We start from the raw sequence: 72089 nt of genomic DNA, 5'->3' as shown, positions 1-72089 counted from the left end.
TCTGATTTGATCTTGTTGATTTCACTTCTTCTGCTGGGTTTGGTGCTGGTCTCTTCTTCTTTTTCCATCTCTTTGAGGTGTTTCATTAGATTGTCTATTTGTGATCTTTTTGACTTTTGGTTATAGGCATTTTTGGAGATAAACTTTTCTCTCAGAACTGCTTTAGCTGTGTCCCAGAGGATTTGATAACTTGTCTCTCCATTGTCATTTTGTTCATAGTGTTTTTTTATTTCCATCTTGATTTCTTCATTTATGAAGCAATCATTTAGTAGGAGGTTGTTTAATTTCCATGTTTCTGTGTAGCAGTGTGAGTTTCTGTTAGGGTTGATTTCTACTTTTATTCCCCAGTGATCTGAGAAGATACATGGTATGATTTCTATTTTTTTAAATTTCTTGAGGTTTACTTTGTGTCCTAGGATATGCCAATTTTAGAGAATGTCTCGTGAGCTGATGAGAAGAATGTATATTCAGTGGATTTGGGGTAGAATGTCCTTAAATGTCAATCAGACCCAATTGTTCTAGAGTTTTGTTTAAGTCCATTGTTTCTTTATTAATTTTCTGTTTGGAGGATCTGTCTTGTGTCGTCAGTGGGGTGTTGAAATCTCCAGTGATTATGGAGTTGCTATTAATCCATTTGCTTAGATCCAGTAAAGTTTGCCTTATGAATCTGGGTGCACCTAAGTTGGGTGCATATATATTTAAAATTTTTATCTCTTCTGGTTAAACTGTGCCCTTCATGATTATATGATGACCATCTTTGTGTTTGACTACTTTTGTTGCTTTAGAAACTAAATCTTCTGAAATTAGAACTGTCATGCCAGCCTTCTTTTGGCTTCCACTTGCCTAGAATACTGATCTCCACCCTTTTACTTTTAGTCCATATGCATCCTTGCAGGATAGTTGTGTTTCCTGAAGTCAGCCTATACTTGGCCTGTATTTTCTTATCCATTCAGCCCGCCTATGTGTCTTGAGTGGAGAGTTTAAGCCATTCACATTTATTGAGAGAACTTATAGGTAAGGTAGATTACTGTTCATTCTGTTGGGTTGGATGTTGTTCCTTTGATTTCTCTCTTGAGCCATTGTAATATATGTCCTTTTATTTTTGGTTTTGGTTGTTTTTATATTCGTGAGTTTTATTATGGTGTTCATTGCCTAACACTGTTTTGAGTACTTCTTGTAGGGCTGGTCTTGTCTTGGTGATTTCTCTGAGACTTTCCTTATCTTAGAATGTCTTGATTTCTCCTTCGTATATGAAGCTTAGTTTTGCAGGGTACAAGATTCTAGGCTGGGTGTTATTTTGTTTTAAAAGAGTGAGTGTGGGTCCCCATTGTTTCCTTGCTTGTATTGTTTCAGTTGAGAAATCTGGAGTTTTTCAGATTGGTTTTCCTTTGTATGTAATTTCCTTCCTGCACCTAACAGCTTGTAGGAGGGTCTCTTTAGTTGATAGTTTGGTCAGTCTGATCACTACATGGCGTGGTGTTTTCCTGTTTGCATTGTATCTCTCAGGAGTCCTTTTGGCCTCTTTATTTCTAATTCTAGGTTACTGGTTAGACCTGGGAAGTTTTCCTCATTTATTTCTTCAAAAAGCTTATCTAACCCTTGGTTTTTTCTTCTTCCTTCTCCGGAATCCAGTGGACCCACAGGATATTTTTCTTCGTGTAATCCCACAGTTCTTGTAAGCTTTGCTCGTGTCTCTTATTTTTCTGCTCTAACTCCGTAATCACAGAGTTATTTATTTATATACTTATTTGATTTGCATAAGTTGTGTTCAATCTCTGAGATTCTTCTGTTTGGTCCACACTATTTTTGAGGCTTTCCACTGTGTTTTGAATTTCCCTTAATAAATTCTTCATATTGAGGATGTCTGATTGATTCTTCTTCAAGATGTCAATCTCTTTAGTGAATCTTTCTTCCAATTCTTGTATCTTCTTTGTAGTTTCTTTGTGTTGGTTATACATTTTTTCTTTCATTTCACTGTGTTTTTTACAGTCTAATTTTGGAATTCTTCTGTCATTTTAGTGTTTTGGGTTTGTTCAGATTCCATTTCTTGAGAGCTGGTGTATCTCCTAGGGGGAGTATTTTTGGCTTTAGTTTTTGAATTGTGTTGGGCCCTCCCCATCTGGGTCAATTGCTAGAGCTCAGTGGTCTACTTATTGTAGTTTCTTGACCAACCACTGGGGGCAGCTCTTCGTCCACACTTGGAAGGTTCCCCTGACAGGGGTAGCTTTTGGGGAAAGTGGGTTTTCTTGTTTTGCCCCGCCTCCAGGGGTGGAGCCTACCACTTTGGGCAAGAGAGATGCAGGCTGAGGGGAGGCAGTATCTCCCCAGGCTGCCCTGCACACCCTGCACCCCAGTGGCTGTAACTCCCCTTGGCTGCTAGACTTCTCAGTAGTTCCTTGATGGAACCAGGCCCCACGAGCTGATTGCAGATTGTGTAGGGGCGGGATTTGCCTGGAGAGACTCTAGGCTGGGCGGGGGCCAGGGACTTGTCCGCTGAAGGCTGGGCTGTGGAACCCCTCAATGGCGAAGGCTAGCCCACTCGTAGGGCTCCAGTACTGGGGGCGACTGATTAGGGTGCAGCCGGTGCCGAGTGGGGGCCTGGATCAATAGGACGCCTCGCAGGTTCCTCCTCACCGCTTGCCCGACCGCCTGTTCAGTCAGAGCACATGCTTCTACTGACACGTCCTGTGCGGTTTTAATTGCTGGGGGAAGTTCCAACTTAGATCCCCCACTTAGTCTCCCTGGTTACCAGAGGCGAGACCTCTAACCGCCTCCCCGTCCACACAGATCAGTTTCCTCCTGTCTTGGAGCTGTCTTAGCACAGGGCTCATGGGGGACGACCCCACTGCCTTTCACCATAGACCGCACCCTCCAGCACCCTCTTCTCCTGCTGCGATTTCGCACAAGTTTCAGACAGTTCCCTGGCTGGGTGGGTGTGGAGGTCAGTGGGGAAGCAAGGAGTTCTCCTGTGGGTCTGATCCCACTTCACCACCTGGCCCGGCAGGCCGGCGCCCTGCCACGCACCCTATTGTTTGCTTTGCACTCTCCAGAGAACTCGATCTTATTTCCCCATCACCTTGTTTATCCTTTTATGAGAGTTCCACGTTGCTCCTCTTTGGATTCTCAACGCTGTCCTTGTAGTGGGGAGATCCACTTGTGTGTAGGAGACCAAGATCTGTGTCTCCTTCTCTGGGAGCAGGAGTCCAGAGAGTTACCTCTACTCCACCATTTTTTTCTCCTGCTATTGAGTTTTTAAATCTGGATGTTCTAGTCATTATTGAAAGTGGGGTATTAAGTCTCTTGATATTATTGCTGTCATTTTTTCTTCAGACCTGCCATTAAAAAGATATATATCAGATTATCTGAAGCCTGTGTATATATAATTATACTTTTTTTGCTGAATTGACCTTTTTTATCATTATAAAATGACCTAATTGTCTCTAGAGACAGTTTTGACATAAAGTTCATATTGTCTGATGTAAGTATAGCCACTTCTCTCTCTCTCTCTCTCCATTTTTAACTTTTGTATGGAATTTTTTTTTCCATCCCTTCATATTTAACCTATGTATACCCTTAAATCTAAACTGAATTTCTTGTAGATAGCATATCTTGATTTTTTTATCTTGATGTTGATTTTTTTAATCTTTTAGCCACTATATGTCTTTTTTCCCTGTATTCCTCTCTTGCTGTCTTTGGTTTTCCTTTTTTCTCTTTTTTCTTCTCTTTTTCTTTGTGAGACAGGGTCCTACTCTATTGCCCATGCTAGATGGCAGTGGCATCATCATAGCTCACAGTAACCTCAAAACTCCTGGGCTCAAGTAACCCTCCTGCCTTAGCCTCCTGAGTAGCTGGGACTACAGGTACATGCCACCACACCTGGCTACTTTTTTTAGATTTTGTGGAGCCAGGGTCTTGCTCTTGCTCAAGCTGGTGTCCAATCCCTGGCCTCAAGCAATCCTCCTGACTTGGCCTCCCAAAGTACTAGGGTTATAGGCAGGAGCCATCGTGCCAAATCTCTTGCTGTCTTTTTCTGTTATTTGATGATTTTTGTAGTGATTTGCTTTTACCATTTCTCTTTATCTTTTGTATATATGTAATTGGTTTTTCCCTGTGGTTACTTTGAGACTTAAATAAAATAACTTATAGTTAAAATAATCTATTTCAGGTTGATAATTTGTAATTGCATAGAAATGTCTACAGTTACTCTTTCTCCTTCATACTTTATATTCTTTTAGTCAGAGTTTACGTCTGTTTATATTGTGTATTTGTTAACACATTTTTTATCTTTTAAATTTCATATTAGGATGAAAAATAATTTAGATACTGCCATTACAGTGTCATACGATTCTGTATTTGTCTATACCTTTTCCAGTGAGATATATGCTTTCATATGTGTTTATATTGCTGTTTAACATGTTTCAACTTGAAGAGCTCCTTTAAGCATCTCTTCTAAGGCAGATCTATAACTATCTCAATTTTTGTTTGTATGGAAAAAACTTAATCTATTCTTCATTTTCCAAAGACAGTTTTTCTGGGTATATAGTATTTCTGGTTGGCCATTTTCTAGTTCAGTACTTTGAATATACCATTCCATTCTCCTTGCCTGTATGGTTTCTGCTGATAAATCCACTGATAATCTTATATGTGAAGAGTTCCCTTTTTCTTGCTGCATTCAAAATCCTCTTTGTCTTTGACTTTTAACAATTTAATTATAATGTGTCTCAGTGTAGACTGTCCTTTCCTCATTGTGTTATATATGTTCTTGGCATCTTTGTTGAAGATTAGTTAATTGGACATGAGTTATTGAGAAGTGTGTGTTTTGATATACAAATATTTAGGAATTGTCTAGATTTTCTTCTTGTTATTGATTCCATTGTGGATGTAGAATATATCTGTAAGATTTTATATATTTTGAATATTATGGAAAGTTGCATTATGGCCCAGTATGTAATTAATTTCTGTGTACTGTTTTTATACTTGAAAATTATGTATTCTCTAATTGTTGGATGACATTTTGTCAGATAATTTTTTTTTTGAAATAGGATCTTGCTCTGCCAGTGAGGCTGGAATGCAGTGGCATGACCATAGCTCACTGTGGCCTCCACCTTCTGAGCTCAAACAATACTCCTGCCTCAGCCACTCAAATAGCGGAGATTATACACACGTGCCACCACAACTGGATAATTTTTAAAATTTTTGTAGAGATGGAGTCTCACTATGTTGCACAGTCTTGTCTCTAACTCCTGGCCTCAAATGACCCTCTGCTTCAACCTCCCCAAATGGTCAGATTACAAGTATGGACCTCCATGCCTGGCCTGTTAGGTGAATTTTAATTAGGTAAAGTGGTTGATGGAGGTGTTGAGATCTTTTATATTATTACTAAATTTTATTTAATAGTTTTATAAGCTACTGAGAAAGGGTTGCTAAATCTCCAAGTATGATACAGGTTTAATTCAGTCAGTTTTTGCTTCATAAGTTTTGAAGTTCTACATTAGGCACATGCTCATTTACAATAATTATGTATGCTCGACGCAGTGGCTCATATAATTATGAAATGTACCTCTTTATTCTTGTATACTTTGCCCTATATTAATATGACCACTTGTGGTAGGCTAAATAATGTTTTTTCCTGCATGCCAAAGATGTTCATGTCCTAATCTTTAGAACCTATAAATATGTCACCTTATATGACAAAAGATATTTTGTAGATGTGATTAAGAATTTTGAGATGGGGAGACTATGCTGGATTTTCAGGTTGGTCCAGCATAATCATAAGTGTCCTTATAAGAGGGAGGCAGTAGAGTCAAAGTCAAACAAGGAGATGTGACAAGCAGAGGTTGGAATGATACGCTTTAAAGGTGGAGGAAGAAGCCACAAACCAGGGAATGCAGGAGCCTTCTGGAAGCTGGAAGAATCAAGGAAATGGATTGTCCTTTGAAGCCTTCAGAAGGAAAATAGTCCCACCAACAGCTTGATTTTAGCCTTCTGACCTCCATAACTTTAAGAAAATAAATACATGTCATTTTCAGTCACTAAATTTGTGGTAGATAATTTGTTACAGCAATGGCAGGAAACTGACACATCACTCTAGGTTATTTTGTTTTTGTCTTTTTGTTTACTGTTTACATAGTGTTTCTTTTGTGCTTTTCTTTCAACCTACCTGGGTCATATTTAATGTACATGTCTTATAGACAGAACAAAACTGGTTATTGCTTTTCTTTCTAATCTTACAATCTCTTCCGTTTATTTGCTGTGTTAGTCCATTTATGATTAATTCAATCATTGTTATGTTTCATTAAAAATGTATCATTTTTCTATTACTTTACAATTTATCTTATCTGTTTTATTCTCATTTGTTTCTTTTTTCTTTTAAAGAAATTAATGGAAAAGAAAATAAATATAATCTTTTCTATGTACTTATATATTTATCATTTCTATTGCTCTTCAATGTTTCCTGTAGATCTAAGTTTTCATCTAGTGACATTTATTTTCTAAGAACTTCCTTTTAGCATTTCTTGTAGTACAGGAGTGCTTATAGCAAATTTTGTTATTTACTCTATAAATATTTTCATTTCCTCTTCATTTCTGCAGGATATTTTTGCTGGATATGGAATTCTGCATAGGCCTTCTTATCATTTTATCATTTTAAGGATTGCATACATTGTCTTTAAACTTTTTGTTTCTGATGAGAATTCAGCTATGATTCATGTTATTGTTCCCTATTATTAACATGTTATCTTTCTCTGGATCCTTTAAATATATTCTCTTCAACTTTTCCACAGTTTTAGATGATGTTCTTATGTGTAGTTTTCCTTATGTTTATCTTAATTGGGGTTCATTGAGTTTTCTATACCTGTAAGATCTACACCACATTTGGGAAATATTTGTCCATTAATTCTTCAAATACTTTTCCTAATCCATTCTATTTCTCCTTCATTCCTGGGACCTCAGTTTCACTTATATTATGGTATTTGATATTGTCCTACAGGTCAATGAGGTTCTGTTCATTTATTTACCAAATGTTTTTCTCCATTATTCTTATTGTGTAATTTCTAGCAATCGATCTTCATGTTCATTGACCTTTTCTTCTGCCCTCTCCCGTTTTTTTTTTTTTTTTCCAGAGACAGGGCCTTGCTCTGTCACCTAGGCAGGTATGAATTTGACGAGTTTTCCAGTAATATCCTTTTTCTGTTTCAGCATCCTGCCACATTGCATTTAGTTGTCATATTTACTTAGTTTTCTCTGATCTATGACAGTTTCTAATTTTTTTTATGAATTTTTTTTTGTGATTTTTATATATTTGAAGAGTATTGGTCAGATATTTAGTAGACTACCCTTCAATTTAGAGTTGTCTGTATTTTTCTCTCATGTTTCAACTGGGGTTATGAAATTTGGTGGTTTGTTGCCTGGCTCACTGCGTTGTCTCAAGGGGTACATGATATTAACAAGACTCCTCCCTGGTATTTTGTGTGGTTAACCCTGTCTACGTGGTTGAAGTGGTATTTGCAAGATTTAATTGTAGAGTTACTATTTCCTGTTATCCATACTTTATTATTTGAAAAGAAGACTCTAAGCCTTGACCACACTCAAAGGGAAGAGAATTAAATTTTGCATTCCAAAATGGGAATATTACATATACTATTTAGCATTTTCTGTAAGGAAGAGTTATCACTTTTCCAAAGCACACTTCAGAGCATGGAAAATTGCCAAGGATATTAGTGGGGTATTACGTATTGATAAAGGGGTCATTTCTCCAAGAAGACATAACAATACTGCATTTTTATATTCCTAATAACAGTCTGTCAGAATACACAGAGGCCAAAACTGATAGAAGTGTAAGGAGAAGTATACAAATATGCTATTATAGTTGGAGACTTCAACATGAATATACAAGTAAATGACAGATCCAAGAGGAAGAAAATCAGCAAGAATATAGTTGAATTGAACAACCTCATCTATCAACTAGAGCTAATTGACCTTTATGCTCATTCAACAACAGCACTCATTCTCAAGCTCATGTGGAACAATCACAAAGATAGGCTACAGCCTATTAAACAAGACACACCTAAACAATCCTAAAAGAATAGAAATCATCCAAAGTATGTACTAAGATAGCAATAGCAATAAATTAGAAGTCAGTAACAGAAAGATAGCTAGAAAATCCCCAAATATTTGGAGATTGAATAATAGACTTCTAAATAACACATGCATACAAGAAGTCTTAAGATAAATTAAAAAATATGTTAAGCTAAATAAAAATGAAGATATAAGTCACTAAAATTTGTGGGATGTAGCAAAACACTGCTTAGGGGGGAACTTTATAGCACTGAATGAATATATTAGAAAGAAAGAAAGATCCAGAATCAATCTTAGGCAACTTGAAAAAGAAATAAATCTAAAGTAAGCAGAAGAATAATTTCTTAAAGAAATAATTTAAAAAAGCAGAAATCAATGAAATTGAAAACAGAAAATCAATAGAGAAAATCAACTAAACCAAAAGGTGGTTCTTAGAAAAGATCAATAAAATAGATAAGACTCTAGCTAGGCTAACCAAGAGAAAAAGAGAAAGGACACAAATTGCTAATATGAAAGAGGGGACATTACAACTGATTCCATGATTCTATGGAAATGAGAGAAGAATAAAGGAATAACTCTATGCAAATTTGATAACTTAAATGAAATGAACCAATTCCTGGAAAGACGCAATCTACTAAAATACCTACGTAAAGAAACTGATAATCTGAATAGGTCTGTATGCATTAAATAAATTGAATCAAAAATTAATAACTTTCTGGACATTGTTAAAAATGGTGGACTAGGGATGACCTCCTTGGTCTCTGTTCTTGGAGTGGGAGGTGAAGTAGGCAGCCTAAATCACTCGAGTAGGTAATTCTCCCACAGGATCAGCTTCAGGGAATTGCAGGGAAGCTTCGAGGGGCAGCAGTGCCAGGAAAAGGAATAAAGTGACTTAGTGGATTTACTGTGAAGTTACAAGAATCCAAGTGGTACTGCAGAGATTGGAGTGTAAGCTGGCTGCACTCAGCAGCAGCCAAACGGCTGTGTGATCCTTCCCACAGGGGGACGACTTCTCCTTCACCGACCTCCATGCCCACGCAAGCAGCAAAGTGCCTGAAGACAGCGTGAAGAGGTAACATGGATGGGCAGGCAGGTTGGAGAGGAGGCAGGAGCAGAAAGTAATTTGAAATCTCCAAATTGTCTGCGGCCCCCAGTTGCTTGAGCTCTGCCCAGGAAGGGGCGTAAGAGGGGGCACTGTCACCTTTGTTGGGAGATCTATAAACACCAGCAGCTTATGCCTCGCTTGTGAAGGGACAGAAAAGTGAGACAGATTGCTCATTTGACTGAGTAGCCTGGTGGACTCGGGCTGCGGCCCAAGTGCTGTGAGGAGGGAGCGGAAGAGGGGTGTGAGAGCCATCCTCCGGGACCCTCCTGGGGTGTCCAGTGGCCCAAGCCCCATGGCCACTGAGGACACGCAGATAGTTTTTGGCCCTCGGCAGAACTTGTCAGCAGTTCCCGGCCACTTGAACTCTCCCAGTTAAGGGACAGAAGGCGAGGTGAGAGCCAAACTCTGTGGACCCTCCACAGGGGTCTCCAGCGTCTCACGCCTTGCCACCGTGGGGACACACAGATAGAGTTCACCCCTAGGCGGAACTTGTCAGCAGTGTCCAGTCCCTTGAGCTCTGCCGGTGAAGGGACAGAAGGTGGGGTGAGAGCAAAACTCTGTGGACCCTCCCCAGGGATCTCCTGCATATCACGCTTCACTGCCACAGGGAAACACAGATAGTGTTCACCCCTTGGCGGAACTTGTCCGCGGTTCCCAGCCCCTTGAACTCTCCCGGTGAAGGGAGAGAAGGTGGGGTGAGAGCCATCCTCTGCAGACTCTCCCCAAGTGTTTCTAGTAGCCCAAGACCCACCATCAGGGCACGGAAAGTTTTCACCCCTCAGTGGAACTTGTCTGCGGCCCCCAGCTGCTTGAGCTCTGCCTGGGAAGGGGTGTAAGAGGGAGTTAGCGCCATCCTCCATGGATCCTCCCCAGGGGTCTGCAGCGACTAAAGCTCTACTGGTGACAAACGGAAAAGGGACAGTCTTCACCCCTCAGTGGAGATTCTCAGTGGTCCCTGGCAGCTCAAGCACAGCTAATTTTAGCTCATAATCCATTCCCTGCATCTCCAATCCTCAATAAAGTGTCCAGATGAGAAAGAACCAACGAAAGTTTACAGGAAACATGAAGGACAAGAGAGAAAAGTCACCTCCAAAGCAAAATACTCATTTTCCATCATCTGACACCAACTTACATGGTTGAGTAAACAGACAGAGGAAGATTTCCAAACATGGATTGCTACAAAACTGAATGGAATTGAAGAAAAAATAGAATCACAACATAGAGAAACCACAAGAACAATACAAGAAATGAATGAAAGATTCTCCAAAGAAATTGAGACTATCAAGAAAAACCAAAGAGAAATTCTGGCAATGAAGGAGACAATCAAGGATCTCCATAATTCAGTGGAATGCTTAAAGAACGGGATGGACCATGCATAAGAAAGAATCTCAGAACTTGAAGATTATGCCTATGCTTTAAACAAATCAGAGGAAGAAAGGGAACACAGAAACAAGAAACAAGACCAAAGTTTACAGGAAATGTGGGATTATGTTAAAAAACCAAATATCAGATTGATTGGGATTCTGGAAGGGGAAGAGTAACATTCTCAGGGGCTGGAAAACTTATTTCACAAAATACTGGAGGAAAATATGCCAGGCCTGGCCAGAAATCTCGATATCCAAATACAAGAAGCACACAGAACTCCTGGGAGACTCAATGTGAAAAGGCAATCACCTTGCCACGTGGTTTTTAGGCTGACCAAAGTAAACGTGAAAGAAACAATTCTCTGTGCAGCGAGACGAAAGCAGCAAATGACCTATAAAGGTAAGCCTATCAGACTAACAGCTGACTTCTCATCTGAAACCTTACAAGCCAGGAGGGATTGGGTGCCTATCCTTAATCTTCTAAAACAGAACAAAGCCCAACCTAGAATTCTTTATCTGGCAAAATTAAGTTTCATCTATGAGGGAGAAATAAAGTCCTTCTCAGACAAACAATCACTGAAGGAATTTGCAAAGACCAGACCATCCCGACAGGAAGTTCTTAGACCCACATTTCTAACTGAACAGGCAAGTAGACACTCCTCAAAGTAAAATCATGAAAGAAATGAAGTTTAGATCTCGAACTAAACGATGGCCCAAGGAGTAAGACAAAGCAACAAGATTCCACCAAACAATATGAATGGTAATCTTCCTCCAATTTCAATCCTCTCAATAAATGTAAATGGCTTAAACTGTCCTCTGAAGAGACATAGACTGGCAGAGAGGATAAAAATTCACAAGCCTAGCATCTGCTGCCTACAGGAAATACATCCAACACACAAAGATGCCCACCAACTGAGGGTCAAGGGTTGGAAAACTATCATCCAGTCAAACGGAAGTCAAAAGAAAGCTGGAGTAGCTATACTATTTGCAGATAATATAAGCTTTAAAATAGCAAAAGTAAAAAAGGATAAAGATGGCAATTATATAATGGTGAAAGGGAAGATCCAACAAGAAGATTTAACAATTCTTAATACCTACACACCCAATAAAGAGCTCCAATTACTTAAAGCAAACCTTGTCTAATATAAACACCTTGTTACATAACACCACCATAGTAGCAGGGGACTCAACACCTCATTGAATGATCTGGATAGATCCTCCAAACAGAAAATAAACAAAGGAATAATGGACCTGAATAAAGCCCTTGATCAAAAAGGTCTGACAGATCTATATAGAGCATTCCTTCCAAACAAAGTTGAATTTACATTCTTTTCAGCAGCCCATGGATCCTACTCCAAAATTGATCACATCCTAGGCCGCAAATCAGATCTCAAAAAATTCAAGAAAATAGAAATTATACCTTGTATCTTCTCTGACGATAATGGTATAAAATTACAGTTGAATTCCTATAGAAACACTCAAACCCTCACAAAATCATGGAAACTAAGCAATCTATTATTGAAAAATTATTGGGTAAAGGAAGAAATTCAGAGGGAAATCAAAATTTCTTTGAACAAAATGATAATGGTGATACCTCTTACCAAATTCTGTGGGATACAGCAAAAGCTTACCTGAGAGGAAAACTAATAGCAATTAAGGCTCACATCCAGAAAACAGAAAGCTTAGATACTGACAACTTAATGAATAAGCTCAAGGAATTGGAAAAGAAGAGCAAACAATTTCCAATCCTAATAGAAGAAAAGAAATAACAAAGATCAAAGCAGAACTGAATGAAATGGAGAACAAGAGAACTATACTAAAAATCAGCAAAACCAGAAGCTGGTTTTTTTTTTTTTTTTTTTTTTTTGAGACAGAGTCTCGCTTTCTTGCCTAGGCTAGAGTGAGTGCCGTGGCGTCAGCCTAGCTCACAGCAACCTCAAACTCCTGGGCTCGAGTGATCCTTCTGCCTCAGCCTCCCGGGTAGCTGGGACTACAGGCATGCGCCACCATGCCCGGCTAATTTTTTATATATATATCAGTTGGCCAATTAATTTCTTTCTATTTATAGTAGAGACGGGGTCTCGCTCTTGCTCAGGCTGGTTTTGAACTCCTGACCTTGAGCAATCCGCCCGCCTCGGCCTCCCAAGAGCTAGGATTACAGGCGTGAGCCACAGCGCCCGGCCTAGAAGCTGGTTTTTTGAAAAGATAAACAAAGTCAATGGCCCTCTTGCTAGATTGACAAGGACCCAAATGGAAAGGAATGTAATAAACTCAATAAGAAATGAAAAAGGAGAGATCACAACAGATACCAAAAAAAATTATAAAACATTATATTTGACTGTTATAAAAAACTATATGCCCCAAAACTACAGAATGAAGATGAAATGGACAAATTTTTGGATTCATACAACCTCTCTAAGATCATGCAGGAGGCAACAGAATTCCTAAACAGACCAATCTCAAGCTCAGGAATTGAAGCAGTAATTAAAAACCTGCCCAAACGGAAAAGCCCTGGCCAGATGGCTACACTTCAGAGTTATACCAAACGTACAAAGATGAACTCATACTACAGAAACTATTCCACACCATTGAGAAGGATGATATCCATCCTAACTCATTCTACGAAGCCAATATCACTTTGATACCAAAGCCAGGAAAAAACACACAAAAAAAGAAAATTACAGATCAATATCACTCATGAATAGAGATGCAAAAATCCTAAATAAAATTTTAGCAAATAGAATTCAGCAGCACATCAAAAAAATAATTCACTATGACCAGGTGGGCTTAATTCCAGAGATGCAAGGATGGTTCAACACACACAAGTCTATAAATGCAATCCACTTCATAAATAAAATCAAGAACAAAGACCATATGATTCTGTCAATAGATGCAGAAAAAGCATGCATTTGACAAAGTCCAACACAACTTTATGATAAAAAATCTTAACAAAATAGGCATAGATGATGCATACCTTAAACTTATTAAATCCATCTATGACAAACCCACTGCTAATATCATTCTAAATGAAGAAAAATGGAAATCTTTCCCCCTTTGATCCGGATCTAGACAAGGGTGCCCACTATCTCCTCTCCTATTCAACATAGTACTTGATGTCCTAGTGATAGCAATCAGGCAGGAGAGGGGTATTAAGGGCATTGAAGTGTGGGCAGATGAAATCAAACTCTCGCTCTTTGCCGATGATATGATATTGTATCTAGAAAACTCCATGGACTCTTCCAAGAGACTCCTAGACTTGATAACCAAATTTGGGAAAGTTTCAGGTTATAAAATCAATATACACAAATCAGAAGCATTCATATATGCAAAGAACCATCAAGCAGAAACTCAAATCAAAAATGCAATACCCTTTACTATAGCCCCAAAGAAAATTAAATGTCTAGGAGTATATCTAACGAAAGATACAAAAGATTTATACAAGGAGAACTATGAAACACTAAAAAAAGAAATTGCAGAAGATTTAAACAGATGGAAAAATCTACCTTGTTCATGTATTGTAGAATCAATATAGTTAAAATGTCCATATTTCCTAAAGTGATCTACAGAATCAATGCAATCCCCATCAAAATACCATCAGCATTCTTTACAGATCTAGAAAAAATAGTTCTTCACTTTGTATAGAACCAGAAAAAACCTCGTATAGCCAAAGCAATCTTAAATACAAAGAACAAACTGGGAGGCATCAGTCTTCCTGACTTCAAGCTATACTATAAAGCAATAATAGTTAAATCAGCCTGTGACTGGCACAAGAACAAAAGGATAGATATCTGGAATAGATCTGAGATACCAGAGATGAACCCATCAGTATCGGTAATCTAATTTTTGATAAAGCTGACAAAAATATACATTGGGGAAGAGAATCTCTCTTCAATAAATGGTGCTGGGAATACTGGCTAGCTACATGCAGAAGAGCAAATCAGGATCCCTACCTCTCACCTCTCACAAAAATTCAATTGAGATGGATAACAGACTTAAACTTAAGACATGAAACCTTAAGAATCCTAGAAGAAGATGTTGGGAAAACCCTATTAGACATTGGCCTAGGCAAAGAATTTTTGAGGAACACCCCCAAGGCAATCACTGCAGCATCAAAAATAAACAAATGGGATCTGATCAAATTAAAAAGTTTCTGCACAGCCAAGGAAACCATCAGTAGAGCAAATAGACAACCCACAGAGCGGGAGAAAATATTTGCTCTCTACACCTCAGATAAAGGTCTAATAACAAGAATCTATCTAGAACTTAAAAGAATTAACAAGAAAACATCAAACAATCCCATCAAGAAATGGGTGACAGAAATGAAAAGAAACCTCTCCAAAGAAGACAGAATAATGGCCTGCAAACATATAAAGAAATGCTCAACTTCTCTAATAATTAGAGAAATGCAAATCAAAACCACAATGAGATACCACCTAACTCCTCTAAGAATGGACTATATCAAGAAATCCCAAGACAACAAATGCTGGCGAGGATGTGGAGAGACAGGAACACTCCTACACTGCTGGTGGGACTGCAAATTAGTGCAACCTTTGTGGAAAAGAATTTGGAGATACCTCAAACAGCTAGAAATAGAAATACCATTTGACCCTGCAATAGCATTGTTGGGCATCTACCCAAAAGAGCATAAGACATTCTATTATAAAGACATCTGCACCTTTATAGCAGCACAATTCACTATTGCACGGTCATTGAAACAACCCAAGAGCTCATCAATTCATGAGTGTATAATTAAAAAGTGGTATATCCTCACAATGGAATATTACTCAATCCTCAGAAATGATAGTGAGCTAGCACCGTTTATGCTATCCTGGATTAAGCTTCAGCCCATTATCCAAAGTGAGGCGACACAAGACATGGAAAATAGGCTCTACATCTACTTTCCATCAAATTGGTACTGATTGATTAAAACTATGGTTTTCAAATGGTGGCAATGCTCACCAAGTATTTGGTGGGGGCCCAATCTTAGGGAGGTGGTGAGTATTTTGGTGGGAAAGGGCATAAATCTAACCCTTCTTAGGGAGAGGCAAAGATATACAATGTAACCAAAATGTCAAAAAACAAAACAAAACAAAACAAAACTTTTTATCGGGTGGTGGGCAGGCGTTAGGGGGGAGGGGGAAAGGGGTGTATGCTTCCATAACGTGAGTGATGCACACCACCGGGGGATTGGACACATCGGGGGGAGGATGGAGGGCAGGGGCAATATTTGTAACCCTAACAATATTTATACCTCCATAATATGATGAAACAAAAGAAATTAATAACTTTCTCAAACGGCCCACATGTTTCTGGCCCACATGTGTTCAGTGGTGAATTCTACCAAACATTTAAAGAAATGATACCAATTTTCTATAGTCTCAAATAAAAAAGAGAAACAGAGGGAGCACTTTCTAATCCATTCTATAAGGCAAGCATTACCCTAATACTAAAACTAGAGAAATATCTCGCAAGAAAGGAAGAGTACAGATCAATATCACTTATGAATAAAAATGTAAAAATCCCCAATAAAACATTAGCAAATCAAACCCTAAAATGTGTAAAAATAATTATTCACAATGCAAAGTTGTATTTCTTCCAATTATATGAGGCTAAGTCAACATTCAAAAATTAATGAATGTAATCCATCATATCAACAGACTAAAGAACAAAATCATATGCTTTTGTTTTCATTTTTGTCCAGCCTAAACACAGAGCTAAGGATTGCTTGAACTTCAAAGTCCTTTCAAGTTCTTAGCTTATACCATCCACATTTACCTTATGTCAAACCAAACACTGTCATTTTATGTCAAATGAACACCAAGACTCCTAGGACTGCCCCTAGAGAATCTCTTGGCTCTGAATCCTCCTGTGTTAACCTCCTGCGCACTTCTCTACAAACTCCTGAAGCTTCAGCCTCCCCTTGCATACAATGGATGCTTTCAATACTTACTGCAAAGGAAATGAGAGAGAGAGAGAGAGAGAGAGAGAGAGAGAGAGGGAGAGAGAGAGAGAGAGACACACACACACACACAGAGTAGGTATTGTAAAATCTCTGATTTCTGCATCTGAATATCTTCTTCTCTGTACAGTTAATCTTTCATTCTAGCTTAAAGTTCCAGAAGAAAGATGCTTCGATATAATACTCCTATTTGGGATTTGTGTTATATATGTTCTTTGTTCGGAGAAAACTTGCCTCTGCATGTACACCACATCCACATTCTCAGTCCGTCATCCATATTGAGTCTGAGACCCAAGGTTAACTGCCTGATCACTGTTATCAGTCAGTGGCAGATTTGGATCCAAATTAGGATGCACAACTCTTAGTTCAGGCCATGTACCAATCAATTATGTTGCCTTACAATATAAGCTACTCAACTTTGTATTTCATTACTTCTTTTTAATATTTAAAGTCTTCTCTGGTCAAGTATGTCTTCTGGTTTTTCACAAAAATCTACTCTTTGGCTTTTTCTTAGGGTATTCGCATAACCAAACACACTTTACACCAGGAGCCCTCAAACTTTTTAAACAGGGGGCCAGTTCACTGTCCCTCAGACCAGTGGAGGGCCCTTGGAGAGTGTGGCGCACATTCCACACATGCGCACTGTGCTCCCAGGATGAGTCGGCTGCTAAGCAGGACAGGCAGGGGTGGCAAAAACGCCTGGCAAGCCAGATAAATGTCCTTCGCAGTCCGCATGTGGCCCATGGGCCATAGTTTGAGGATGCCTGCTTTACACTCTCCTAGTACGTAACCCTATACTTTCTTCTTTTCCCTGCAACCCCTGCACAAAGCCTGCTCAGACCACCATCATTATAACATTTCTCACATTCCTAGGTTCTTCAGCCCTTGATTGCTGTTGATCTTTATCTCAGGATTCTATTGCGAATCATATGGAAATGTTTATTGAATGAATGAAGAAACAGTGATACAGATTGACCAGAGAAAAGTTTATTCATCAGCTCTTTGGAGATTAAAAAACCAAACCAAAACACACACACACACACACACACACACGCACACACACACACAACCCACTTGTCTTCTGTGGAGTACTGAGAACAGAAACTCCAGCAAAGCACTTTTCATTCATGTGGTCTTCAAACATTTCCTTGATCTGTGGTAGTGGAAAGGGAAGACAATTAAGAGGAACATCAGTTTCCACGAGCAGAGAATATTCCTTCCCTTAGATCTGGGTAGCACAGTGCCTAAGGAAACCCAATCGGTACAGTGGAAAATGACACCTATTATAGATGATTGCCCAGTATGCAATCCTAGGAACTGCCTGAAGTTTGACACAGTCAGTGGCCCTTTTCAGTAAATGTGTTTATTTATAATAATATGCAGTGTGGACAATACGATCTCTCTGAAAAATATTTAGCCACAATTTTATGAAGGAGACTTGAGGGACAAACCAAAGGAATTCTGACTGTCTTTTGAGGGAGTGTGCACTGCTTACCTTTGCTGCAAGGAGCATTGTACTCAGCAATTGCAAACTCATCTGAAACAAACAAAAAGCATTAGGTGAAGTGAGAGGGGAAGCAAACATCTTGGATACAGGTCAATGAAGGAATCTTTACTGTAGGAAGCACCGTGTTGTGTCAGAAATGTCAGCACCATTCATTAAATGCATTGCTTGCTGCCTTATACTATCCTTTCAAATACAGTGTATTTTCTTTTACCCCAAACTCTTGAAGGACACTTCAGATATTCTACTTAATTAAATCTTATATTGTTATATAGTTGCTTTATCTGATGAACACAGAACTAAAAATTCTACAGTTCTTTTGTATTGGTAATTGATATGTTTATAATGTGGAAAGTTTCTAAAATGTATACATAATGACAGAAAGAGGAGAATCCGACTTGATGGAGACAAAATGAGGTGATAAGTGAAGCACTTAATGTAGTAAATTGCCCCAACACATCTCTCAGATCTAAATTTCTGTGATTAGGGAATTAATTTCTATATGAAAATCACTCACACTCACCTGTCTCATAGTAATCATAGACTTTCACTATGGCTGGTTTCAGATCTCGTACTGGAATATCTTGCAGAACCGTAAAGGAAAAGCTCAGTGTATTCTTTGGCACCTAGGAAACAAATGTGAGTTAAATGACCTTCTAGGGGCTTTCTTTTCTCTTTGAATAAGTTTAACTATTCATCTACATTTGGGGAAAAGACTTTATTAACCAAGAGCACACTATAGGATCCTTAAATCGTGCAGAAATCCCTCAGAGTGGATGAGAAATTCTCCAAATTATTTCTATTTCTATTATTTTTTCCTTTTGGAAACAGGGCCTCACTGTGTAGTCTAGGTTGTTCTCGAACTACCGGGCTCAAGCAATCCTCTTGCTTCAGCCTCCTGAGTGTATTTCTTAAATAACTAACATAACTGATATACCTCCATCAATGCCAGCACATGCCTCTGTTTATAAATGATATATTATTTCTATTGGTTCAATAACTATATCCATATTTAAATATCCAGAGGTTTGGTACAGTTTCACCCTTTGTCTTGCAGAAATATTTGTGTAGCCTCACAGAGGTCTAAAAGTTTGATCATTGTAGCCTTGTTTAAGTTTATAAAATTTATAAAGTATAATTCCCATTAATATATGCATGAATCAACCATGCTACCACACATATCTATAAAGCCAGATTGTTTATTGGTGGACTGGTCTTACTGTTTCATGACCCAAGCCCTTGCAGATATTGGCAGCGCTTTCCCCTTTTATATTGTTGATGGGATGTTAGTAGAATAATTGACCAATCACAACGGTCACTTCCCTACTTTACTCAACATTTTCAAAATAACTTGTGGATATGATGAACACACTCTGTGCAGAATTTCTTGCTTATAGAGTCCCAGAAATACTCCTATCCCAATATTACAATTAGCCATTTCTGCTCATAATCCCAAGTGAAATATAAATTAATGAAAGGAGAACATTCACTGGAATTAATATTAGAATTCTCAAATTTCTAGCATGGAAGTGATGTTTCTAAAAGGCATTCGCTCACTCCCACATGCTCCCATAAGAGACATTCTGATCTATATTTTTTTGCAGCTAGGTGGGCAGGGCTCTCTCACCTTATCCAGGTAAATCAAGACGTGGTCGTTGCTAACTTCTGTCCGGCTCACATGGTTAGATCTTTCAAGCTGAGGAAAATTAAGACATCACAAATGTTAATTAATAGATGAAACACCTGCAGTATCCAGAGAGAAAGCATTTTTTATTGCCAAAATAAGCCTAATGGTAGAATTGTTTTGAGCACTTTTTGTAAGTAAAGATGCAGTACAATTAGAAATGAAAGGTAATTTGGATAAAGAGTTGAATGTTACTATGACACATGATCTATGTGTAAAGTTGATTTCTCTGAAGAAAAAGGAACTAAATATCTGAAACTTGGGAATTACTCATATTTCAAGATTCAATTCACATTCTATTCCTTCATGAAGGAGTTTTCTTTCTTCTTTTCTTGCTCGAACTTACAGTATTCTCATTTTTTTCTTAAGTTGTGTAATACTTATAGTTATGTCAACCGAGAATTTTCACTGGTTCATGTTCATATGCTTATCTTATTCATGTTTATATGGTTTATCTTAGAATCTCTAATGAGATTCTAAGCTCCATGAAAGCAGGAACCTACTGACTTTTCCCTAGTACTCATGGCTCCTAGAGAGTTCTGTGCACATGGTGGGCACTCGTACAGACATGCTGAATTAAATTTCTGAGTTTGGAGAATGTATAAGTGTTTGATAGAGGATGATTTAATAGTATTTTAATATTTGTATTGTTTTAGTCTGGGGATACACAAAACATTAAAAAAATAGGACATTCTGGATTTATAATAAACCTACCATTTTCACTGTTGGTTTGAGGGGAATGAAGCCAGATAGCATCTTCACATCAGCAATCGCCATGTTGGAGGCAGGACGGCTGCCAGTGTAACTGAAGATCCACGGGAGAAGGAATTAGGGTTTTCTGTGTTATTAAATATCCTCTTTTCCTCTGTCTACACTAAGCACTCGATGGCTCTAAAAGGTACAGTCTAAGTCTTCCCAAATATCCTACCCTAGTGGTGTGGAAAACTGGCTGTGTATAGAATTTTTAGGGAGCCTGTTCAAGCCACAGAGACCAGGCTGTACTCTAGACCCGGTGAATCAGATTTTCAGGTGCATGGGGCTGACTCTACAAGTGCTGCATGAGCTTGAGAATCTGATCTGTGTCAGTTATTTATTACATAAACTGTATCGTGTTGTTGTTCCTGAATAGTATCCCTAACCTAGTTATTCTTGTATACAGATACTTTTGTGTAAGCCCTGTAGCTGTTTGAATATTGCTGCATATATATGTATGTTTGCCCCCAAATTGATTATATTATATATAACCTGAGATTTATTTATTGCCAATAGGAATTCTAACTAAAGAGTTTCCATTTTCTTCTATTCATGCCTTTAAGAGTTCTTGATCTCTGTTCTGAATAAATAAAGAATAATATGCTGTTTCATTACATTAGAAGGAATTCAGGTCAGAAGCATGGGGTAATATTCTTTATTTAAGTATTGCTGGAGGAATTCATTACATTGAAATAATGAAGTTGGACTATAATAGATCCTGGAGGCAGAAGATGGAAAGTGTAAACCACATCATAGAGAAATTCTATTATACCAAGTTAAGAGAATACATTGCTGTTTCAACAAATGTAGTGTAAACATTTACTGTTGGACTGCTTTACTTAATGAGGAGTTCCAGGAAGAAGATTGGTTGTTATTCCCAGAATTAGGTGACACAATCAGAAGGTCTTACCTGACTTTCAGTGAGATCTGGAAGCTGGTGTGAGCTTTGGGTCCATCACAAGTTTGGGGTAGAGTCTGTACCTCTAAAGCAAATGGGAATTCTTCCTTTTCTGGGACAATATTGAATTTCAAGGATGTCTGTGGAATATTAAAGACAAAGTCTGTTTGTCGCCCTTCCCAGAATTCCTCTCAAGTTCCCTAGGTCTTTCTCTGACTTGCCCCACTGTTTGCTAAAGTAGGACACATTGGTGAGAACAGGCACTGTCCCCATCTGCTCTCTGTCTTTGTCTGGCCAAAAGTCTTACCTGGAGGTAGACACAAGAGTCTCCTGTCACTCTTGTGCTATATTCCCCAGGCAGCTCTGGTAATGAGTTCTGCTGTAGTACCAGGCGGTTGTTATTGTCCACTTGGAATTTGGTGGAAAATGCCCCCGAAGACTGGACTGTCACCTGCACAGCCTTGCCAGTCCTAGAAAAAGTAGCTGCTCCATATTTAGACAAAGCATGGAGAGCCACCACCGTGTCCTGAAAGAGATGAATGAAAGAACCCCTTTTTAGGTATGTAACCCTTTGAGGGCTGAGATAGTTTCCAAAGGCACACATGAGCTGTCACAAAGGGGCTTTGATTTCCTATTTCCCTAACTACTTAAATATTGGAGCTCTAATCTGAAGATTGATTATAATCTTTGTAGAGATGACAGAACTGTAACATTCACATATCTACCTTGGACTATATGCCCTAGGCATTGTTTTTTAGTTGTCAGAAAATCGATTGCTTTCTCTCTAAAAATATATGGATATGCAATATGGAAATATATGTGAATGGGAATTATCTAGTGGCAACAGCTATTTGCCGAAGATGTCCTTCTACACCATTGTGGTCATTTCTGCCACCACCCACCCACAGCGCAGTCTGCATCTCTCCCCAGGCGAAACTCTGCTCTGCTGCTGAGGTCAGTGCCCTGCGGGAAGCTAGCGCTCCTCGTAGCCATGATCAGGGTCATGCTTCAGTTTCTTCAAGGATATAAAAGATGAACATTATAACTATTTTCTTGATTTAATGACATTTTTATCTGGCTTTCTTTTTTTTAATTTTTTGGCTTTCCCGTTTTTGTTGGACTATTTGCTTTGCCCAGTGGATCCCCTTGGTGTGCCGTATTCTCAATACTCATCAACACTCAACCTCGATGACATCCTTCAAGGAATAGATTTCTCAGAAATGAATGATAACTGTTTTAACAGAACTATTTAGTCTTTTTTCATTAATATGGAAAAATAAGAGTTTACAATATAAAAAGGATGGGAAGTCATTTTGTCAGAGTGTCTTCTCTGTTAGCATGAATATGCTCACACCTAAATCTTTGAATTCCTGCCACACATTTATTGCTGGATTGTTTAGATATAAGATTATATAGTTAGGCTTGGGAGGTTGATTGAACAAAGGCCGTTCTTTATGCTTCTGATGAACAAATTTGTTTGTGTGTCAAGAGTGGGATGAAAGAAGCACAAAATGTGTCAGCTTTAAAAGAAACCCATTAAAGGGACCTAAGAATGGAGAGATTTGCAAGGAGAGATTGTTGGATTTTGGGTAGCTCCACTGAGCAGTTTGAAAGAGACCCTTAGAACTTCCAGAAGAATGGTAGGAGATGTTCCCTTCATTCTGCTGGTGTCCCGGTACTGCTTTAGGGAGGTAGAGCTGTTACTAGAGACAGGAGACTGATAACGAAATTGAATTCCGGGGTGCTGGAATTCTGAGCATTTTCTTTTATCCCTCTTTGACTTTCGTTTTCTCTTATTTCTCATTATCCTTGAATGCTAAAAACCTCTTCATTTCAAATTATTGTCACCTTCTTTGTTCATCTTGTACGTACTTGTCTTGCTGAAACCTTCTGCTACCTGAAGTAAAAGGTTCTGGCAAATCACTGACCTGGGTGGAGGAGAAACCGCCCTGGGAATTCTGTTGCTTTGTGATCCACTTCACAATGCGTGTCGCAGAAGCCAGGTCCTCCGAGGTGGGGGCTGGCTGCGCCGTGAGGTGAGCGAGGAGCACGTAGGACGTCATCTCCACCTCAGCAGAGGGAGCCTGGGGCTCAAAATACCTCTCTTGTGGCTTGGGTTTCTCTGGCCGCTCCCAGTGGACTGACTCGTCTGGGTGTGAGAAAGAGATATTTGTAAGTGACCCATATTCATACATAATTCACAGTAAAAGTCCCAAGCCAGTGCTGAAGTGAGGGCCGCATGCCAATGGCAATCTCTTGAACTTTATATATCAATAACACTTTTCCTTCGATGTAAACATGAACGCGGTGTGTTTCAGTCCAGCTAAGACAGGTATGGTGCTGGATCAGAGGCCTATACCCATCTGTGTTTTCAAATAATTGCTGTAGTTGGGTTGGTGGGAGAAAGAAATGGCAGAGCAAGTTCTCTCACTGGCTGTGGCTATTTTCCTATTTCTGATGTTATCTAGAACTTATCTGGAATTTGTTACATTTCCTATGAAGCCCGTCCTTAGAGATTTCTTGTGGGTATCACAGATCAGATGAAATAATAGAATTTACACTTTTTAATAGATTGGGAAAAATACAGTAATTCTTGAAATACCAAAGGCTGACATGGAGATGAAACGATGGAAACCAATGCACATGCTGTGGGATGCCAGTTGCTCGTTGCAGAGCTATGTGTCAATATTCAGCAAAGGGGAAGATGTGCTCAGCCCTCTAATCAGTCACCTTACTTGTTGAATAACGTGGGGAAACTCACACATGAGCACAAGGAGACAGGCACATGAGTATTTATTGCAGCACTGTTTGCAATAGCAAAAAATAAGAAGAAAAAGTCCATGGGGAGAAAGTTAGTATTTAAATTATCAACTATTTTTATACTGTAGTATATTATGCAGCAGTGTAGATTAATGAAGTAGAGCTACAGGCATGCATACAAGGGACTTCATTAGCATAATGTTGAAGTTAAAAAATAAAAGGCAAACAAATAAACAAAAAATCAAGCTTCTGAAATATCCAAAAGTGTGATATTGCTTATCTAAAGATGAAAACAGGCCGGGCGCGGTGGCTCACGCCTGTAATCCTAGCACTCTGGGAGGCCGAGGCGGGCGGATTGCTCAAGGTCAGGAGTTCAAAACCAGCCTGAGCGAGACCTCGTCTCTACCATAAAAATAGAAAGAAATTAATTGGCCAACTAATATATATAATATAAAAATCAGCCGGGCATGGTGGCTCGTGCCTGTAGTCCCAGCTACTCGGGAAGCTGAGGCAGGAGGATTGCTTGAGCCCAGGAGTTTGAGGTTGCTGTGAGCTAGGCTGACGCCATGGCACTCACTCTAGCCTAGGCAAGAAAGCGAGACTCTGTCTCAAAAAAAAAAAAAAAAAAAAAGATGAAAACAATCTAAAAATTATGAATATTACTTAGGGATACATATGCAGCAAAAACACAAAGAAATCCATGGAAGTTACAATGCCAAATTCAGGATAATGATTTCCTGTGTGAGTGGAAGAGGTACACGGGAGACTTTTCCTGCTTTGGTAATATTAATATTTTATTTTTTAAGCTGGTAAGGAGTCATAAGGTTTTTGATAATTATCCCTTATGCCTTTTTTGTGTAAGTGAAATATTCCAAATACATTTTAAAAACAATTAATGGCCCTGTCAAAAGAGAAATCTTGAATGTATGTTATTGGACATCTTATCATTTGCATTTTGTTTTTTTCTTCAGTCCTTCATATAGACCGTGGCACATGTAGAAGTATTGTGTGAATATGAAAAGATTGGCCAACATTATTGGTTTTTTAAAATGAGCTTATAATATCAGAATTTACTCATGGGGCTACCTCCATCAATTTTTCCTTATGTTTAAGATGATATGATGTACCATAGGGTTGGGTATATATTAAGAATAGATATTTTAGTCATAACAGCTCATACTTTCATTAACTATGTGCCATTTATTATACTAAGTGTTTCATATATGTTAACCTATATAATACTCACAAAAACACTATGAAATACATACTATTATCTACATTTTAATGATGCTGGAATTAAAACACAGACAGGTTAATGACTTGCCCAAGGTAACACAAGTGGCACACTCTGGAGCTAGTCTCCAGAGGCTGAGCTTCTCACTACTACGCATGTAGATGGTCCCCAAGTTATGATCATTTGATTTAACGATGTTTTGATTTCGCCATGGATTTATTGGGATATGACCCTATTGTAACTTGAGAAGAACTGTACTGTGTCTTATCTTTGGATGTATGATTTGATTAAATTGTATAAAAATTGAATTAGATGTTATAAAAGTATGATATGGACAAAATATATATGACATAGATAAAAGAAGAGAGGGGACAGGGATCACCGGAAGTAGCAGTAGAGGGTTTTCCCAGTGTAGTTCTTGATGCAGAGAATGTGGGACAGAAGGAGGATCTCAGGTTTGCTCTCACCTTTCTTCACAGATTCCTCATGAAGGGACTTGAGTACTTCTGCCCTCTTGTCCTGGTTACCTGCCAGGGCAAAAGCATAGGCCAATAGTGCCTTGGTGTAGACATGGCTGCCACGGGCTCCTTCCTTTGCTGACTTCCAGGCTGACTCCAGGCAGGACAGGGCATTGCGGACAACAGGATGCTGCGAAAGGACCATAGGAAGCGAGTGAACAGGGTGCTGGCATTCCCAGGTAAACACACAGAAATTTTTCAAATGCATTTTTCCTGTCTATTCCTCATTCTTATGATAGAGAGAATAGTATTTTTATCTGTTATTTTTCTATTCAAAAGGCATAACTTTAGGATGTTTTGTGGGGGTCAAGAAAAAGCCTGAGGCATCACTAAGAAACCTTTCTTAATGGACTGACAAAATTCTCTATCCATCTGGGAAGCATCAGCACTGCATAGAAGGAAAGCTGACATTTCTCTTAGTAGGACGGTAGTTCAGAGGGCAGGGAAGCGGTTTCATTTCAGCCAGAACTACCGTCTGTAGGCATGAGGTAGTACCTACCGTGACTGGGAGAGGAATCTCCAGAAGAGCAATTGTAACATAGGCGGAGAGGGTCACTTCGTCTTCTACTCCTCCCTGTAAACACGAGAGGAAGAGATTTGAGTAATTTTCCTTCTGAGAAAGCTCGTGATCAGCTCTTTCCATCTGCTGTGTCATCAATTTATCCCTACACACATCCATTCCTGTGCCGCAAGATATCATAACCAACCTAAGTTCTAGCCTCTCTTTCTTGGTGTTATCCACAGGTTTTATTTTTCTCTGATACCTTCATTTAAGAATTTCTGCATTATTCCTTTCTCTCCTCATCCTTGTAGATGTCATAATGGACAAATCAAAACTAGTTCCAGAACGGTTCACCTTTATGGCATCGTTGAACAGCGACCCAGAGCTCCTGAAACAGCCGTTGTCCTTCTGCTCCTGGGAGAGCCAGGTGAGGGCCTGGGTGATGTGTGCTTCGTAGATGAAGATGTGGTTTCGAGCTTGGGCAAAAGTCTTCAGTACAAAGGCTGTGAGCCTGAGAGGGGAGGAAGTGTGAAGATATTTATGTTGTTAGAATGGTTGTATAGCCACTTCACAGCAACAGGCTTCATAAGACACTTCTTACATTGCTGCGAGTTATCTAACAGGAATTCTCATGCACTTAGAGCTTCTATCTTCTTTACTCTTTCATTAATCTGCTAGATCTGGTATTTCCCTGATCACTCACTTTCCCTTTGCTACAGGAAGTCTAAGTACTTCTAGTTTCCTTATTTTTCTTAATTATTTGAGCAAGTCTTTAAATCAGTCTTCTCTTTAGAGATTTCTTTTAGTAGATGACAGAATCTTCTCAAGTGTAGCTCTTGTATGCTATAACTTTTACTATTGCTCCTCCTCTATTATTTTGAAAATAATGTTTCATATTACTGTCTTCCCAATAATTTCTTCCTATTATGAATTTATTCTAAGTCAAGATAAATATGATCTATAAGACATAATATAAACTGAACTTAACATGATTCATCTGGAAGTTATGTGATATGTTCACTGGCCACATAATTTAAAAAACTCATGGTTATGAGAGCTCTTTTAGAAAGAGTAGCTATTTTGGAAGGAATACTTTCATATACTATTAACAAGATCAATTTTGGGAATAAGTCTAACACATATGCATTTGTATATCTGCTTTTCTGCTTGTGACCCTGCTAATCTTGGTGTATTTATCGAGTATAACCAACTATAGGTCTAATAATGCATATTGGTTAGGGTTGCTGTGAATATAATAGTGATAATATATGTGAAAGAGCTGGCACACAAATAGCTCAAAAACTTATTCTTTCCTTACCAGGTGTTGCCCTGGCTCCTGCCACCTTGCTCCCCAAAGGTGCTGTAGGAGCCATCATGGTGCTTGTAGTTCAACTGTCTCTGATAACCTGGAGTGGAAGGTTCATGAAACAACATGACAGATTAATGTTCATGCCGAGGCCAGAGAAAATACTAAAATATGTCGGCTTTTCTTGTGACCTTTCTTAAATTTGTTGTTATATACTACAGAGTTCCAAGCCTTAAACATTTTATTGGAGGTTGGAGAGTGGATAGTTTCCATGAAATTAAGTACGGTAGTACTCTTTTCATAGTAGCTATCATAATGATAAGCTAATGTATTATACTATTGATAAGTAACTGAAGCCTCTTGAGAAATCCAGTAGAAATAACAATGTGAAGTTTCCACTCACTGGTTCAGTCACTCACCGGTGTTGAGATAACCAATGGCCTTGGACTCGATATCTGGAGTCAGCTGCTGTGTTTCATTTAGATAATCCAGAACATAGATGTTGGGAGCAAAGAGGACCATATTCTGTTCTCCACAGCCATAGGGCATCTGGAGGAGATTTTGTGTGTTTTGCATAGCAGAGCCTAATATGTCTCCTGAGGAATGGGAGAGATGGGAAGTCATAAAGTTTAGAGGTTATAATCTACCAGAATCATTAAGAATAAATAACTAGTCAAGCTAAAAAAATGAGGAATTTTAGGAAGGGTGAGACTTCCAGGGACAGAGATGTGACTGGAAACATTAAACAAGCCCAAAGAAGGAAGAAAAAAGAAGCTAAAGTTATAGTTGTTGTTTTAGTAAATATGTGTGGAAATAAATATAGTAGAAGCTAATAATGCTAAATCCGCTAGGGGCTAGAGACTCACCCACAACTGAGACAGAGGCTCGCGCAGATCCTTCTACAGTATTTGGTGGCAGCTTGAGGGATAATTCTTCAGTTACCTCAGCACCTAGAGAAAGAAATCAGCCATATGAAAATTATTTCTGTATTTTATCTTTCTGAAGAGCTCTATGACCTAGAAGGTAGGACTATTCCTTACATCTAAAGTTATCCTAAAAAAGTTGTCCCTCCTTTTAATAGAAGTTTTTTAATATCTTAAAATGGGTTACTGAACTTTTCAGAATTTCTTTTCCAACTATCTTTTCCCTTATATGTAGAATTACATTCCAAAAGAAGATAACAAACTGCTAAGAGTTGGGTGTGTTGTGATTCCATTTCATCTGTTAGTCATCTGATGGCTAACACAGGATGGTTATCACAAAATGATCCATCTAGTGCCCACCTTAACCTCCTCACTCAACAATTGTGTTGGGGCCGGGCGCGGTGGCTCACGCCTGTAATCCTAGCACTTTGGGAGGCCGAGGCGGGTGGATTGCTCAAGGTCAGGAGTTCGAAACCAGCCTGAGCGAGACCCCGTCTCTACCAAAAATAGAAATAAATTAATTGACCAACTAAAAATATATATACAAAAAATTAGCCGGGCATGGTGGCACATGCCTGTAGTCCCAGCTACCCGGGAGGCTGAGGCAGTAGGATTGCTGAGCCCTGGAGATTGAGGTTGCTGTGAGCCAGGCTGATGCCACGGCACTCACTCTAGCCTGGGCAACAAAGTGAGACTCTGTCTCCAAAAAAAAAAAAAAAAAACAATTGTGTTGGGAATCCCCCATCCCCAACAATACCCTTTAAGTATGTGTGTGTGTGTATATATATATATATATATATATATATATATATACACACAGACACACACACAAAGGAAAAATTTCTCCAAAGGTCCAGATTTTTACAATAATGCTATATCCTTTCTTCACTCAAATTTTACCAGCTGTGAAGACAGCATTTTTTCAAAGACGTAGAAAATAAGGGTGAAGTGCTGAATATGAATAGTATTTGGCTCATTGAAAATAAAATAACATGACAAACATACATTTACTGCCATTTTAATCTGGTGAATTATTAGGAGATGAAAATGAGAGAATTGTAGTATTTATTTTCATACTGAATCCTTCATAAAATTAACATTAAAACTTTTATAAAAAATACAGGTGCCTTAAGCAAAGACAAAGGACAAATGAAGAGGTGAAATACATATTTTGAGTCATTGAAAATAAAATAATTGCTACTGATGAACATATGTTTACTGCCATTTTAATCTTGATAAATTATATGAAGATGAAAATGAGAAAAGTATAGTATTTATCTTCTTTTTCTCATAAAATTAATATTAAACCATTTGTAAGAAAACCTATGCTAAAAAGAATGTTAAAAGAAAAATGAACAAGTGAAAGAAAATATTTGCAGTATAATTAATAGATAAAGATCAGTGTCTACTACAACTGAGTCAGAAAAAGAAAAATTACTCAAAATGTGAATGGTCAAAGTCTATGAAGGCAATTCATAAATGTGCAGAAATAAGCTCATCCTTATTCCCAACACTTATGATTAGGGAAATATGAACTAAAACAACAGCAAAACATTTTTTTCATCTACATTTTTGGCCAAATTTAAAACATTGATAGTGATGGTGATAGTAAGTGTATGGTAGAAGTATAAATGTATTTAGTTCATAAAGAGGGGGCGTTTTTTTAGTTCTACTAAAACTCAGAAAAGAGCAAAATGGTGGAATAGGAAGTCTCAGGCTCCTCCTCCCTCCCCAGAAAGTACAACTATCAACCATCTACAGATCAGAACATCATTTTGAAAACCACAATACTTGGAAACAAGTCTGGGACACCTGTGTAGTTCACGGAACTGGATGAAAACCAAATAGAAAAGTAAGAAGCATGGTCTCAATTGGATCATGTCATCTCATTCTTTCCCTTAAATTAGCACAATGCCAAATGGAGAGGATTCTCCAGGGCCCACGATTTCTACAGGAGTAAAAGAGAACCAGAGGGAGTCATATAGCGTCCCAAGCCTTCGGAGACACTTTTCAGGAAACCAAAGGTGGTCTTACCTCATGGGGAACACTGGGAGGAATGGCTTGGCTAGACCAGCTGGGGTCAAGTGGAAACAAAGAAAGGATAAAGAGCTCACAGTGACAAGCATGTGAATCTTGGCGGTAACTCTGTGTTTCTGCCAGCTATGGTGCCCATTCAGAGATACCAGCCAACTGTATAGTCCACCTGCAAAGCTGAGCTGGTCACTTTCAGAAGCATGATATTATATTCAACCAGGATTGGCATTCTAGATGGCCAGTCTCCAAGCTCAGCCTCAGAACCCATACCAATGTTCCTGCCCAGGTAGGAGACACAGGCCTCTGCACATTTCAGAGAAATATAGGGGACAGACCTGCTTGACCCAGTTTTCTAAAATGTGGCTCAGCTCAGCCAAAAGGCCCACCCAGTGACTTTGCCCAGGCAGGGAGATACCCACATCCACACATTTTGTAGAGATGTAGGGGCTAGGGCTGCTTGGCCTGAGAAGATAAGCAGCAGCTCAGTTCAGTCAAAACCTCACCCTATGGTTCCACTCACACAGAGGGGAAAGTCTCAATCATGCATTTCTAAGACATAGTCTTAAGTCCTGTCCATCCCAAGCAGCAACTGCACATAACCACAGAGTCCTTCCTGTGGGGACCTGATTACTACTTGGAACCTGAATCATCCAGCCAGGCAATAAATCTTCTGACTGTCCAGAGGAGAGGCCAGTACGCAGACAGCAGCTCCATCTCATGGTAGAGCCAAATAAGTGATCCCACCAGATGGCAAACATAGCCAGTGTCACCACCCATCATCAGAACAAAGTAGTGGCCCAGTTAATTAGAGAACCCATGATAAGATCTGCCTGCTTGAGGTTGTCACCAGATGGCTCTTCAAAAATTATAAGCTAGCCGGGCGCGGTGGCTCACGCCTGTAATCCTAGCACTCTGGGAGGCCGAGGCGGGCGGATTGCTCGAGGTCAGGAGTTCGAAACCAGCCTGAGCAAGAGCAAGACCCCGTCTCTACTATAAATAGAAAGAAATTAATTGGCCAACTAATATATATATATAAAATTAGCCGGGCGTGGTGGCGCATGCCTGTAGTCCCAGCTACTCGGGAGGCTGAGGCAGGAGGATTGCTTGCGCCCAGGAGTTTGAGGTTGCTGTGAGCGAGGCTGACGCCATGGCACTCACTCTAGCCTGTGCAACAAAGCGAGACTCTGTCTCAAAAAAAAAAAAAAAAAAAAAAAAATTATAAGCTAGACTAAATAGCACATTTTCATCCCTGCCAAAGAATATCTATAAAGGTCAGAAGAGGTGGTTGTCTCCTCAAATGTGCAGACAATAATTCAAGGAAAAGGATTATGAAGAATCAGAAAATCATGACACTGCCAAAAGAAACTGACAAAAAATGACGTTATAGAAATGGAGATTTATGAAATCACTGACAAAGAATTCAGAACAGTCCTCTAAAAGAATCTCAGTGAATTACAAAAATATATAAATACAAAATTAAATAAAATTTGGAACAGAATACCCCCCAAAAAGGGGAAGTTTGACATCAAAATAGAGAAAACTAAAAATAATCCAACGAATACAGATGCAAAAATCTTCAATAAAATTTTAGCGAATAAAATTCAGCAGCACATCAAAAAAATAATTCACCATGACCAGGTGGGCTTTATTCCAGAGATGCAAGGATGGGTCAACATACGCAAGTCTATAAATGCAATTCACTTCATAAATAAAATCAAGAACAAAGACCGTATGATTCTGTCAACAGATGCAGAAAAAGCATTTGACAAAGTCCAACACACCTTTATGATAAAAACTCTTAACAAAATAGGCATAGATGGCTCATACCATAAACTTATCAAATCCAACTATAAAAATCCACTGCTAATATCATTCTAAACAGGGAAAAATTGAAATCCTTCCCCCTTCAATCCACAACTAGACATGGATGCCCACTATCTCCTCTCCTATTCAACACAGTGCTTGATGTCCTAGTGATAGCAATCAGGCAGGAAAGGGGTATTAAGGGGAGGCAGATGAAATCAAATTCTCACTCTTCGCCGATGATATGATATTATATCTAGAAAACCCCATGGAGTCTTCCAAGAGACTCCTAGACTTGATAACCAAATTTGGGAAAGTTTCAGGTTATAAAATCAATATATACAAATCAGAAGCATTCATATATGCCAAGAACCATCAAGCAGAAACTCAAATAAAAAATGCAATACCCTTTACTATAGCCCCAAAGAAAATTAAATATCTAGGAGTATACCTAACGAAAGATACAAAAGATTTATACAAGGATAACTATGAAACACTAAAAAAAGAAATTGCAGAAGATTTAAACAGATGGAAAAATCTACCTTGTTCATGGATTGGTAGAATCAATATAGTTAAAATGTCAATATTAACCTAAAGTGGTGTACAGAATCAATGCAATACCCATAAAAATACCATCAGCATTCTTTAAAGATCTAGAAAAAATAATTCTTCACTTTGTATGGAACCAGAAAAAACCTCGTATAGCCAAAGCGATCTTAAATACAAAGAACAAACTGGGAGGCATCAGTCTTCCTGACTTCAAGCTGTACTATAAACCAATAATAGTTAAATCAACCTGTGACTGGCACAAGAACAGAAGCATGGATATCTGGAATAGATCTGAGATACCAGAGATGAACCCATCAGTATACGGTAATCTAATCTTTGACAAAGCTGACAAAAATATACATTGGCGAAAAGAATCTCTCTTCAATAAATGGTGCTGGGAAAACTGGTTAGCTAATTGCAGAAGAGCAAATCAGGACCCCTACCTCTCACCTCTCACTAAAATTCACTCAAGATGGATAACAGACTTAAACTTAAGGTATGAAACCTTAAGAATCCTAGAAGAAGATGTTGGGAAAACCCTATCAGACATTGGCCTAGGCAAAGGATTTTTGAGGAAGATCCCCAAGGCAATCACTGCAGCATCAAATATAAACAAATGGGATCTGATCAAATTAAAAAGTTTCTGCATAGCCAAGGAAACCATCAGTACAGCAAATAACTCACAGAGAGGGAGAAAATATTTGCTCTCTACACCTCTGATAAAGGTCTAATAACAAGAATCTATCTAGAACTTAAAAGAATTAACAAGAAAAAATCAAACAATCCCATCAAGAAATGGGCGACAGAAATGAAAAGAAACTTCTCCAAAGAAGACAGAATAATGGCCTGCAAACATATAAAAAAAAGCTCAACATCTCTAATTATTAGAGAAATGCAAATCAAAACCACAATGAGATACCACCTAACTCCTGTAAAAATGGACTATATCAAGAAATCCCAAAATAACAAATGCTGGTGAGGATGTGGAGAGACAGGAACACTCTTACACTGCTGGTGGGACTGCAAATTAGTGCAACCTTTGTGGAAAAGAATTTGGAGATACCTCAAACAGCTAGAAATAGAAATACCATTCGACCCTGCAATAGCATTGTTGGGCATCTACCCAAAAGAGCATAAGACATTCTATTATAAAGACATCTGCACCCGAATGTTTATAGCAGCACAATTCACTATTGCATGGTCATGGAAACAACTCAAGTGCCCGTCAATTCATGAGTGGATAATTAAAATGTGGTATATGCTCACAATGGAATATTACTCAATTCTAAGAAGTGACTGTGAGCTAGCACCGTTTATGCTATCCTGGATTAAGCTTAAGCCCATTATCCAAAGTGAGGTGACACAAGACATGGAAAATGGGCCCCACATCTACTCACCATAAAATCGGTACTGACTGATTAAAACTATGGTTTTCAAATGGTGGCAGTGCTCACCGAGGATTCGGGGAGTGAGGGGGACCCAATCTTAGGGATGTGGCGAGCACTTCGGAGGGGAAGGGCATAACTCTAACCCTTCTTGGGGAGAGTCAAAGATATACAATGTAACCAAAATGTCAAAAAAACAAAACAAAACAAAACAAAACTTTTTATCAGGTGGTGGGCAGGTGGTAAGGGGGAGGAGGAAAGGTGTGTATGCTTTCATAACGTGTGTGGTGCACACCACCAGGGGATTGGAGACATCAGGGGGAAGAAGGGGGGGCAGGGGCAATATTTGTAACACTAACAATATTTGTACCTCCATAATATGATGAAATAAAAGGGGAAAAAAAGAATGTTTTTAAATACAAAAAAAAGTTCCCTCAATTTTTAAGGACTCATATAGACTGAAAGTGGAGGAAAGGAAAAAGATACTGCATGCAAATGGAAACCCAAAACAAGCAAGGGTAGCTATACTTATACAAAATAGACTTTAAACCAAAACTTTAAAGATAAAGGAAAAGAACATTATGTAATGATAAAGATGTCTAGTTATCAAGAGAATATAATAATTATAAATATATATGCACCCAACATTAGAGCAGCTAAATATATTAAACAATTATTAAAAGGTATGAAGGAAGAGATTGCAATGAAATAATAGCAGGGACCTTCAATGCCCCAATTTCAAAAATGGACAGATCATCCAGACAGAAAATTAATAAGGAGACACTGGACTTGAACAATACCTTAGAGAAAATGGACCTTAAAGTCCTTGAAATGATCTATTAAAAAAAGGAGAAAATACATCAAATCAACCTAATAGACATATGCAGAACATTTCCTCCCGGGCAGAAGCATAGTATACATTCTTCTCAAGCACACAAGAAAAATGCTCCAGGACAGAACATATGTTAGGCCACAAAAGAAGTCTTAGCAAATTTAAGAAGATTGAAATCATATCAAGTCTCTTTTCTGACCACAATGGTGTAAAACTAGAAACCAATAACAGGAGGAATTAGGGCAAATTCACAAATACATGGAAATTAAATAACATACTTCGGAACAACTAGTGGGCTAATAAAGAAATTAAACAATATCTTAAAACTAATGAAAACAGAAACACAACATACCAAAATTTATGAAACACAGCAAAAACAGTACTAAAAGGAAACTTTATAGTAATAAACACCTACATGAAAAAAGAAGAAAAATATCAAGTAAAGAACTAAACATCATTCCCCAGAAAACTAGAAAAAGAAGAATAAACTGAGTCCAAAATTAACACAAGGAAGGAAATAATAGATGAGAGCAGAAATAAATCAAATAGAAACTAGAAAATAATATAAAAGACTAATAAAATTAAGAGTTGTTTTTTTTCAGAAGATGAATTTGAAAAATGTTTTGCTAGACAATCAACAAGAACAAAGCCTCAAATAAATAAAATCAGAAACGAGAGAGGAGACATTACCCCTAATACCACAGAAATAGAAAGTATCACAACTATTTCATAATAGGAAAAACTATTATGGAACAATAACTATTACGAAGAATTACATTCCAACAAACTGGATAATCTAGAAGAAATGGATAGATTCCTAGACCATTACAGACTACCAGACTGAATCATGAAGAATTAGAAAATCTGAACAGATCAATAATGAGTAAAGAGATTGAAACAGTAATAAATATTTTCCTATACAAAAAGCCCAATATCTGATGGTATCACTGCTACCAAACATTTCAAGAGGAACTAATACCAATTTTTCTCAAACTCTGCCAACAAATTGAAGAGGAAGCAATACTACCAAACTCAACTTATGAAGCCAGCATTACCCTGATACCAATGCCAGACAAAGACATTACAAGAAAAGAAAATTACAGGCCACTATCCTTGATGAATATAGATACAAAAATTCTCAATGGAATACTATAATGGCAAACCATCCAGGCACAGTGGCACATGCCTTTATTCCCAATTACTTGGAGGCTCAGTTGGTAAGATCACTTGAGCCTAGGAATTTGAGTCCAATGTGGGGAACCATAGTGAAATCCCATTTCTTAAAAAAAAATTAGAAAATCCAATTCAACAACACATTAAAATGATCATTTACCGTGATGACAGGGTAATTTCTTCCTGGGATGCTGAATTGTTCAACATATGCAAATCAGTATCTATCACATTAACAGAATAAAGGGCAAAAATCATATGATCACCTCATTAGATAAAGAAGAAGCACTTGGCAAAATTTAAGAATTTTTTATGGCAAAAACTCTCACCAAATTAGGTATAGAAAGAAGAATGTTCCTCAACACAATAAAGGCCATAGATGTAAAGCCTACAGGAAACAATGTACTCAACAGTGAAAAATTAAAAGTCTTTCCTCTAAGATCTGGAATAAAACAAGGATGCCCATTCTAGCCATTTCTTCTCAAAGTAGTACTGGAAATACCAGCAAGAGAAATCAGATAAGAAAAAATAAATAAATAGAAAGCATCCAAATTGGAAAGAAAGAAGTAAAATTTCACTTTTGGTGATGACATGATCTCATACATAGAAAATCCTGAAGACTTTACTGAAAAACTGTTAGAACTAATAAATGAATATAGTAAAGTTGCAGGACATAAAAATCAGTAGGATTTCTATACGCTAACAATAAACTATTGGAAAAAAATCAAGAGAACAATCCCATTCCCAATAGCTATGAAAAAAATATGTAGGAATAAGTTTAATTAAGGAGGTGAAATGTACATTGAAGCAATAAAACACTGATGAAAGAAATTGAAGAAGGCACAAATAAATGGAGAAATATCCAGTGTTCATGGATTAGAAGAATTAATATTGTTAAAATGTGCCTACTAACCAAAGCAATCTGCAGATTCAATGTAATTCCTGTCAAAACTCCAATTTCATTTTTCACAGAGTTAGAAAAAAGCAATCTTAAAATTCATATGGAATCACAAAAAATCCTGGATAGCCAAAGCAATCATTATGAAAACAAGAAACCTGTAGACATCACTCTACCAGATTTCAAACTATATTAGAAAGCTATAGTAATTAAGAGCACATCATACTGGCATAAATATAAATATATTGATCAATAGAATAGAATAGAGAGCCCAGAAATGAATCCCTGCATGTACGAGAAATTGATTTTCAACATTGCTAAGAAAACACAATGGGAAAAGGATAGTCTCTTCAATAAATGGTGTTAGGGAAACTGAATATCCACATACAGAAGAATTAAATTGTCTTCTTGTATAATATTATATACAAAATTCAACTCAAAATGTATTAAAGACTTAAATATAAGCTTTGATAAAGTGTTCATATCCAAAATATATCAGGAACTCAAACAATGCAACAGCAAGGAACAAATAACCCAATTAAAAATGGTCAAGGGACCTCAAAAGAGATTTCTCAAAAGTGGATATACAAATGGTCAACAGATATATTAAAAATGCTCAACATCAGTTATCATTAGGAAAATGGAAATTAAAGCCACAATGAGGTAATCACCTCACACCTGTCAGAATGGCTATTATCAAAAAGACAAAAGACAGCAAGTGTTCGCAAAGATCTGTAGAAAGGGCACCTTTGCACGCTGTTGGTGGGAATGTCAATTAGTATAGCCATTATGGAAAACTATATAGAGGTTCCTTAAAAATCTAAAAATAGAATTACTACATGATTTGGCAATCTCACCTCTGGGTATTTATTTAAAATATTTAAAATCAATTTGTTAAAGAGATGTCGGCATTTCTATCTTCATTGTAGCACTATTCATAATGGAATCATGTGTCCATCAACAGATGAATAAAGAAAATGTGGTATATATACACTATGGAATACTATTCAGCCTTAAAAAGGAAGGCCATTTGTCCAGGCATGATGGCTCACAGTTGTAATCTTAGCACTCTGGGATGGTGAGGTGGTAGGATTGCTTGAGGTCAGGAGTTCGAGACCAGCCTCAGCGAGAGTGAGATTCCATCTCTACTAAAAATAGAAAAAAATTAGCCGGGCATGATGGTGCTGGCCTGTAGTCCCACCTACTCAGGAGGCTGAGGCAGGAGGATCAGTTGAGCATAGGAGTTTGAGGTTGTGGGTGAACTATGAGCATTGCCACTGCACTCTAGCCAGGGCAACAGAGTGAGACTGTCTCCAACAACAACAACAAAGGGACATTCAGTTACTTGTGACAATGAATGAACTTGGAGGACAGTATGTTAAATGATTTAAGCCAGTTATAGAACTATAAATTTTGCATATTTTCACTTGTCTGTGGAAGATAAGACAGTCAAACTCATAAAAGGAGATAGTAGAATGATGCTTACAGAGAATGTGGGTGGGCAGATAGAGAGATGATGTTCAAAGGATATAAAGTCTCAGAGAAAAGGAATAAGTTTCTTCCCCCTCCTCCCTGAGATTCACTGCAGGGTATGATGAACATAGTTAATAATGTATTATATATTTCAAACTTGCTTAAAGAATAAATTTCAAATATTCTTACCACAAAAAGCAAGTATTTGAGGTTATAGATATGCTAATTAGCTTTATTAATTATTTCACATTGTATTCATAAATTACAATATCACTTTGTATGCCACAGGGGTATACAATTATAAATTGTCAATTTGCAATAAAATTAAACAACCAAAAAGCAAACAAAAATACTGTGCATATGTATGCATACATCTCCTGCCTTAGGAATTTCACATTTTGGGATCTACCCTAGGTACACTTGCATATGTACACAGGAGGCTATTATTATCACTAATTAATTAATTTCTTATTAACAAATAGGTGGAAAAACCAATATGGAAAGGTTAAAAGACCAAGCAGAACTGTGATATATTGATATTACAGAATTAAAAGCAATTGAAAGTAATGATTTGATCCATAATTTAACATAGATAGATCTCCAAGACAGATTGCTCAGTAAAGAACAAAGAGTTATAGAATGAAAGTTATATAATTTGTGTAATACAATTTAAGTAACATACACAAACACATGTCTGCATGTCTTATTTCTAAAGGCCCAGGGATGATCATTAAGTTATTGAAAAATATTATGAGGGAATGACATCAGCCTTTAATAGGATGTTCTGTTTTGTTTTATTAAAGGAGAATTTATTTTTGTATAATTACATGGGTAATGAAAATAAATTTTAATAAAATTGCTTGATGACTGGAAATGACACCAAAGAGATAAATCAAAATGAATAACTCAGAAATGGAAGAGAAATCATTATAAAAGAACAGGTGGTAAGCACTACATGCACATAAATGTAGAAACAAAGCTAAAAACCAGGAAATAATGTTTTTAGAACACATTTTATACATTAAGTCTTGACAATATAAAAAGCATAGGAAAAAGACATTAGTGGATAGACAGAGAAAGGCAACGGACATATGTACGGGCTTGATTTGACATTGGTTTGGGATGAGAACACATTGTGTTAGGACATTTCTTAGTGTACTAAATTGCTATAAATGTTTTTGTTTAGACTAGAAAATTCTTCATGAAGGTAAAGCTATATTTTTTACTGTGAGTTTTTTCAGTGCCTTTTCAAATGACTGATAGTGCATTAGGTACAGGATTAGCATCAAATATTAAAATGATAATAATGGTAAAGATGACAACAATTCTTCCTTTGGGAAATGGCATGGTCCCGTTACCAAATAATACTGTCTATGCAAAACTCAGTGTTGGAATGGCCTGAATTCAGCTATCCATATGTTATATTGGTAATAATTCAAGGAAATAGCCCCTTTGGCAACATTCATTCTGACTCCAGTCACTTTCTGCCTATGCCCACACCACACACTATTTAGGAAGACATTTTGGTGTTTACATAAGTGCTGCAAGAGATCAAGACTCGGAATGCATGGGCTAAGGGTTTTCTCCCGATCAAATTTCTTGGCCTCTCTACGAACCATTTTTCTCTTCTGTCAAATGTGTTCATGGTACTTCAGGCCTTACCTCATAGGGAAAGTATAAAAATAATATATAAAAGTTCTTTGCACTTCAAATGTTATATAAACTTTAGCCAATATTTTTAAAATTAGGAAGGTTGACTCTTACCTGATGGACAAAGCAGGGAGTTGAATGTCACTTCCTTCTTTATTCCTTCAGGCTTTAAGTAAGAGAAAGAGAAGTTAGAGGTGAGAAGGGACCCACTTTCAGGACACATGTGTTGATAGGGGAACCACAGATTTCTAGATAGTGAAGGGAGGAATTTGAACTGCATTATATAAACAAACTCTGTATGTATATTGATATGAAGGGGACAGGTTGGTGAATAAGAAAGTAAAGGAAAAATTAAGAAAATAAATCAAGAGAAATAGATGATAGATGGGTAGATAGGTAGATAGAAGAGAATACTATTCTGAAACATCCATAATAATAATTATATTACCCAAGTATATTATTATTTTTTTATTATGGATATTATTGACCATATATTATTTAGGTCTTCATACCTAAAAGTTGAAACCCCAACTGTGTTAACTATTGTTTTTTGTGACTCAGTGTGACCTGTCAAATGGGCAGGCTCACTTACTTCAACCAATAGGAGCTTAATGATTGTGTCTTTCTTTCCATATTCAGGGATTCTAGGCACCTCAGTCCCACATGACTCTGCATACGATAGTGCTTCTGCGCTAACAGTAAAATTCACATTTCCTGAAGAAAAAAGAACCAATAAAGATGAATATCATCTTCCTCCTTCATTTATGCCTCCGAACTCAAGATTTGTAAATGATCAATGCTCTGTTTTATTTTTGTTCTATGAAAACACTAGAGCAGGAATGGAAACAGCATAAATGAGAGGCTAATGATACTGAGAATCCAAGGTGGAGATGTTTGGGGATATCCTTCTAGGAACCCTACAATGGAAGACAGTGAAAAAATATTGTACCATCTGGGGTCTTTTCCTGAGGTTCCCATGGATACGTACAATTTTTGAGTAGAAAATTATTTCCAGGAGTCTGCCCCTCACCTAGTGACTTTGGGGTTACTTCCCAGGACACAGTTTGCTGCTCATCACCACAGATGCAGACAGTCTCTTGTTCTTTCTCCACTGGGACAGCTAGGAAGGCGGGAGTGGCTTCCAGATGCACAGAGATCTGAAACCACATGTGAGACAGATTAGAGGGAATAGGAGACCAGAGGAAGAATGGGATTGAAGTAAAGCATACTGAGGGATTGGATAGATTTCAGGTTCCCTAATATTAATGATGGTACAAGCAAAGACCAAGCACCTTTAGTACATTTAGGTGGATCTGACATCTAAATCCGAGTATTTTGTTGTGACGTGCTCTTTCGTGTGGTGGGAACAAACAGAGGAAAGGTAAATATGGCTGGTTGCTCTATTTCTTTGGTCTGGGACCTTGCCCATTTCCTTAGCTCTCCCAGCAGAGTATACAAGATTTATAAAGAGTCATGGTTTCAGCAGAGGTAAGATGCTCATGAATAACTTATAAAATTAAGTTTAATTTGATGAATGAGCTATGAAAAATTAAATATATGAGAATGTAGAGGCCTAAACCGTGAAGAATCTAAATAAGACACGAGGATAAAGAATACTAATTTTTTATTGTCCTTGTGAGAAATCTTCATATTACACAAACTGCTGAACTTTAAATGGTCATGATAAGGGATACAAACTTGTTTTAAGTTGCAATTTGTTATTTTCAGATAGCAACTGTAACTCACATAGCTTATGAATATCTGGTAGTATTCTTCTTCTAGTTAGCACATATTGGACACAAGAGTTAGTACTCCTAGGCATGCAACTTTTAATTTACTTGACTGCTACCTTGTATACAATTAGGAAGAGCTCCTTACCAAAAGGCATTTGGGATGGTAGTTGACAACACTGGCCCTGAGTGTGAAGGCCTCTCCGCGGATCACAGAGTAGGGCATGGTGAGCTCCACAAAGAAGGGATGGAAGGCTCGGAGAGAGGCAGTGGGAGAGAGACCAAGTCCTGTGTCCTGGGACAGGCAGAGGGCCCCTGCCTTCCACTCCGTGATGGTGTCAGGGACGGATACCCCTACCTCAGCCACACCTGAAGAGCTGGGGAGGAGGGCGGTGTGAAGAACAGAGAGAAAGCAGTTAAATAAATCCTTTATGGGGCGAGAACCTCTATAAAAGATACTGTTGTCATACTTGAATGTACTCAATAGAAATATCAATAATTGAAAGTATAATCGAGGCTTGAGATGGGAATATATAGGTCCTCCCTTTCTTCCAATTGTGTTTTCAGTGCTAGTCTTTATCAGAATCTCCTATAGACATACAGTTGTAGCATAATCTTTTACAGAGAAAATAGCTATCAACTTAACATGTAATTTGAGATTGCCTTTAAGTTCTTTTTTCTAAAATGTTGTTCCACTGAGTGTTGCTTTATAGTTTTTAATTCTATTACTATTGGGTATAGTTGGCCTAACTGAATCTGTGCTTCACTCAAGATTGTTGACCAATAAAGGATCTCTTACACGTGTTTATCTCTGCAGTATTTTGTTATATTTGGTCCTTATGCCCAATTTCTTTTTAAGAAATCTTAGAGTTAAACTTGTGCAAAATTTCTTAGCTTTGAGGCCATTTGGTGTGACTTTGTAAGAGAGTATTTACACTAAAGCACTCCTGAAAATACCAATGTGTTTAAAAGAAGTACTTCAATACTGGAAAATTAGTCAAGAGCTCACAGTTTCTCCCTGGAAGGGGTTTGATTACACACTTTCTGGGTTGCTGCCTGAGGGCTGGTTTCTAACTAGCTGAAGTCTGGGAGCAGAAGGATCAGATAAACAAAAGGCCTCCAGGAGCCTGAAAAGGAGTTTGGGAGCTTCCCCTTTTCCATGTCCTCCTACTCCATTCCAGTGATAAAGTCTGAACTCCAGGTTTTCTCTGGAAGGAGTGTGCTTAGTCTCCTTGGTGTTCACACTGTTGGTGGGAATATAAATTGGTACAGCCATTATGGAAAATGGTATGGAAATTCCTTAAAAAGTTAAAAATGAAACTACTATGTGATCCAGAAATCCCTCTTCTAGATATATACCCAAAGGAAATGAAGTAGGCACATTGCAGAGTGCATATATTTAATATGTGTACTCTTGTGTTCATTTGCAGCATTGTTCACAGTAGCCACGATAGGAAAACAGCCTAAGTATCCATCCATGGGTGAATGGATAAAGTAATGTGTGTGTGTGAGTGTGAGTGTTTGTATAATGGAATATTATTCAGCCTTAAAAGTGAAATGATCCTTCCATTTGTGACAATATGGATGAACCTGGAGGACATTATGCTAAGTGAAATAAACCAGACACAGAAAGAAAAGTATTACATGATCTCAATTGTATGTGTAATCTAAAAGAAATTGAACACATAGAAACAGAGAATAGAATCATGGAGGTGTGGTGGGGAGATGCAGGTCAAAGACTACAAAGTTGCAGTTTTGTAGGGTGAATAAATCTAGAGATCTAAGGTACAGCATGAAGGTTATAGTTATAATATTATATCGTATACTGGAAATTGGCTAAGAGGATAGATTTTGAGGTACTCTTGCCACTCACAGAAAAACAGGCAACAATGTGAGATTATAGATAGGTTAGTTTTCTTGATTGCAGTAATCATTTTCTATATATATTAAAACATTGTGTTGTACACCATACATACATACAATAAAAACAGGAAAATTAGCAAAGAATTGACTATAGTGAGGGATCTATATATTTTTTTGTTCCAACACATTGTAGAGTTTACTTTGTTAATATAACTCTTGTTTGCTGTCTCCCGCTGCTGAATAGGCTCTCCATGAAGACAAAGCTCCTGTCTGTTTTGATCACTGATGTATGCAATTGCCTGGAACCGCCTGGCAGGCGACCTGTGCTGACTGAGCACGTGACCAGTCGGTGAGAGAGTAGAAGGCAGGCCGGATCACGAGCAGCTCCCTGTTTCAAGGGAGCTTTCACCATGCTTTAAACGAGAACTGTGGTGGGCCACGTGATCCCACACAGCACATGGGAGCCAACCTTAGTAAAACTCCCAGGGCCACACCGGTCAGCAGTCACCTGTGTTCCTATTTTAGGCCAGCGCCTCCCACTCCATGCAATTCATTAACAGCCACTATCAGAATCACAATGAAGAATTTTTTCTCTCTTTCAAATGAGGGATCTATATTGTTGCATCTTGCATATAACGGAAGTTACTTACCCCACCACCACCAAATCCCAGATCCACGTCTCAGGGAAGTACTTCCGTACAGTCTCTGTGCGAGCCCCTCCAGCAACGATCATACTTGCAGTTCCAAAGACTTGTGGCATTGTTTCTTCTAGGTCTACTGTGGGTGAGGAAGAAGACAGGAACAACAGATATTAAAGCTAAAGCCTATGAGAGATTGTAATAGGTGCGATCAAGACACACAGAGTGACGAAACAGACACCAGGAGAGCGCACTTGGTGGTTAGGGGAAGCTTCTTGAGGAGGTGATGTTCCAGCAGAATTCTGAAGTATTGGGATAAGCTAGGAGTGAGCTGGGGGAAGAGGCTCCGAAGCAGAGGATATGGAGACCCGGCAGGAAGGGCCTTGGATTGCCTGTGGAGAGGAAGGGCTCGGAGCCCTACGTGGCTGTGCCCTTGTGCTAAGTGGAGCGTGCTATGACGTGGCGTTGGGAGGACAGCAGGAGGCAGAGCTTCCACTGGTGTGTTTCTCAGTTGTGACCCACACATTATGGCAGTGGCTTTGGGAACCAGTTTACAGGAGTGAAAAGATCAAGGATAAAAAAGGCTCTTTATTCCATATTGTGTCAGAATCAGAGTTAGGTTCCTTTACCCTGTTCACCTTCTGCTAAGGGTGTGTTGGTAAATATTTGATGACCAAATCCAATAATGACATATATATACTTGTACATATGTCAGTTTACTCTAAATCTTACTGATAAAAGATTATAGAATGTAATTTATAAATAATGCAGATATATCCAATAATCTTTGTAACACATTCCATACAGTGAATTGATTCTCATTGAGTGTTTTCCTTGTATTTTGAACCACGTTTGTCTGTACTCAACTTATCGTTAACCATGATTTGACAATATGAGAGTACTAACACTTGATTATTATCTGATTCATCAGCAAAGTAGCTCACATCATTGATGAATGCTGTGGTTCTCACAGGAATATTGGCTGATGTTTTAGGGAAGTTGAAGAGCTGTTTTACTTGACTGGTGAGAATGTAGCTCTATTTTGTGAGCATTTCTATTTCTGTTTACACTGATTCTAGCAATATGTCTGAAGGCTTTTCTTTCCCTTTCCAACCACACACATCTCCATTTACTAGAAGCTAATTCTTCATGAATGACTGATTTCTCAAGCAGAGTTAATACTTTCTTTCACTTTGCATATCTGTACCTCTCTTATGGGACTTTTTACAATCTGCCTTGTACTGCTGCCAGCGTTGCAACTGTGGATGGCCTGATAAATCAGAGAGCTGGGTTCATATTGCTATGCGACCTTCAACAAGAACCATAATATATATGAATTACACGTCCTTTCTTGTTAGTTTTATTAAATTTTATCTTTTTAAAAATTCTTATATTTGGTTCAATATATTAGGAAATAAATTTGTATTCATTTTTTTACCTATTTCTTCTACAGGTTTAGGTATCCGTGGGCTATACAATATAAGCGGTAGACATATTGTGGGTTTACGAATCTTTGAGTTGGTGAATGCCCTTAAGCCCATATCCTGTAAAAGAAATTATTACCTAATCAGTACACATATATGATATATAGGTGCATACTCCTTTTCATTGAATTTAATAAACAATCCAATTAGCTTAATATTAAACTTTTAATTTTCACATTTGGAGAAGAGATATTAGAATACTTACAGAAGTAATTTCATTCTCTTCCTTGAGTTCTTTCAATAGTAATTGTTTTATATATGTGATATTGAAAAATATCACAAAGTAATGAATTTTGATAAAAAAGAAAACTTGATTAACAGTTCCAAAAGTTCCAGTTCTATGTTATAGGTTTTAGCAGTTCTGCCACTATTAGTGACCTTGGAGAACTTACTTGATCTCTTTATGTCCCATTATCTTCAACCATGATATGAAGGCATTAAAATAAATAATTTTTTCCATATACAATGTTTTAAGAACTGTAAAAACTGACCGCCCACATTGGGAGGAATTTACCTGTAGGAAGCTATACATATCTTTTTCATGTATATCTGTAATCATAATATGTGGTCTTCTACGAATATTCATGTTGTAACCATAGACACAGTCTCCATCGTCTTCCTCCTGCTGATACACATCGTCAGGGAAGCCAGTGAGATCCCTCACTGGTAGCAGGTTATAAACCTGTACAAATACAAAGGATAAAAAAAAAATTATTTGTTGTTTATTTTTTTTAAGTTCAAGGAGAAAAGAACAAGAATAATCCCTATCAGTCTCTCTTTGAATGCTCTCATTGCTCTGACAATTTATAGAGAGGATATGGATCATTTTCTCTCAAGACCATGTTGTCATTTTGAAGATGTTTAACCAAAACACTCTCATCTAAGTACTGAAGGGTCATAACATTTTGTTACACGGTTCAGAGGTAAAAACTGGACTCAAAACTAGAATGAAATATAACTATATTAATTGAGAAATTTAGGTCTTCTATATTTGAGATATTGTACAAAGCTTTGTAATAGATCATTTTCCCTCATCTTGTGATTAGCAACTGACTCAGTATATAACAAAGCAAATGGACATATATTCTAAACAGGCACATGAATAAATATCTATTCTCTACATAGGACAGGATAGTATTTTCTTAGGTATTATTCATGGAAACAAAATACTTCATTTTTGACACAATACATAAAACTTTACCTATAAAATACTGGACATGATGCTTTCAGATTCATGTGAAGGGGAGGAGTGAGACAGACATAAAAATGTTGATAGGTGCACTGTATTACATTCATAGGAATTTTAAATTGACAAAAATAGATTAGCAAGGTGAGTAGTGGGATGAAATTAGACACCGTCTCAAAGGCGGCTCCCTTTTTTTTTGTTTTTTTTTTCTTTTTTTTTTTTGGAATGGATCTGCAGTGGAACAGCTCCCTTTTAAAATTTCCCATTTCCCCTCCCAGCTTTATTCTTCTGCAAGGCACATCACTGTTGGCTGTCTCATCTCTGAGAAAGTGTGTTACGTGAGACATGGATTTTGGTCTTTCCAGGAGTGCACTAGATCCCCAGCACTTAGAATAGGACCTAGAACATAGTAGGCATTAAATGAATACAGTTGAGCCTTGAACAACAATAGGTTTGAACGGTGTGGGTCCACTGATACACATATCAGTGGATTTTCTCTCACCTCTGCCAATCCCTGAGACAGCAAGACCCATCCCTCCTCTTCCCCGTCCTTCTCAGGCTACTCAACATGAAGATGATGAGGATGAAGAACTTGAAGAGTCACTGCCACTTAATGAATAGTAAATACATTCTCTCTTCCTTATGCTTTTCTTAATAACATTTTCTTTTCTCTAGCTTACTTTATTGTGAGAATACAGTATATAATATATATATAACATACAGAACATGTGTTAATCAACTGTTTATGTTATCAGAAAGGCTTCTGGTCAAAAGTAGGCTATAAGTAGTTAAGTTTTTGGGGAGTCAAAAGTTATATTGAAGATTTTTGACTGTGCTTGGGGTCAGTGCCCATAACCCCCACAATGTGCAAGGGTCAACAGCATGCGTTGAATGAATGACTTACACTACTAGCAGCAAAGTGTTTAATGAGTAAAACAACCAACCAAAGATTAAAAGAAACTAGTGTTCTAACCCAGGTGTACTACTAAATACCTGAAAACTTCTGCTTTATTATTAATAAGTGAAATGGGATTTTCTGCCTTATCTAGCCATCAAGGTTGTTATAATTTAAAAAGTACCTTTGAGAAGTGTAAAATTCTTATACAAATGTAAAACTTTAATGTTATCTTTCTACACATCTTCTTGCTCCCACTATTGATATGTACTTAATACTTCCTTTAGAAGTATTCTAATATTTTCAATTAAAATCTCATTAGAAGAACCGAGAAGTAATTTCTAGGGAAGTAAAAATATAAAATTTCCCTTGGTAAAATTTTGACTATAGCAAAAGTTTCAATAAAAGGTTATTCCAATTGGCCTCATATTGAAAATTTGAAGATAAACTGCTATTAATACATGCTAAGTAGATTCTTGTTGTTCCACTTCAACATACCTTCTTTGCTATATCTTCTATTAACCCATATTTTAAAATATTTCATTTATCAATAGTAGCTATCATGTAGTAATTCATTTTTCCTAAATTTTTCATCAGAGATAATGCATGTCTTTCTTCAGAAATTGTATTGAATTTGGGACAGCCATTATTTCAGTTGATATAATTCTTATAAAAACAGAAATTTGACATTTAATTTAGCCTGTGTGGTCTTAGAGCAGGTAAATGTATTACTTTTGTTAAGATTTTTGAAATGTTAAGATTTTTGAAATGTTAATACTAGCTTGGAAACTCCTATTATTGGTTTCATGGAGCTCTGGGATTTCAAGAACTTTGGATAGTGCATGTTTTTTCTTTTTACATTATGTATTTACACACAGACACACAAACTATACAATATATAATATACGTATATAAAAATTTATGAATGATCTCCCTGATTCTTCAGTTAGAATTAATCCTTTCTTTTATTTTGCATGTCCGTACCTCCTTTATAGTACTTTTCACAATCTGCCCTCTTTTTTCTCCAGCTTGCATATATATATATAACTGCCTTGACACAATAAGATTTGGGTTTGTATTGTTATGGGAACTTAATCTGAGTCATAAGTTGTTTTTCTGCTTTTTTTTCTTTTCTTTTTTTAAGACAGGGTCTCACTCTGTCCTTCAGGCCGGGTTACAGTGGCGTTATCATAGCTCACTGCAACCTCAAACTCCTGGGCTCCAGTGATCCTCTGGCTTCAGCCTCCTCAGTAGCTGAGAATACAGGTGCACGCCACTGCACCCACCTAATTTTTTTATTTTTCATAGGGACGGAGTCTGACTGTGTTGCCCAGAATGGTCTCAAATTCCTGGCGATAAGCTATCCTCCAGCTTAGCCTCCTTTGTTGTTAATTTTTTTTTTTTTTTTTTGAGACAGAGTCTCACTTTTTGTTGTCCAGGCTAGAGTGAGTGCCGTGGCGTCAGCCTAGCTCACAGCAACCTCAAACTCCTGGGCTCAAGCAATCCTCCTGCCTCAGCCTCCCGAGTAGCTGGGACTACAGGCATGTGCCACCATGCCCGGCTAATTTTTTATATACATATCAGTTGGCCAATTAATTTCTTTCTATTTATAGTAGAGACGGGGTCTCGCTCTTGCTCAGGCTGGTTTTGAACTCCTGATCATGAGCAATCCACCTGCCTCGGCCTCCCAGAGAGCTAGGATTACAGGCGTGAGCCACCGCGCCCAGCCCTTTGTTGTTAATTTTTTTGTGTTGCATTTTATATTTAAAAATTCTTTTATTCATTTCAATATGTTGTATGAGGCAATACATTTTTATCAATCGTTTTCCTGCAGAGGCCAGTAGGCTGCGTGTGTAAACTTTTATCTTCTTCACCAAAGAAAGCACACGTGAAAGAGCTCAAACCTGCTAGCTCCTAGATAAATGTAATTTTAATAGATCTTATCCTCCTGAGATAGGCATTTCTCCTTGTCTGAGCCCCCCATGGCCCTTGCTGGTCCCGTGGGCTGCCGGGAACTCACCGAGGACGGGGAGAGCTCGGCCTCGGGCTTCATGAGCAGCACGCTCTGGTCCACGGCCCGGAGGGCGCAGACCGACTGAGGCGACGCCCTGACTAGCAGGTGGACAGGTGAGCTTGGGAGACTTTGCGCTGGGCTAAAGCTCAAATCCACCTGTGAAATTGGGAAACAAGGTCAGAAAAAGAAATTTGCTGTTTTAACCATGCATTTCCCCGCATTTTCTGAGCGTTCCTCACATTCAGCCCAGAACCACTTTGACTTCAATCGAGGTGGTTGGCGTTGTGTCAACCCCGAGGCTTTTTGTCCCCTACAATTCTCTTTCATTCTCAAGAATGAGTTGAGCCATTATAATAATTTCTAGTTATTCTTAGAAATTACTAATTATGACATGTCATTTTTGACCTTTGATACAAGGTGAGGTGCTCATTAACTGCAGTTGGAACGCGTATGGGTCAAGGTGCTCTTGTGTCTTTCTTTTGGTGCTTTAGTAGTCTTAAAATCTCGCTCATACATTCCCAACATTTCATCAAAAATGAAGGGAACAAGGTACCCTGAACTGTGACATTTGTTAAGAGACAAGGTTCTAGGAGGGTTGTGAGAGTTGCACACTTGGAGTCGAGTGACAGGGCTTCTCCTTGACTCTGCCATTATCTGGCTCAGTGTCTCTGGGGCATTTGTTTAACCCTTTGGCTCCCATGCTCACAGGTGTACAATAAACGGTCATGATAGCAACTTCTAGTTTGAAATGTTGAAAAGCTTATGATAATAAGCCCTCACCTTGTTGGTCAGACAATTTTCAACGTTATACATTGCAGAATCCCCAATCACTTCCCCGTCAGGTAAAATGGCGTAGATGAGCAACCGAGCGACAGGAGCAATGTCTGACCCCACAGGGACTGACACAGAAAAGTGGCCTTTCACTGGAGCGGAGAGAATGAGAGGAAGCAATCGCAGGTTAGACCTGTCTTCAGGGCTGCCATGAAATTATTCTGCTGTACAAAGCCATTTGAGGAGGCTGGTCCGGTTAATGCCTGTTTCTGGTAGATGATATAATAGATAAAATAGACAGTAGGTGCAATAAATGGATGACTGCAAACTTTACCTTTAGGAGAACTTTATCAAAGCCCCCTTTCCTCTCATAAATCCTATACTGTATTGATTTCTCGCCAATTTGAAGCTTTAGCTCTCCCCTAGATAAGGCTCTGATGCTATCTAAGCATATGGAGACATCCATTTTGCCACCATTCGATCTAGATCTCACACTAGAAGAGGGAAATAGAACCTGAAATTACAGGATGTAATAGGAAGAGTTTAACACATTGTGTTTGTTGTTACATCCTCTTTAACCATTTATGAAGAAAATCTTCTACTTTTTCTCCTTAATGAAATATTATGCTCCTTTGGAAGTTATTTTTTGATGTCTACATAGATTCTTTAGGAGTTACATTAAGCTTCCCTAAGTCAGCGATGGTGTTTCTATGTTGTTACAAAGAAGTAGCAAAAGAGTAGTTGACTGAAAGTTTTCTACTAATTCATCTTTTAGACACCATTAGACTAGGAGCAACCTTCGGGGTTTGTATTGCTACATATTTGTCCATGGGGAGAGTCCAATTACCCAGTTTAACTCTTTACAAATCATAACTATCTGTAAAGGGCAAATGAGATCTTTATAAAGATAGAGGTGACTCAACACAAGAATGCATTCCAAAACTTTGCCTTTCCTCTTCCCTGTTTTCCAAAACAATTCTCAAATATCTCCCACTTTGAGAAGGATGGTCTAAGAATATTTATAATTTAAAAAATTTGGAATATGTGTAGATTGTATATGACAACTTTTAATAATCAAAACAGAACATGCTGAAGAAAAAAACCCCAGATATTTGATCAAGGATGGAAAAAAAGAAACATTATTCCTTTCCCTCCCTCCCTCAAAAACTTCTTTACTGTGATTGGATGGAAATGTTCTCTCTTTACTTGAAAGTGTTCCTGGTATTTCTGTAGTGAAAGGCTGGATGTGTCAGAATGGGGCAACAATGTGATTATGGAAGTACTCACTATCTCCCTGCTCCACAGGCAGTACATGAGTTCCAGTTCGGACAATGCCTCCCTTTGCCATTATCTGCAAAAAAAGGGAAACAAAAGAAATTTAAGGTGCCTGACAGAGATCTTATCCCAGTGTTGCTTTATTGAGCCCCTGCTAGTAATGATTAGTCACAAGACAAGTCATATCTTTAAAAGAAACATGCATATGAAGTCAAAATGGTGATGCCTCACAGAGCTTCATAATTACTCGCCCCCCGCAGAGAGGTTTTATCTACAGATAAATCAATGCAGTGACCTCCTTTCTCACCAGATAATAGAAGACAAGCTCCTTCAGCTCCTGCAGGGCCTGTGCATTCAGAATATAATCTGCCTGGACCGCCTGAGTTTGGCCGCAGGGCAGTTCACCAGGCATGGTCTCGAGCTGCACAAAGCTCTTGCTGACGGAGTATACGAGCTTAGCAGTGTGATGAGCCTCTGCATTTTCTTCTGACACACATTGGTTGTCATCACAGACATCTTGATTCTTGTGTTTGACCTAATGAATTAAGAAAACAATGTTATTTTATGGATTGTATGTCATAAAGAATAAATGTACTCATGAAAATACATAAGTTGACTATTCTACCTTAACTAGAAATATTTTTCTCCACAATAAAAAGTGAGAGAAGGGCTCCTTATTTTATGTAACTACATCAAATGAGGCATGATTTGTGCTTTTACACTGCAGAGGCTGCCAAGGGTGGGATTTACATTTCTGAAGAGCATAAAAGGAGGCTTCCTTTGATCTGATTAGCTTGCTTGAAATTTCTTTGTCCACTTCACTTACGCAGATAGAGACCCTGGAGCTATGAAACCTCATGGAGGAGAGTAAATCATCTTAAGAAACTGCTCCAGAAGCTAGCTGTCTCTTTTAAGATGGTTTGAAATGGGTATTATGAATGAATGAAATATTGCAACCCTAGGGATCTGAGAAAACATTGGTAAAAAGCATCGTTTTAAGAGCTGAGTTGGTGAATTAGCTGAAATCTACTTCTCCTGGGGTGATTATTTTTCCTGCTTCCTTCCTGCCATTCTGGATTCTTATGCCTCAGAGGCCCTATTGGGTTGTATTTTCAACTCTCCTTCATGTAGAAGTTGGTCCTTAACTCTTTTAAGGCTTCCCCTACCGTCATCCACAGCTGCCAAATCGAATGAGTGCATCCTTGTTGTGCCCGCAAAACTCTTTGTTCATATCTCAATATATGCTCTAGTGATAACATATATATGATCACCAAAAAGAGGGAGCATTTAAAGATAATATTTTCATTGTCAGGACTAGCACAGTGCCGGGCACATAGAAAGCATTCAAGACACTTCTTGATTGATAAGTGAATAAATATTCAAATTGAGTCATTAGAGATATGGGATATTTTACCCTCTATCTAAAGCTAAATTAATAAAATATATTATTTATTTTGTCTTTATACCAAACGAGGGAGGGTTTTTCTAGTATTGTGATATGTAATACATAGCGTAGATATGTGTATCTATAAACATACACCTATATTTCTATTGATGAATAGAAGACTGTACGCTATACAAAACAAGTTATATGGATATAGATGGGTCATCCAGAGAAAATTAGAAAGCAAGACAAAAACACTGTAAAACAATAATTTATGGCTTATATATTTTTGAAACTAAATGCTAATTATGTTAAAATTGGCTTTTATAATAAAAGTATTTAACAGGTAATGGGCAGTTACTAAGTACTTTAACATGTATTATTTCATTTAATCTTCATAACAACCCCAAGAGTTAGGTAGTAATATTGTACCCAATTTACAGGTAAGGAAATTAAATATAGAGGTTTTACTTATTTTCCCTTAATATAGAGTAGAGTCAGTATTTTTAATCACTGATTTTGATTCTGGAACTTACACTTTTCAAAAGTTGTGATAAAAACAAAACATAAAATTACCATCTTCATAATTTCTAAATATACAGTTTGATAGCATATCTGTTGTGCAACATAGAACTTTCATTTTGCAAGGCTGAATCTTTATACCCATTAAACAGCAAATCCATATTTCTTTTACTCCCCAGCCTCTGGAAACCAGCATTCTATTTTCTGTATCTACAATTTTGACTACTTAAGAACCTCATATAAGAAGAATCATATGGCATTTGTCTCTTTGTGACTACCTTATTTCACTAAGCACAATATCCTCAAGGATTATCCATGTTGTAGCACATGATAAGATTTCCTTCCCTTTTAAGGCTGAATAATGTTTCATTGTATGTATATCCCATGTTTTGGTTACTCATCTGTTGGTGGAGATTTGGGTGGCTTCCCTCTCTTGGCTATTGTGAATAGTGCTGCAATGAACATGGGTGTGCAAATATCTCTTTCAGACTCTGCTTTCAATTCTTTGGTAAGGTTGCAGGATCATATAGTAATTCCATTTTTAATTCTGAGAAACTGCTATACTGTTTTCCATAGTGGTTGCACCATTTTCAATTCCTATCAGCATTGCTAAAGTAGAACTCATAATTTTAGCCACACCAAAATACTGCCTCTCTTTCATAAACTCATAAAAAGTTGATATTAAATTGGTTTCTAATTGCTAGTTTTCTCTCTCTCCGTAGGACTAAACAAAATTTGGAAATTTCATCACTTTTTAAGTTGCAACCATGTTTTCAAGGCTACTTCATGCCATTGGTAACTTGTTTCTAACTTACATGTACAGTAAGAGAGATGCCCATAACACTGGTGGTGTTGATGGAGAATGGTGCCAGGCCATTCTCATCTGTGGTAGCATTGAATTTATAGACAGATCCATGTGCTGTGATGAAGATGGTTTTATTTGGCATAGGGACACCTTTCCCATCCACTAGGCGCACCTGAAAAGTAAAAGCTGTGGGTCGGTTATATAGATAATAACTAATAGGCACCAAACATATTCATTTTCTCGCAAATATTTTTTGAGTGCCTCTTACATGTTAAATACAGTTCGAGGCATTGAGGATATAGCATTGTATAAAACAAAGTTCCTTTCATCACTGTCTACTAAAAGAGATAGATGCTAAGTGAATATATAAAGAAAATACACTAATTTAGTAGTAATCAATCTGAAGAAGAAAAATATAGCAGTTTGAAGGGATAGAGATCAATAGGAATAAAAAATGGGGATGACCTGAAAAGGATGTATTTTGGATATTTTGGAAATACTGTGCATTACGTATAACTCTTAGAGAGTCACAGAGCACAAAAGTAATACAGTAACGAAAATTTTAATACTTTAGTCACATTTATTTGAGCCCCAAACACTTATTTGGGGGTGGACTATTAACTTCCTATGGATTAGTGTCTTGGAGCATTGCATACATGCACAAGTAAGCAACTGCTAAAACAGTGTGCTTCTCTAGTTGTGCTATAATATATGGTGTCTGCTTCTCAACCTGCACGTTCAATCCTTTGGAAGTCTGGCAGATTTTATGACACACCTCCCATGTGAAAAATGTAAAACTGAAAAGAGTCACACAGTATCAAATAGGGCCCTAATGCCAAATACTGCTAATATTGAACTCAGCAGATGAATAGCCCATTCAGATTGTAAAGACAAATGTTCTTTTTCATTATGAGTAGTTACTTTTGGTAGTAGGAAGTACAATCGTCCGACTTGCATCAGTATTTATAGCTGATTAACAAAATCTAAGTTTGCCAGTGAGATGTTGGCTGCACTCACAAAGATCAGAATGCACACAAAATTCTGATTCTCTTCTAGGGAGAGTGTCTTATGACAAATAGGATGGTTATTTAATAGCAATCAAATATAAAAAGGTACAATGTACCTCTGAGCAATTTAAACTTGGACCTCACTTGCATTTTAGGAAGTGGCCAAAGTTTCTGAAAATGTTTTGCTGTCATAACATAATCAAGCCCTCTAAAATATGCCCCACTTTGTTGAGTTTAGTCTATCATTTATACCCTCCATGGCTGAAATCCTGAAACATTTCTATCAGGAACATGACACACAGTTATTGCACATCGAGGAGCCTACAGCTGCCATTCCAGACTTTTGCAATCAGAAAGGTCCATTTGCACATCTGCTCACGATAGAAAAACCACAATGTAAGATTTATTGTAGATTTGTGTGCAAATTCATAAGTTAAAAATCTGGAAACCTTAAATGGCAATATTTTACCCCCAGGTTTACTGTTTTAAAAATAAACTTGTCATTATAGAAAAGTAATGTAAGTAATAGAAAAGTAATGTAACCCACAAAAGAAACATTAGGTATAGTGGAATCTTTACTACTTGAAAATAAAAATTAAAACCACCTGCCTACACATTTCCTTACAAAGTTAGTGTTAGAAGGATAGTATAAATGGTCAACATAAAATTTGAGATTTCTTTTAGAAAATGTGTTGAAAACTGAGTCTGCATAGTAAACCATGAAAAGGAAATTGAGTGATATCATATAAAACTGTTCCAAAAGTGATTAAAAAATCCTACTAATTTCAATGGAGCTTTAGAATAATTTTATACATTTCATATACAAATTTACACAGCAACAAATCTATTTCTATGTAGCTTTATACCTTCGGTTATATTAATTGATAACATTAATCAGCTATGGTTTCAGCAGAAACTGTACCTATTTTGCTAATTAGATAACAATACATGGGATTACCAGTGAACTGTAAAATACTCCACCTGTCCAAAGAAAGGGATCCCTTTTCTAAAGTAAGGGTTCACTTTCACAAATGAGAGTTTGGTTATGGCTCTCGTGATTTCAGTGGATCCTCTTCCAGTTAATTCCACTCCTGAAAAAGAAGAAAGAAAACAAATTTGTTTTTGGAAGTGTGATGTCCCTGAACTTCTTATACTACCTCCTCCTTTACAGTTCATAATTTGGCTAAAATGTTACATCAATGTCCATTGTTTTTTCTCCCATACCCAGGTGGTATACAAACCTGTTCCTTCTTCTTTGATATTGGCCTCCACGTCCAGTTTCATTTGATACCCTTCCCTCTTCATCTGGAAGACCTTGGTGTTTACTTGCTGAGAGACGCAGCCGTGGCTGTTCAGCTAAGAGGGAAGAAAAAAAAATAAAAAAACATAGCATATATTATTCTGCATAGATCAGTGGTCAGTTGATCTGATGGGATTATTTTTTTTCATGAGATTGTTTTTGAGACAACATAATCTAGGTGTTTTCTATGATGAGGACACAATACATTTTCTCTAGGGAGTAAACATTATCATATTTCAGAGCAATATCTCATTTGTTGTGACAGGTGTATAACTGGCAGGTGTATTCCTGGGTATCTGAAATTCCCTAGAGAGGAAGAGATAGAAATTCCTTAAACATTTTTGGGTAATCTTTTTATTGATGCATAATATTTGTACATATTTTGGGGGGTCCATGTGATATTTTGTTGTAAGAGTAGACTGTGTAATGATCAAGTCAGTTTATTTAGCATGTCCATCACCTGAGAACTTATCATTTTTAATTGTTGGGAACATTTTAAGTCCTGTCTACTAGGTATTTTGAAATATACAATACATTGTTATTAACTATAGTCACGCTACTCTGTTATCAACCATTAGAACTAATTCTTCATCAAAGTCTGCTAGTTTCTCCTCCTGTGATATACAGGTGTGGTTGGGAAGTGACCACTTGTCTGGGGACTGTTCTGTACCCCGCCCCCTGGAGTCTAGATGAGGCCATGTGAAAGGTTCTTGCTCACAGAAAGAGAGCAGAACTGATGTTGTAACCAGCAAAGACAATTAGGAGGTATATGTTTTTTTCTCCTTCCTTTGTAGAAGTTGATGCCCAAGGAGGCTTTGGATAGCTTCTATCATTCTGGAACATTCACAATGGACAATTACAGGAAATAATTTCTATTTTGCTAAGTTAATTATTTTTTAAAATTATAATAGCTGGTATGGAATTCTCTTCCAGATTGTTCTCTTCCTGAGTTAGCACCATGTTGCAACTCACTGCTTGTCAACAATGCCTTTATTATTATTTCCTGAGAGGAAGAGTTTTCAACCTACTTGTTGACTGAATGTCTTGCAGAGCGCCTGTGACTCTTCACCATAGCAGATGGAAGGGTTATTACACTTTCTGCAGATGCTCAGAGTCACATGTCCCGGGACAGGCTTCCCATATGTGTATCTGTCATGAGAACATTCCCAAATGAATCAAAGCAGACATTGAACATCATCCCTTTGTTCTACCTATTTATATTTAAATTTTCCCTTTAACTAATAGCACATTCCCCCCTCTGTTCTTCCCTCTGCTCTCTGCAGGGATCACACAGTATTGAGGGCAAGAGTCACTAATCTCTTTTCTCTTTTAAAAATTTCCATTGCAAAATGCTAAAATTTACTACATTCTTGTTTTATCATATCTTTTTCTAACTTGATTGCTTTCCAACTTTATCTTAGAAAATGTCTTTCTTAATATAAAAGCTAAACTTGTCCTTAAGAGAAAAACATCTCTATACCTGTGCCATGCCACTTTGGTTATAATAGCCTTGTAGCTAATTTGAAGTTAGGTGATATGATGCCTACAGATTTGTTCTTTTTTCATAAGATTGTTTTGACTATTCATGTTATTTTGTGGTTCCATATGAAGCTTAGGATTAACTTATCTAGTTCTGTGGAAAATGACATTGGTATTTTGACAGGAATTGCATTGAATCTGTAAGTCACTTCAAGCAGTATGGACATTTTAACAATGTTGATTCTTGCAATTCCTGAGAGTGGGATGTTTTTCCATTTGCTTGTGTCATCTGTGATTTCTTTCATCGGTGTTTGTAGTTGTCCTCCTTGTAGAGATCCTTACTTCCTTGGTTAGGTATATTCATAGGTATCATATTTTCTCTGTAGGTATTGTGAATGATATTGATTCCTTTAGTTGGCTCTCAACTAGACTGTTATGAATATATAGTAATGCTATAATTTTGTGTATATTTATTTTGTAACCCTTTGCTGAATTTATTTATCAATTCCAGGAGCCTTTTGGGAGAGTATTTAGGTTAATCTAGACCCAAGATCATATGATTGGCAAACAGGGATAGTTTGACCTCCTCTTTCCCAATTTGGATGCCCTTTCTTTCTTTCTTTTCCCTGATTGCTCTGGGTAAGACTTCCAGTACTATGTTGAATAGAAGTGGTGACAGTATACTTCCTTGTCTTATCCCAGTTCATAGGGAGAATGCTTTCAACTTTTCTCCTTTCAGTATCTTGCCTTGGTTTATGAGTGGAAAAAGAAAATGTGATATATATATATATATATATACACACACACACACAAACCATGGAGTACTACTTAACCATAGAAAGGAATGAAATAATGCCTTTTGTAGAAACTTGAATGGAAATGGAGAACATTATCCTAAGCAAAGTATTCCAGGAATGGAAAAACAAACTCATGTTCTCACTAAAAAGTGGGTGCTAACCTATGGTTATACACAGTTATATAGTGGCATAAAGAACATTGCAAACTAAAAAGGGGTAAAAGTGGGAGTGGGTTGAGGGATATACGCATACCTATTGGGTACAACATACACTACTCTGGTGACAGGCACATTATAAGCCCTGACTCCAGTGTTATTCAGTTCATTCATGTAACAAAAACACTTATAACCTCCTAATATTTTGACATAAAAAAGAGAAAAATACCAACTAAACAACAACAACAACAAAAAAAAAAAAAATAAAGAGAAGAAACAAATACCCTAAGGCTACCTAGGAATACAAACTGTTAATATGATAACGTCTCTGCTTCCATCGTCTTTTTGCAATGTACAGCAGTCTTTAGTTATATCAAGTTTTGCTTGCTTACTTTTTACAAAAATGGAATTTACCCACAAATATGTCATAGAGGATCACTGTGTTTCCTTCCCTATTTGAAATGACCTCTATATCTCTATTTGCAAGAGCATTTGCTCATCACCAATTATGTGGGACTAGGAACTTGGCCATTGCTCTGAGACAGCCTGAGGCAGGGTTCCAGCTGAGCCATATGTGCATTACATATGTTGTCTTTAGGCAGGAATGGTTTCTTCACTGTCTGCTCTTCCTGTGAATGCTACTTCTGGGATACCAGGGGTAGGAGCAAAAGACTTCAGAAACATGAATTTTTAAGTCTTGAAGAGACCATACTGAGAGATCATGTCAAGTCCCCTCAGTAAAAATGGCAGTGCAGAGAGATATGTGACATACCTTAGACCCAAGAGTTAGATGGGATTTTATTATATGCCTGTCTCTACGAATTCTAAGTCTAGGCCATTTTCTGACTATACATGCAAGGTCATGTAAGTGATCTATTGATGATTGAATTTCCTCTTTAACCACATGTGGATCACCTCTCTAATATGTGTCTGTTTGCTTCTGTTTAAGAGAAAGCCACTATCCTTCAGCACTATCCTGTTTTGTTTTTGCTTTGGTGCATGTGTGCAGCAGTTTCATCATTTTCAGAATCCATCCTAGTAATGTAGCCTCTGTAGAAACAGTTCCTCGCCTCTGAAAGCTATAGTAATACTTATAAGGATATGAAAGAAAATGAGAAGGAAAAATAGAAAAGCAAAAGAAGAAGAACTTTCTACAGATGGTGATGTTCCCAAAATAAAATATTTGTGTTGCCACTGCTCCTAGAGAAGCTAGCCAAAATATCCCAAATCATGAGTCTCTTTTAAATAATTTTCCTCAAAAGATGAAAAATAATCAACTTACAGGCCACACACTGACACATTCATCTCTTCTTCCAAGATGGTGATTACCTTTGGCATTGTCACTTGCACTTCGAACTTGGGAAGCACTGTTGATAGCAATAAAGAAGGCTGGTGATTAGTTTTCAATTTTGGGGCATTAATATTTTCAGGTTTTTTGTAATAATTTCTTAATTCTATTTTAGGTGTCTGAAAAGGAAGGTACTCTCCAATATAACCATATCTACTCCTATAGTTTGGATGTTTGTTACCCCAAACTTCATGTTGAAATTTGATCCCAGTGTTGGAGGGTAGGGGCCTAATGGGAGGTATTTGGGTCATGGGGATGGACACCTCATGAATAGATTGGAGTGGATGAGTGATTTCTCTATTTGTTTCCACAAGAGCTCATTGTTAAAAAGAGCATGGCACCTTCCCTCTTGCTCTCTCTGGCTTCCTCTCTTGCCATGTCATCTCTGCACATGCCAGCTCCCCTTTTTCTACCTGCTGTGAGTGGAAGCAGCCTGAGGCTTTTACCATATGCCCAGTCTTCCAGCCAGCAGAATCATGAGCCAAATAAACCTCTTTTCTTTACGAATTATTCAGCCTCATATATTGCTTTATAGAAACACTACATGGATTAAGACATCTACCTTACTCATGAAAGGAGATTTTGGTTGAGGGATTATGAAAGATCACTGTATCCTTAATGAGTAATGGAAGACTCCACTAAAATAAGGATTGCTATACTTTTTGGAGTATTAATTATTGCTACAAAAATAACCAAGTTACATGAAGTCCTATTCTCAAATCCTTACTGTCCTCATTAGATTTAGATATAGTTTTAGATATTAAATTTAGATATTAGACTATATATCTATATTTAGATATAGTTAGTTCTACTGCAAGCCCAATGTCACCCATGGGGAAGGGAAAGATGCCAAAATAAGCTCAAATTCTGAACCCTAGAGGCTTAACTATGAAAAAAAAGTGTGTATGATGTTCCATTATCCATACCAAATTCCTCCACCGTGAAAGGATGCTCTACGTTTCCACCTGATTGTTTCTGTACCACCACCTTGTAGGAGCCCAGAAAGGGCTCTGATGAGAGGGCAAAGGACAATTGCGTGAGGCCGCTCTCTAACTGGAGACTCTGCCATTGTGCGATGCGATTTCTTTTGGGGTCCTATGGATAAATCCATTATCACTTACAAATGCATCTAGATCATTAGCGACAATAAAAGAAAGGCAAAAAACCCTGCTATATTTACCACAAAGAAGACAAATGGGGTCATGGTGAGGGGCAAGGAGGGGAATGAGTTATAACCATCCAATCCTAGGTGAGTCTGAAGGCTTCTCCCTTAATGCCACATTTCTAACACATTGTAAGAACCCATCAAATAAGAACATTTTCCCTGAACTTATTGCTTTTGTTCCAATTACAGAATGTTTCAAGTTGCTTACCTGAATGTATACTAGTGGAATCTGAAAGGAGAAAGCAAAAAAGGAGTTTATAATTGTTCTCAAATATTCCCAAATCCTTTTTATAAGCAAAGCAGCTTTATGTAGAATAACTCTCTCTATAGTAAAACACAAAAGATTCCAGATTAACTATTAAAGAACTTTTAATTCATCTATTTTCAGCAATTAATACATAATATTAAGTACTGATCAGATCATCAGAAACAAATATATATATATACACTGCCATTCACTTTGAATGGGATTTATTAACATTACTTAAGTACATATAATGAATTTTAGTGAAGAGCATTTTTTTTTATCTTTTATTTTTTGAGACAGAGTCTCACTCTGTTGATGGGCTAGAGTGCCATGGCATCAGCCTAGCTTGTAGCAATCTGAAACTCCTGGACTTTAGCGATCCTCCTGCCTCAGCCTTCTGAGTAGCTGGGATTACAGGCATGTGCCACCATGCCCTGCGAATTGTTTCTATATATTTTTAGTTGTCTAGCTAATTTCTTTCTATTTTTTTAGTAGAGATGTGGTCTCACTCTTTCTCAACCTGGTTTTGAACTCCTGACCTTGAGTGATCCTCCTGCCTTGGCCTCCAAGATTGCCAGAGAAGAACTTTCTTTTGCCATGCAGTTATACAGATCAAGAAAGAAACATAGAACTGTAAGCCACCATGCTCAGATGAATGGGTGATAGAAATTTTAGGTACTTCTAAGAATGAGGAAGAATGGGAATAGGTCCTCTGCCTTCAATGCTTATTCATTTTTAAAACTAATAGTTATTAAGTATCTACTCATGTGCTCTGCATCATTCTAGGTGCTGAGAATATAGCAATGCGCTAAACAACAATATGTCTGTTTTAACGAAACTTACATTATAATACACATGAACAAACAGGAAGAAAACCTTGTGTGTACATCTCTCAGGTGGTAGTAAACGCCAAGAAGAAAATAATGCTGGCTTAAGCTGACAGAGTGATGGATGCGGCGTTTGATTTTAGAGAGAGGAATGAGAATAGAAGCTGGCAGCTCACTTTCAATGAATGTTACTGCAATGATCTTGTTTAGAGATGATATTGACCAGGAATAGGTTGTGGCAATTCAGGTGGTAAGAAGTAGTCTGGAGATGTTTTGAGTCAACATGATTTTCTGGTGAAGTGGACGTGGATGTGGGAGAGAGAAGGAAGGATTGTAACACAATCTCTTGCTTTAGGAGCTAGAAGAGAAGAATTGCCTCTTTTGGAGATAAGAGAAGGTGGCAGAGGACTAGATTTGGGAGAGCAAAAGGAAGACTTTGGCTTGATGTCTGCATTATAATAGAAACAATTCTCTTTTTTTTTTATCACAAATATCAAAGGTTAATCTTGATTACCCTCAATCAAACAAATTTATTACCCTCATATTCCTTTATAGCAGAGGTTTAGGTAGGAGTATTTACAAAAAGTCTAAATCTCTGAAAAGTTATGTAAATTTAGGTCCTCTGGTGGTTTATCTGTGTCTATTATTTAGTGTATCTTTCTAATATCCTTAACTGAGAACTATCTAAAGAGTAAGTTTAATTGTGTGAACACAACTGAGTAATAGTGCAAGAGACAGAAAGAGTTACCTACTCTCTTGACCTGGGATAACATGGTGAATGAGGAATTTGTGGCCCCGTAATGCCAGGATTAGTGGTGGTGTTGCCTGATTTGTCCTCTCCCTGGTCCTCCCTGCGACTCTAAAAGTAGGCTCCCGGCCATTATACACACAATAATAATTTTATGTAGATAACAGGGGACTCACCAATTCATTCACGGGGTGAAAATCTTCATCCAATGAGACAACACGAAATTTCACTGAAACAGAAATATTTTCCATGAGCCCACAAACCCTAAACTAGGCCTAGTGGCTGGTAAGAAACGCAATAAAGGAACCAAGATTATAGGAGCTTGGGGAATATCCAGGGAAGGAAGGTCTTTCTCTTGGAAGTTGCTCAGGCTTCTCCATACCTGTCTGCTTTGGTTTGTAGATAGGTTTGTCTGTCTGGACAAATACCAGACTCTCTTTGTTTTTAACCATCACTGTGGTCCGGCTGCTGAATTGCTGGGTTGATCCTTTTACCTGGACGGTGAGGAACATCACCTCCTGACTGGACGAAGACCGCGGGATCTGCAATGCAGCAGAGATGCTGAGAGCCCATTCAGCCTCCCGAGGCCCCTCCGCCATTCTCTGTTCCACTCCTCCCCGAGATCCTGCCCTGATTTCACTCCTGCAGTCTCAGCGGGGAAAGCTGGCATGGGGGGGAATGGCTCTTGCTGTTTTACAAATGGGAAGCCAGAACACAGGTGGAGGAAAATACTTCAGTAAGAGAGGTTATAACTGAGACTCACATGTTCCTATAGCCCAGAAAATAGAGTCTTGATTCAAGTATACGCTGAGCTTTACCAAGTCGATGTTATATGCCAAAAGGGCACGGGAGAAGCATGTCTCAAGGCTATAAAAATTATATATTTAATTGGCACTAGGTGTAAACATCTCACAAATGGGCCACTCTTAAGAGATACTAGGCATTTTCTTGGAGTAATTTCTATGATTTTTACTCTTAGGGTGTGGAGTCATATGTTCTTCTCAGCCCACAAGTGCCAGCTCATGTTGATTCTGGGCCTAGTTTGCTTTATTAATGTTTTCTACACTTTTATTAATAATTTTAAGGAGTCATCTTTTTTCTTTGTTTAGTGCATATTATCTTTTGTGTTCTTTCTGGCTAATAGGGTTTTATTTTATCATTAGGTTGATCCATAAATTGCTTTTATTTATTTATTTATTTGAGACAGGATCTTGCCCTGCCACCCAAGCAGAGCACAGTGGCACAATCATAGCTCACAACAACCTCAAATCCCTGGGCTCAAGCGATCCTCCTGTCTCACCATCACTGAGTAGTTGGGATTATAGGCTCAAGCCACTATGCCCAGCTAATTAAAAAAAATTTTTTTTTGTAGATATGGGGTCTTACTGTGTTACCCATGATGTTCTCACGCTCGTGGCCTCAAGTGATGCTCCTGGGTTGGCCTCCCAAAATGCTGGGATTACAGGTGTGAGCCACCCAGCTCTGCTGCGTTGCTTTTTAATTTCTATGCTTTGTTGCTGCATTTGAATTCCTTCTTGAAGTTCTTACTAGCCTCCCAAAGCCTTATCTTGACTGAATACTGGATCCCTAAGACCTTGACCAACAGAGCTGAATACAGAAATTCAAGCGGCCACACTCACGGTGAAGGAGACACAGTGGAATAAGTCCTTCTCCGCCACCAGGTCAGTGAAGAGGCTCCTGTTTCCCCTGAGAGACTCCAAGGAAGCACGTACGGTGACTGTCTCATTCAGGTAGCTCAGAAGGACACAGCCCTTCTCAGGGGTCTCAGTGTGCAGCAGGGAGGGGACCAGCACCATGTAGTGTCTGGGAGAGCGCAGTCGGGGAGAGAGGAGGGAAAGAAGAGAGGCACCGCTGTCAACAGCACTGTTTTCCATATAATTGCTGTTATCATCATCAGTTCTGAGAGAAGACAGATTGATGAGCATGAAACTCAGCTGTTGAATGGCACGCATAAGAATTATTTCTCCTTTCCATCACATGCCATGGAAGTGAACATTTTACTTGAGGTGGGCCTTAAAAGAATAAAATTTGTAGGCATACTTCACTCTAAGGAATCCTAAGACATGGGCATCTGTGTTCAAATAAAAAATATGTTAGTTACTTTTATTTATGTGATTTCTTTTACCTTAGGATTGCTGTAAAAAGCAAGCAAGCCCTCAGGCATGTGAACACTGAAAAACCAATCAAATTATAAAAATTCCTTTAAAAGGGAAAAAATATGTATACATACATATAATTTACTCTGTGAAATTGTATGTCAAGTACTTGCTTCTACTTCACAGATATGGAATCTAAGCCTCAAAGAAAGTGAGTCATTATTTTAACCACTTCAGTATGACGCTCAGTGGCCGGGAACCCTAGCCCACACCTGGCACTCACAGTCCGCATGAGAGTCTGTGCTGTGCATTGGTGACGCATCCGTTTTGCTCTTGTGTGATGAGGACAGCTTTAAAGCTCTGAAAACATGTTTTACTTTACAGGCAGCTTTACTTGTAATGAAAACCAGAATAGGTAACATATGCATATATGTTTTCATTACATTATTTTTAAATGTTCACAATTTTATTTTGGTAACTGAAAAATTAGAAAAGTCGTATCAGTGCTATTGGCTAAAGTCGCTGTGCGCGTTCATCTGTGGCTGTCGACTATAGTCGGCGCTGGTACCGAAGTGGTTATAGTCTCAGTTGTAATTAGCAATTCATAAAGTCTTAGAGTGTTACCTAATCTTGGATGTTTGCATTTTAAATATTTGCCTTTTGACTCATGTTTAGACAATGGCTCCATCCAAAAATGGCCCTCTGGTGATTGAACTTAGATCTTGCTAAATTATGAGCAGGACAGAAACTTTCTCAGTATCCTGATACAGAATTTAAGATGGACTCTGAAGGTTTTAAATATTTTTGCTCACAAAACTACCCAAATAATTTTTGAACATTGTGCTCTTACATGTTTTCAAGTAAGCCTCTTTTTAAAACTACAGTTTTAATTAATTGCAAAAGATATTATTTTTGATGCTATGTTAAATTAAAACTTTGATTACTTTTACAAGTTTCCCATGGAATCTTAAATATTATAGTGATAAGATACCTAATATCGCTAACTTAAAATATTAATAAGTTCTTTTTGTAATTGTCAATTTTTTAACATATTTCATTTTTTTCCCTCCTTTAACTTGAATTTCCATGCTTCTTACCATATAGAAGTTTATCCTAAGATTTTTGTGCTTCAAAATATTTTATGGATCACTCCTAGTTTTTTGCTAACAAGTATATGTACAAATATATGTAATATTACAGGTGGGTAGATAAATTTAGCTTTAACTCCTCATATAAAGATAATGTGACAGTAAGTTTGTAAATATTAGATATTTTCTTCTGATTAAATTATTTATAAAAGTGCTTGTATACAACTGATCAAAACAAATAAATACATTACAAAGTATGTTTCATGAATATTAGATATAAAATTAAAATTAAAATAATTCTGAAGCACATGTTTAGTGAGAATGATGAGCTGTTTTTTTTTCCAGTGAATTTCTGTATCCATGGGTGGGTATTCCTTATTGCAAGAATTAAATAAGGTCTAACAGTAATTTTGTTACTATTTATGATTTGTGTAGATTTAAGTCCTGAGAAGAATTATTTACATAAAATTATAAATGGTAGGTAAAACAATAGTATTATTCCCACCACTTATAAATTCTTCTGCATTACATGCCTAAATTCACCCAGTAGCCTATTAGCAAGAATTGCTTCTAATCACTTATCAGCTGGTATTTCCTTTAGAAATACCTTTAGTTTCATTGAAATAGAGAATTCATCACCACCTGAGCTCCAAAAGTATTTTCTCTCTCGTCATGAGAGTCCTTTGCTTTCTCAACACCAATGTCAGTATTTCCCATTGTTCCTTTATTTGGCACTCTGGAGATTTTTATACTCCAGGACAATGATCCATGCTAACATATGGTTGAGGGAGAAGATTCTCTTTATTTTATAAAATAGAATACTCGTAATTAAGAAAGGGAGTTGGTAAGAAAGGATAAATAAGTAGCATGGTCTCAAGCAGAGCAATATGACCACAAAGATCTGAAAATTTATTCTTTTAAAAACAAGTTTGAATTTCTGATGCCCCTTAGAAAGGCATTGCATATCACCAGGAAATTTAGAGATTCAGAGATCCAGAGAGCTGGAGAAAAATGATTATAAGTGAAGAATGAATAAACCAGATTTACAAACTCTCCTGGTTTGAAGAAAACTTAGAGATGAAGGAGGAGACAGTTTCACAGGAAAGACAGATGAATGATACAAAGCAGATTCTGAAATAAAGGAAAGGACTCTTTAAGTTCATGCTTCGTGTTCTGTGTGGAACTCACGGTTTTGCAGAGCCCGAGGCTTCTGTGGGCAGGAGGACCAGGAGGAGAAGAACAAGACTTGAATGAAGGAGTTTGTTCTTCTCCATGCTGCAGGCAGAAGGGACCGGAGGAGATCAGCCTGTATGTACCCTAAGCCCTACAATGGGTCTGGTGCTAAACACTCCCCAGAGCACCTGGGCTTTATACTGCAATCTGTGCAAACAGGAAGTTCCACTCCCACAAAGTCTCTACACAAAGTTGAGGTCTCTGAACATTCTGTGCAGGGTCATTCATAACCTGTTTATAGTCAAAGTTAATTCCTGACGGGCTAAATAGAATTCTGGAGGGATAAAACCACATTCCCGTTAGTGCTCACTTTCTCTGGGTTTTACTGTAAAGCAGCAGATCAGCCTTTCAACTCTCCTCTCTCTCACTCCCTCACAGCCCCCCACAATGCCTTTTATGGTTCTTCCCACATCTCTTGTATGAACGGTTGGCCAGGGAGACTACAATTTAGCAACACCGGGCAGGCTCAAAATAGATATTTCCCTACAAGTCAGTGTGCCTCCTTCAGACATGCTTACCTTAAATGTTGAAGCCCTTTTGTTATTATTATTATTATTATTATTATTTAACGTATTATGGGGGTACAAGTGTTAAGGTTACTTATATTGCCCAAGCCCTCCTTCCTCCTCGAGTAAGAGCTTCAAGCATGTCCATCCCCCAAACGTTGCACATCTTACTCATTGTGGTTTTATATACCCATCCCTTCCTTCCCCCTTCCACCCACCCACCAGACACCCCATAAATGTTACTCCTATATGTCCACTTAGGTGTTGATCTGTTAATACCAGTTTGCTGGTGAGCACATGTGGTGCTGGTTTTTCCATTCTTGAGGTACTTCACTTAGTAGAATGGGTTCCAGCTGTACCCAGGAATATACAAGAGGTGCTATATCACCATTGTTTGTTAAAGCTGAGTAGTATTCCATGGTATACATATACCACATTTTTTTAATCCACTCATGAATTGATGGGCACTTAGGTTGTTTTCACAGCTTTGCAATTGTGAATTGTGCTGCTATAAACATTGAAGTGCAGGTGTCTTTTTCATAAAGTGACTTTTGATCTTTTGGATAGATGCCCAGTAGTGGAATTGCTGATCAAATGGTAGATCTACTTGTATTGCTTTGAGGTATCTCCATATTTCTTTCCACAGGGGTTGAACTAGTTTGCAGTCCCACCAGCAGTGTAGGAGTGTTCCTCTCTCTCCGCATCCACGCCAGCATTTTTTGTTTGGGGACTTTTTGATAAAGGCCATTCTCACTGGAGTTAAGTGTTATCTCATTGTGGTTTTGATTTGCATATCCCTGATGATTAGAGATGTTGAACATATTTTCATATGTTTGTTGGCCATTATTCTGTCTTCTTTTGAGAAGTTTCTGTTCATGTCCTTTGGCCATGTTTTGATGGTGTTGTTTGATTTTTTCTTGCTTATTTTCCTGAGTTCTAAATAGATTCTAGTTATCAGCCCTTTATCAGATGTGTAGCTTGTAAAAATTTTCGCAGATTCTGTGGGTTGTCTGTTTGCTCTCTTGTCAGTTTCTTTGGCTGTGCAGAAGCTTTTTAATTTCATTAGGTCCCATTTGTTTACTTTTGTTCCTGTTGTGATTGCCTTTGGGGCTTTCTTCATAAATTCTTTGCCTAGGCCAATGTCTAGAAGAGTATTTCCAACGTTTTCCTCTAGAATTCTAATAGTTTCACACCTAAGGTTCAAGTCTGTTACCCAGCGTGAGTTGATTTTTGTGAGAGATGAAAAGTGTGGGTCTTGTTTCAGTCTTCTACATGTGGCTATCCAGTTTTCCCTGCACAATTTGTTGAGTAAGAATTCTTTTCCCCAGTGTATGTTTTTGTCTGCTTTGTCGAAGATTAGTTGGCTATATGAGGATGGTTTTATATCTGGGATCTCTGTTCTGTTCCACTGGTCAATGTCCCTGTTCCTGTGCCAGTAAAAAGCTGTTTTAATGACTATGGCCTTGTAGTATAGTTTGAAGTCTGGTAAATTGATACCTCCTATTTTGTTTTTATTTCCTAGGATTGATTTTGCTATACGGGGTCTTCTCTGGTTCCATATGAAGCATAAAATTATTTTTTCTATATCTGTGAAAAATGATGATGGTATTTTGACAGAGATTGTGTTGTCTCTGTGGGTCACTTTGGGTAGTATAGACATTTTAACAATGTTGATTCTACTGACCAACGAGCATGGTATATTCTTCCATCTGTTTACGTCCTCTGCTATTTCCTTCTTCAGTGTTTCATAGTTCTCCCTGTAGAGGTCTTTTACCTCCTTAGTTAAATATATTCCAAGGTACTTTATTTTCCTTGTTGCTATTTTGAAGTGAATTGAGTCTCTGATTTGGTTCTCACTTTTACTGTTGTTGGCATATATGAATGCCTCTGATTTCTGTGTCTTGATTTTGTATCCTCAGACTTTACCAAATTCATTATTGGATAAAGGAGTCTCTTGTTTGAATCCTTGGAGTTTTCCAGGTGTAATATCATGTTATCAGCAAAGAGTGAGAGTTTGATCTATTCTCCTCCCATTTCTATGCCCTTAATTCCATTCTCTTGTCTGATTGCTGTAGTGAGGACTTCCAGCACTATGCTGAACAGAAGTGGAGATGGTGGGCAACCTTGTCTTGTTTCAGTTCTAAGTGGGAACGCTTTCAATTTTTCCCCATTCAGAATGATATTGGCCATGGGTTTGTCATATATGGCTTGTATCATTTTTAGTTAAGCCTGTCTATGCCTATTTTGTTGAGTGTTCTTATCATAAAAGGGTGTTGAATTTTGTCAAATGCTTTCTCTGCCTCTATTGAGAGGATCATATGGTCTTTGTTTTTGCTTCTGTTTATATGCTGAATTACATTTATAGATTTGCGTATGTTGACCCATCCCTGCATCCCTAGGATGAAGCCCACTTGGTTGTGATTAATTATTTTCTTGACAAGCACCTGGATTTGATTGGCTAGGATTTTGTTGAGAATTTTTGCATCTATACTCATAAGGGATATTGGTCTGTAGTTTTCTTTTTTTGTTGCCTCCTTTCCTGGTTTTGGTATCAGGGTTATGTTTGCTTCATAATGTGTTGGGGAGGTTTCCATCCTTCTTGATGTTGTGGAATAATTTCTGAAGGATAGGCTCCAGTTCTTCTTTGTAGGTGTGGTAAAAATCAGGTGTGAAACCATCTGGTCCAGGACTTTTGTTTTTAGGAAGGTTTCTTATTGCTGTTTCAATTTCAGTACTTGATATTGGTCTGTTCTGGAATTCTATTTCTTCCTGGTTGAGCCTAGGAAGGGTGTGTGTTTCCAAGAAATTGTCCATTTCCTCCACATTTTCCAGTTTGTGTGCATAGAGGTTTTTGTAGTATTCATAAATTGTATTTTGTATCTCTGTGGCATCAGTTGTAATTTCTCCTTTATTGTTCATGATGGAGCTTATTAGAGATCTTTCGTCTCTGCTTTTCATTAGTCTAGCCAATGGTGTGTCAATTTTGTTTATTTTTTCAAAGAACCAATTTTTTGTTTTATTAGTCTTCCATATAGTTTCCATGTTGTCAATTTCCTTTAGTTCTGATTTCATCTTAATGATTTCAATTCTTCTGCTGGGTTTGGGATTTTTCTGTTCTTCTTTTT

The 72089-nt window shown here is 37.8% G+C and overlaps 1 protein-coding gene across 2 annotated transcripts; it reads right to left on the bottom strand.

Annotated features, from left to right (window-relative positions):
* Positions 1 to 17469: 17469 nt before the first annotated feature.
* On the bottom strand, positions 17470 to 68577 carry LOC105861535 (alpha-2-macroglobulin-like). 2 transcript variants are annotated; one of them, XM_076007680.1, is made up of 36 exons: positions 68414 to 68577; positions 65661 to 65844; positions 64403 to 64562; positions 64197 to 64249; positions 62407 to 62427; positions 61960 to 62128; positions 60968 to 61052; positions 58283 to 58403; positions 57196 to 57310; positions 56936 to 57045; positions 54958 to 55119; positions 52544 to 52771; positions 52249 to 52312; positions 50971 to 51113; positions 50197 to 50346; positions 46610 to 46777; positions 46050 to 46155; positions 44624 to 44750; positions 42259 to 42487; positions 41411 to 41537; positions 40973 to 41094; positions 40495 to 40546; positions 28530 to 28613; positions 28083 to 28259; positions 27676 to 27763; positions 26712 to 26868; positions 26355 to 26429; positions 25805 to 25985; positions 23272 to 23492; positions 21651 to 21869; positions 21356 to 21483; positions 20407 to 20497; positions 19636 to 19704; positions 18532 to 18634; positions 18000 to 18041; positions 17470 to 17657 (listed from the first exon to the last, which is right to left on the bottom strand). In XM_076007680.1, exons 1-36 carry the CDS (start codon positions 68497 to 68499, stop codon positions 17641 to 17643), a joined length of 4434 nt encoding a protein of 1477 aa, XP_075863795.1. In that variant the 5' UTR covers positions 68500 to 68577; the 3' UTR covers positions 17470 to 17640. The 2 variants fall into 2 exon arrangements, with proteins under 2 accessions (XP_075863795.1, XP_075863796.1); XM_076007681.1 differs by having other exon boundaries at positions 44624 to 44747.
* Between the last annotated feature and the right edge of the window lie 3512 nt (positions 68578 to 72089).

This window comes from Microcebus murinus, chromosome 10, assembly GCF_040939455.1.
Source record: "Microcebus murinus isolate Inina chromosome 10, M.murinus_Inina_mat1.0, whole genome shotgun sequence".
NCBI lineage: Eukaryota > Metazoa > Chordata > Mammalia > Primates > Cheirogaleidae > Microcebus > Microcebus murinus.
Note: the sequence above shows the minus strand (reverse complement) of the source record. Positions and strands in the feature narration are given on the sequence as shown.

Excerpts from the sequence above, each read along its gene's own strand:
- LOC105861535 (XM_076007680.1), bottom strand. The coding sequence starts at position 68,499 with ATGGAGAAGAACAAACTCCTTCATTCAAGTCTTGTTCTTCTCCTCCTG. Across the intron at positions 52,772-54,957 it reads GCATCTCTCTTACTGTACAT|GTCAAACACAAGAATCAAGA; the intron begins GTAAGTTAGAAA and ends TTAATTCATTAG. Across the intron at positions 26,869-27,675 it reads AGGAGCCAGGGCAACACCTG|GCTCACAGCCTTTGTACTGA; the intron begins GTAAGGAAAGAA and ends CTCCCCTCTCAG.